Below are 66,608 nucleotides of genomic sequence, written 5' to 3'. Positions count from 1 at the left end.
ATAAGCGTTCGCTGCAATTATAGCGGAGCTGTCAAACAGAAGACGCGTCGCAGTCGCATCACTCACTGTGCGTTCAGCAACATCAGACGAACATATTATATAACAAATGCACAGAAATGCAATGATTCTGAGGTAGAAAAGCCAGCACTTACTTTCCGAGCTCCTCAAAAAGCTGGTATTCGTCCGTGAATCTGGTGCAGATGGTCAGAGCCATTGCGATGGGGAATCGGCAGCGCGAGGAAGAGGATGTTGCGGGGAAGCGCTGTCAGTCTCCTCTCGTCCCTCCTGTAGACCGAAAGGAGAGAACTTGAAGGTTTTATTTATTAATTAATTATTTCTAAGCTGCTGCTTCGGTTCCTAGCCTATTGCAGTGAGATGCACCGTCAGATGATCAGATATGTAAACCTAGGGTTCGATCGCCAACGGGAGGAAGAAGCGCTTTCACATCCGACGGTTCCATGGGCTCATCATTACGCACATTGACGTTGCCATCTCTCTCTTGGACGTGTTTGCATACAGCACCTCGCCCCCTTCCCCCTCCTTTCCAAAGCCATGCCCCGCCTTTACAAACATCATACACTTGTAGAGTTATTATATTCATAATTAATAAATCTTTATTTTAATTATAGAAATAAAGTCGAATGAATAATTGACAGTGGACCCATATTGTGATACTTCAGTGTGCAACATGCACAGCACCATCTTAAACTTTTAACATATTTTAATTTAATTAAGTGTTTTTGATCTTATAAAAATGTGTCTCTTTATACATAAAGAAATCATAGTAAGCCACAGTATAGGTGATTACAAACTTTTGGTCTGTACTGTATATATATATGTATTGCATATTGTATTGCAGGTTTAAAAAAAGGAAGAAGAAAAAAAATATCCAACAATCTATTATAGACTACATTGTTGGATTTTACAGTAGAGTATATATAGTAAAGCACTGTTACTGGTAAATAAACTGACAAATCAATCAGTCAATCAATCAATCAAAATTATTACTTTATACAGACATGTGTTCAAACATTCTATAATTCACTCATAAGAATCTGTCACTTCAAAGCACATATCATATGCGGCCAGAGCGCAGAACTGTTATGACGCACGTCTTCAGCTGGCATTTTTACGCATGCGCACGTGCGGAGAAACAATTTCTTGTGCGCTTCTATATTTTGAACACAAGAGTGCACTGTTGTAGAAGCCATAATTTCAAAATCGCCTTACCTTATTTTACAGTTGTTGTTGTTTTTATTTTTATTTTTTTGATAAGAAGTAAATATGTCAGCAAAATTTTTTCATATTTCTTTATATTATAACCTAGAATATTCCTTGTCTTATAATATTGTTGCCACCTGTTCAAGTAATGTTTTAACAGAAAAACATAACAACTTGAAGAGAGTATGAAGTTGTTCAGTATAAATCCTGGCCTTGATTTAACATTGGGCTAAGCTTTAACAGAAAGATTCAGTCTTTTGGTTTGCCTCCAGTTTTCCGCTGGAAGCGTGATTCTTTCATCTACCACAATCACATCACATTAACCATAATACTTACAATAGTTTTACCTCAATAACCACTTACCATGCTTTTACTATAATCACTATGTTTATTGTGTACTCTTTATAGTTAAAACACAGTAACACACCATTACCATGATTTTACCACATTAACAAAGTTTTCATGTGGTATCTGGTGTTTGTAGTTAATGCACAGTAACACAACACTTACAATACAGTAACATAGTTTTAATGTGGTATTTGTAGTTAAAGCACTGTAAGCATATCACTTACAATGGGTTTACCACAATAATGTAGTTTTGCTGTGGTATTTGTTGTTGAAGCACAGTAAAACTTTTGGGTATGCATAATTTAAATTTCTTCTTTTTCCCAATTAGAGAAATCTTGGGTTTTTAGGGGTCCTCATATCTCACTGCCATATATTGCAATTGGTTCAATTATTGCGTTTAGGATTTTTATCCAGATTTAATACTGAATTGAATTTTTGATCATGTAGAAGACTGTCAGTGCCTTTGCTTTCAGTTCTTTCACAGCCAGTTTGAAGTTTCCCGTTGCTGTGATTTTTAGTCCCAGATAGGTGTATTCATGGGTGTGTTGGAGGACCTGGTTTCCTGTTCTAAAAAGTGTATTTATTTTCCTTACACCTGGGTCTCTTTTGAAAATTATTATTTTTGTTCTTAATAGGTTGATTTTAAGAGCCCATGTTTGACTAATTGTTTCTATGATGTTGAGGAGCTTTTGCACTCCCTCTTTTGTTTTTGACAGAATGACTAAATCATCTGCTAAGATTGATTCAAAGAGAGATAATCTGATTGTCTGTGTTTGGGCAGAAATCCAATTGGACTTTTTTCCAGGATTTTTTTGGGTTTTGAGAAAGTTTTGTAATCTTGTGTTAATATTTTCCTAAGTATGCTATTCACACATATGCCTCAGTAATTGCTCGAATCAAACTTGTCTCCATGTTTAAAGATGCATGTAATTTGGCCTCGATTCCTGGTGTCTGGAGAGTATCCTACACTAAAAACAATGTTGAATAATTTGAATAATAAGTTTTGAATTTGTCATTTGTGTGTTTGATCATTTTGTTTAATATTCCGTCAGTGACACATCCCTTGTTGGGTTTTAGTGCATGTAGTCTGTCTGTTAGTTCATTGGGAATTCCAGGGGGTTCTGATTGTCTTAATTTATTTATTTTATAAATTTATTTTTAAATTTAATTTCGAGCAGAATTTGTTTCAGTTGTTTGTACAGATTTTCAAAGTGTGTCCTTTATATGTTCTCATTCTAAATAGCCAATTCTTCCTTTTGTGGTCTATAGAGAGTGTTCCAGTTGTTTCAAAAGTTATTGGTATTTATTGATTTCTCAATAAATCTTTCCATTAAGTATACTAGATTTTATTCATTAGGTACTAGTGCTTATTCATTAGCTACTAGTGCTTATTCTTTAGGTACTAGTGTTTATTCTTTAAGTACTAGTATATTTTGTAAAGTTAATAGTACTTATTAATTAGATACTAGTGCTTTTTCAAATAGAGACTAGTATTTAATTATACTCATTTTGTTAAGAAAAATAGAACTAGTACTTATTTTTTAGTTAGTAACTTTTTAGACCAAAGATATCCTTGATGATAATGCCTGATTAGGTTAGAGAACACCTGACAAGAGATCAGAGACCATTCCTTCATCCAGAATCACTCCAGACCCTTCAGTTTCCCAGCTTCTCCTCTTCAGTTCACTCCTCTCATTTTCCGTAGGGTTCAGGTCAGAGGACTGGAACGGCTATAGCAGAAGCTTGGTTTTGAGCTCAGTGACCCATTTCGGTGTTGTTTTTGAAGTTTGTGTTTGGATTATTGTACGGTTGAATGATCCAAACATGGCCCATTATAAGATTTCTAACAGAGTCAGGTACTTTTTGATTTTTTATCTGTTGGTATTTAAAGAGCCAGTAAGATGGAAATTCTAAGCTTCCTATCACTGTTTATAAGTCTTGTACAATAGGTTTAAATCCATCCAAGGTTAAAAAACATTGTCATTTTGTCAAAATATCATTTTAAAATTACCTAAATTCTCAGAGATCCCCAAACGGTTTGTGCAAAGCTGTTCAAAAGATTAAGTTTCCTTAAACCCCACCTTTCGGTAGCATACTGTGTTCTGATTGGTCAACTGACATAGTCAGTTTTGATTGGTTGTTCCGCACACAACTTCATGGTAAACAATGCGTTAGCATCTTTTTGGGGTGAATTATGTCTTATTCCTTTCATCGCGAAGCAATGATGAAAGCAAGATGCTTGTTGGTCAAGTTGGTAATGAACCCTCTTTTATGGCCAAACGCTTTGAAAATCCCGCCTTGTACTCACCGATATTAGAAAAGCAGTCATCAGTGAAATGTTGTGAACACAACAAATGGGATTTGTTGTACTGCTCTGGTATTGTGGTAAAAATGAATTTTAGCCATTGGTTCTTCTGATCTTCATTCTTTGGCAGTGAAAATAAAACAAACTTGCCTTTAAATTAAAAACACACTGTCTCCTCGACATGATGGTATCACACCAACTGTGTGTGTGGGGGTGGGGCAGGTCAGAGTTCTGTTTCTCTCAACACGGTAGGCGGAGATTATTATGCAAAGTGTTCCTAGTGACGTACATAGAGATGGGCAAAAGATTTGAAATCTGTAACGACTCGTTTCAGCGATTTAGAGTTGACTCCTTACTTTAGAAGCTAATAACTTTATAAATCGTGTACTTTTTGGTTTAATTACTTTGCACATTGTTTACACTGATGGACAGCTACATCATACACTGTAATACAGGTAATTTTTGATTTCCCATCTGTGTGGCTCTTTAATAGAATCCATGATGCCATGTGTCTAAACAAGATGTCCAGGACCTACAGCAGAAATATAGGCCCACAACATCAAAAATACAGCTGTATATTTCATTGTACACATGGGGTACTTTTTATCCCTGTTTTCACCTAACCCATCCTGAGTGTTTACTGCTAAAAAGCTCATTTTTAGTTTCATCTGATCATAAAAGCCAGTCCCATTTGAAGTTCCAGTCATGTCTGATAACTGAATATGCTTTAGTTTGTTTTTGGATGAGCTAGGAGAATTTTTCTTGAAACCCTCCCAAACAACATGTGTTGATGTAGGATTTTTAAAGGTTTTCTGAACAAGAAACTCAACTATTTTCTGCAATTCTCCAGCTGTGATCTTTGGAGAGTCTTTAGCCACTCAAACTGACCTCCTCACCATGCATTAGGACAGGGGTTCCCAAACTTTTTAGCCCGCGACCCCATGATAAATGTGCTGCTGCCCCGCGAACCCAAACCCCCCACCCCCCACCCCCCCCCCCAAAAAAAACACCTCTCGTCGTGTGAAATGTAGTACAGCAAATCGATTTTATGCCCAGTCTCAAAGCACACGAAGTTATATTTTATTGTTCTGCGTGCAAAATCAGTGTTACAATTCTGTATGAGCTGCTCGATATCCACCTGTTCTCTCTCGGAAAGTAACTGTGCAGCTATGTTGGGTTGAACTCGTTCATTATTCTGCCATCAGGAACCAGTCGAGTAAGTCTGAGCTGCTCACACGCGTGCTCACACCCGTGCGCGCGCGCACACACACGCGCACACACACACTCCTGCTAATCCGCTAGATGTGTCACTTTATGCTTTCCATGGTGACGCGTCATTGCTTGTCTCGTGACATACCGCAGCAACAACAGAGCTGAATGAATGATCTGCTTTTGTCATTTTTCCTTTTTTATTCAAAATATAAACAAATTTGTTGGATATGGCATGAAATAGCTGATATTCCGATTGTCAAATATATGCAAGTGGAAGTGTTTTGTTGTTTAAACACCTTTATAACGATCGCGTTAGTTGAGCTGTATGCGCGATGGGCGCCGCCATCTTAGTTTGTGCCGCAGACGCAGTTCAGAGAATCAGATCTGTTGGATTTACAACACGTGAATTCATCCACTTCTCCCGAAATACATAAAAGTAAGTGGCTGGTGAACTGGGAGAATAATGGAGTAAACTTTAAAGTTACTTACACAATGTGTATCTGATATGAATAAAATGTGTCTAATTATAATGAAAAAGATTATTATTGCCTCTTCCTTTGACATCAGTGTGTATTTTACAAACTCTAAATGTATTGTTTTTTCTAGTACTTATATGTCTGAAACCTAAAATAAACATTATGTGGTTGAAAACACTGAAAAGTTGTGATGACAGCTCTGAGCGCACTTGTCTCTGGCTCAGCGCCAGCCAACTCGCGAGAGCACATTTGAATTTCACGTCATGCACTGACCGGTGTGGTCGTACACTCCAGGGACTAGCCTAGACTGATCACACCGGTGTGATCGTACGTGCGATGCGAAAGAGTTAAATTAATTGAAACAAAAATATATAAAGCCTAAATCGAAATCATCTCGCGACCCCTGCGCCGGGGTCCCGCGACCCACCGTGGGGTCGCGACCCCTACTTTGGGAACCACTGCATTAGGACAATATAGACACACAACCTCTTCCAGGCAGTTTTCTAACATTTTCTGTTGATTGGAAATTCTCAATTATTGTCCTGATGGTGGAAATGGGAATTGTCACTGCTCTAGCTCTTTTCTTAAAGCCACTTCACCAATTTGTGAAGCTCAATCATCTTTTGCTGCACATCAGAAATATATTATTTGGTTTTTCTCATTGTGATGGATGATTAAGGGCATTTGGGCTTTGTTTTCCCTCCACTTTATATTTCTGTGAAACAGGAAGCAATGGCTGGATAATTTCATGTTTATAATCATGCTGGAGTGCTCAAAATTGTGAATATGAATGGGAATATACTTCAGAGATATTTTACTAATAAGAATTTCTAGGGGTGCCAATAATTGTGTCCAACGAGTATTTGAGAAAAACAATAATTTCATAATGATATTTCCCCTCCGTTTTAAATTCTTATTATCCAATGAAAGGATACATTCTTGTGAATTTTTAAAATAAAACATCAAAAGGATTAACAATGCAGATCAATTTCACAGCCTTATTTGATCATATTTGCCAAGGGTGCAAATATTTGTAGTTTACTTAGCCTTTCTCCATCAGCTCTTAATATCAAACCCAATGGCTGGAACCAGCCCTTTCAAAATACTGGCGTCTCGTGTTGCACATCTGCTTCCACCCCTTTACTTGCCAACTTCCAGTCTTAGCATGTCTACTTATATTAATTTCTCCTCAAGTCAAGACTCCAGTCTCTACTGGGAACTGTGTTAAAATAAATAAAATATCCGTAATCAAGAAATCTATTGTTGAATCAGGTTTATCCCACAATGCCAATCTGTTGTTTTAGCTTTTTATTGAGTCCAGTCAGTGTACGTGATAGGGTGCAGTGCACATGAGGCTGGTGGGGCGTGTTTGGTGTTACTGTTAAGAGTTCAGTTCTGTCTGATTGCGTGTGAAATAAACTTGTCTCGCAGGCTCCTGGTGCAGGCTCTGCGATAACATCAGCCTGATGGTAATGGTGAGAGCAATGGCTCTGGTAACCCTGACGGTCTTCCGTGCTTTCGTAAAAAAAAAATCACAAAATCATTTAGAGTGTTGTAAATAAATAAACAATATATGATATTATTTAGAATACTGGACATACCACTGATTCCTGTTGAAGGTTGTTGGAGGTGTGGGCCCAAAAAAAATCCCTCCACACTAGCTCTCAGTTGTGAAGTTTATTTTATGGGCCGTAACATCTGCGCTGTCACAGAGCTGTTTGGGAATGCAGTCTTCACAATTTCAGGCTGCAGTGCTGCACTTGGTGGCCATTGAATACTCAATACGCCAACAAAGACTCCACCATCTCTGGCCTCAGACCCACAAACTGAACAAGTGTGTGAAGACAAATGTTTTTAGTACCAGCTACCACTTCTACCTCTTGATGCAGTCTTTCTGTACAAGCAGAAAATAAGAATAATACAAGCAGCCATAATTAATCAGAAATGTATTGTAAACTCTTATTACATGAGAAGACTTCAAAATGCAAAAGCTTTTAAGTTTCATCTGAAATTTTATTCTAAAATTTGCATTTTTATCAGGTTCCTATGTTTGTATTCTGCTATTTTACTGTAATGGCAATGAAAAGGACCAGTTTATTGCCATTAAAGTGAAATCACTGAACCTAAACATAGAAATGCTCTATTTTAGAAAAAAAATTCAGATAGAACTTTAGAGGTTTTTGCATCTTCATTTACAACATGCCTAATTCTTCATTTCTCCATCAGCTGACTTCATCCTCCTTCAAAAAATCTGACAAAAACAATCAGAGATGTATAAATTACTAGAGAACAATACTTGAGTAAAAGTACAAGTGCTCTATCAAAAAAGGGACTTGAGTAGAAGTTGAAGTGCTCTTTAAGCACCACACTTAAGTAGAAGTACTAAAGTATTCAACATTTTTTGTACTTAAGTATTGCAAGTAGTCTATTTTAAAATGTACTACTCAAGTACTGAAAGTAAAAGTAGAAGTATTGTGTTATGTAGCTATTAAAGAAAGTAGTCAAAAGTTTGAACATATTGTTTTTACTATTTCAAATGATTAACCTAAAGGACAATCACAATTCCTTTGACTGTAACTTCTTGTAAACAAAAACGGTTACTAGGGTTAGTTAGCCCAATTTGCAAAATGATGTCATTAATAACTTACCTTCATGTTGTTTCAAACCCGTAAGACATCAGAGGGTCATTTAGAATTTTTTGAAGCATTGAAAATACATTTTGGTCCAAAAATAGCAAAAACTACGACTTTATTCAGCATTGTCTTCTCTTCCGTGTCTGTTGTAAGACAGTTAAAAACAAAGCAGTTTGTGATATCTGGTTCGCGAACGAATCATTCGATGTAACCGGATCTTTTTGAAACAGTCCACCAAATCGAATTGAATCGTTTTAAACAGTTCGTGTCTCCAATACGCATTAATCCACAGATGAATTAAGCTGTTAACTTGTTTAATGTGTCTGACACTCCCTCTGAGTTAAAACAAACCAATATCCCGGAGTAATTCATTGACTCAAACAGTACACTGACTGAACTGATGTGAAGAGAGAACTGAAAATGAACACCGAGCCGAGCCAGATAATGACTCGTTCACGAGTCAAGAACCGTTTCTGTCAGACGCGTCTGATTCGTGAACCGATGAGCTGATGATACTGCGCATGTGTGATTTAGCGTGAAGCAAACCGACACACAGAGCGTCTGAACCGAACTGATTCTTTTGGTGATTGATTCTGAACTGATTCTGTGTTAATGTTATGAGCCCAGGTGCAGTAAACGCCAATGACGCCATTGCATCGAGCGCAAAAGAATCGGTGAACTGTTTTCTTCAACTGGTTTATTGAATCGAACTGTCAGAAAGAACTAACGTTACTGGTCATCCGAGAACCGATGCAACCGGTTCTTGACTCGTGAACGAGTCATTATCTGGCTCGGCTCGGTGTTCATTTCTCTCTTCACAGCAGTTCAGTCAGCACGCGCAGTCTTCTTAATCGCTTGATTCGCTCAATGATGTGCCAGCTTCATCAAATCTGCCATCTACAGTTCTGGCAGTGGTTTGTAATGGAATGATTCGTAACATTATTATAATTGTAACGAGTAACGATGCAGCACATAAAAAAAAATATCGGAGTAAAAGTATTAAACTCAGCGAAAATATGTACCGAAGTAAAAGTGGAAGTAGGAGAAAAAAATAATACTCCAGTAAAGTACAGATACCGCCTTTTAGTACTTAAGTACAGTAGTGAAGTAGTTCTACTTCGTTTCTATACATCTCTGAAAACAATAAGCCAATAAGAAAATAGTTTTGGTAAATACAGGTGCAGGTGGCAGTATACTGACCATATGCAGCCATTTCCTTCCCAAATTCCACAAGTGATGCACAGCTGATTTACTCATTCTAGAAGCTACAGTATAAAAAAATATGGGAGAAATGATAATTGATGACTTGAATAGAGTACATCAAATCCTGTACTACTGCATTGCTTGAATACAGACATAATACAGACATACCAATGGGAATGTACACTTTCTCTCTTTTCTGTCTATTGACTCCATGTTTAATTATTATTGCTGGTTAAACATATGAATTAAGACAGATATAATTAAGTTAATTGATCAAAATATTCCGGTTAGAGATTTCAATAAATATTGATTAACATTTTCTACAAACATTACTTGGAGAGGGCTGATCATGACAAGAACTTGCTTCAGTTAACAAAACTGAAAAAGTCCATCATGCAACCACTCTGTTCTACAGTACCTTACAACAAGAGCAAAAGAGAAGGTGTGAGTGAGTGGAGGGAGTAAAAGATCTATGATAAAGAGAAACGGGCAGAGAAAGGTAGAATTTGTTTTTTAACATTAAAGAATTATTAATACTTTGATGTAGCACAGGGTTTGTACTGATGGGGTCATGGGGTCATAAAAAATTTAAGAAACATGAAATCCGGTGCAAAAAGTAACTGCAGTATAGTTCTGTCGAGGTGCTCAGACCATCACAGATGTACCATTGGAAATGTTTGCCTTTGCAGCTTTTGGTCTTCTCGGTAAATGCACAAGATTCATCCCTCACCGCAAACAAGACGGGTTAGACATGCTTTCCTTTTCAGCTGAAATAAAGAAAAAGAAAATGTTGTTGTTTTAATACACACATGCTGTGACAGTCTCTTAGAAATGATCTGTCAACAAAATATTTGTATGGAAGAATGTTTTTGTTGTTGTTTTAATACACACATGTTGAGACAGTGTGTTAGAAACAAAATATTTCAAAGCAAGGACTATACAATTATGGAACAAAACTATTTGGAAAACATACTGTAAAATATAATGCAATTTATTACATAATACATATCCATATATTGGAAACTAGAGCTTATATGTTTCTATGTACAGAAATATATGCATTGACAATATATAGCTCTATATCATTGATAGATACAAATATATTTAAAAATATAAACTCTTTGATCCTTTATTGAGTATGTATTGCACATATATGTTCCCATATGTGAATATAAGTACACACATATACACACATTCACAAAAAGAGTTAAAGCAGATTTTTTTTTCCCCCAGCATGCTTTGCTTTGCTTTGAGAAGTGGTCTCATAAATGAGCTTGGCAAGCATTTCCCCTCAGTCTCCTCCCAGGTCAGAAATCTGTTTGTTTAACTAAACAAATTAATACAGTTGTCAAGATCAGTTTTTATCATTTATCTCGAGACTCAAATCATTTTTAACTTTTAATGACCTGGAGAAAGTCATTCATGCTTTTATTACCTCCCGCCTTGACTACTGTAATTCATTATATTTGGTTCTTCCTCAGTCTTCCATTGAACGCTTGCAGATGGTACACAATGCTACTGCAAGGCTATTGACCGGGGCAAAGAAAACAGATCACATTACACCACTTTTAGCCTCTCTTCATTGGCTTCCTGTCTATTTTAGAATTCAATTTAAAATTGTGTTGTTGTTTTTTAAAGCTCTTAATGGTCAAGCCCCATCTTATCTCTCAGATCATCTTATTCCTGTTTCATCCTCCATATCTCTAAGATCTTCTGATAGATCTCTTTTAGTTGTCCCTTGTTCACGCTTAAAAACGAAGGGTGATAGGGCTTTTCCTTTTGCGGCCCCTCGTCTCTGGAACCAACTTCCACTGGACATTCGCCTTGCACCATCTATCACAACTTTTTAAGATGAAGTTGAAAACATATCTTTATTCCCAGGCATTTTACCTGGGAATTTGATCTATGTTCCATTGTTTTACTGTATAATCTGTTTTGTTCTGTTTCTTTTATGTTTATATTTGACTATGTTCAGCACTTTGGTCTGCTTTGCTGTGATAAATGTGCTATACTGTATAAATAAACTTTACTTACTTACTTACTTCAGATTGCCAAAGAAGAGAACAATTTTAAAATTAAGTGCTATGTCATGTGCTTTTGCCCAGTATTAATATAGGGGGATATCTGTTAGTGTTTAATGTTGTATTATCTTGAAATGTAAAAGGGTGTAAGTTTGTGTGGTTAACATTGTGCAGACGAGTAGAGTTTGTGGTCAGGATGATGATTGGCCAAACACCAGGGCCGCCGCTAATGGGATGAAAGGTGGTGACGAATATAAGGACCCACGGCCGAGGGGGCGATTTCGACCGTCTGGCTGTTGCCAGTCTAAATAGGCACTCAGGACAGTTGACAGAACGCTGCTGCGTGCAGTCATCACAAAAGCGTATCATTTACATGTGTTATTAAGCCTTGCCACTTGCCAATTTAACCATTCAAAAGACTTGATGGTTAATGAGCATTTAAACATAAGACAAGGAAAAGCTGAACTGAGTAGCCAAGCTGGTTACTTGTGCGCTGTGCTCGGTTCGCACGCGGAGTCGGCGGAGAGAGAGCCGCGTCTCACAGACAGCAACACTGAACTGAGCTCTCCTTTACCGTGTTCTCATTTAAGTTCCTCCTGCACCTGAACAAACAACAACAAATCGCAGTTTAAACAAACATAAAAGGATGTGAGCCCAGTTCAGCACCGCGGTACTCTGGTGTTCAGGCTCACGCAGAGAGAAACGTCTTAAAACACTTGAACACCGAATGTCTGTTTTTGCTCTTCCACATGCAGACAAATACATAAAAATATGTATTTTAAGTGAAAGTAAATAGCTGAGGGAAAAAAAAATTGTATGTGTATTATATTGTATTGTGTATTATATTATCATTGTCTCTTAAAGTGACCGCGCCTAATTTAGCTAGCTGCTGTAATTTTTATATATTTACAAGAAAAAAGGAAAAAAATAAAATGAAAGAAAGAAATAATGAATTTTATTTTAACTAGTATGTGCAGGACACTATTAGTTAATGTATGTAAGTGAGTATAGCAAAACAAGAGGGGCAGCTGTGGCCTAATGGTTAGAGAGTTGAACTAGTTACCAGAAACTTTGACCATGTTTTACTTAGGCCTACGTGTTTTTTTCCCCCCGGAATTGCTAATGCAACCTTGATTGAGATTCATTACATATCTTTCTATCAAAGTTACCCCAGCTATGGCCCTGCCAAGCACTATTAAATTATATTATTCTTTATTTTCGAAAGTAATATTAGTGCATTGTTCGGCACAGTTAAAGTCTGCTCACTAAGTGCTTTATTATGAGCAAGTATGCTTATGCTTTTGTAAGCTAGCTATATTTTTTAAATATGAAACATGCATATCATAAATGATTGTAAATATAAGAAACATATATTTCCATATATATGTGCGTATACTGCATGAATATATGTTCAATATATTTGTACACATGCAGTACCATGTCTTATCACATGTACATCTATATATTATAAAGTGTATTACTAAATATAAAATGACATATATTGTGATATACAAGTAAATATATTGTGATAAATTTTTCAATATATGAAAATAAGCAATTCCTTATTCAATATATTGTAATTTTCATAATATATTATTCTGTTTAATTTCTAATATACCACTATGTCGTTTAATATATTGATCATTCATATATTAGGAAATATATTTTCTTTGCATAAGGGTAGGGAAGGTTATTGCCACAAAGTAAGGATACATTAATTAAAGTAAATCAGTTATGATTATATTTCTTTAACTTTACATGTAAAGTGTTGAACCTTTGAAAGATTTCATCTTCCTTGGCAACTTCTTCAAGTTCAGCATTGAGCTTTGAGTTCAAGTTCCATGTTAATACTAGCAGCTTCCTGACATAACTGAACAAAACTTGATTCTGCGCTTTGAAAATATGCAATAATGAACAAGAGAAAGGAAGAAAGAAAAATATGTGTTATAACAGAAAAATAGGCAAGGAAAATGGGTGAGAGAGAGAAAGAGAGAGAGAGAAAGAGAGAGAGAGAAACGGATTCATAAAGAGCTGCTGGAATTAATGTTGTTGTAGGAGATGGAGATGTATGTGATATGAAGAAACTGCAAAAAAGAAAAAAAATAATTACAATTACATTACAAAAATGTATTAAAGGCGTGGCAAGTGATGTGTTTACTGCGCTAACTAAAGAGTACACAGTAAACATAGTTACTGTGGTAAAATGCATGGTACAGTCTTTTAACTACAAATACCAAAGTAAAACTAGAGTTATGACGGGATATACATGATATGTGTTGTGGCTACTGTTGTTTTATTACACATGACATAGTTGAGCGACATTACTTTTAGATGATCCCTTTCGACCACAGGCGAATTTCAAATGAATTTCACAATGAAAACTAACTTTATAATGCTGGCGGGGTCCGAATGAATCACCTGAATGTCAAACAGTTTGAACAGGATAAACAGTGTCAAGTATTGATTTGCAACACCACATAATATCATTCATAACAAGACGATTGGACGTACGTGTCTTGGAGTCATCATCTTTTTAGCAATAAAACATTTCGTACAGCTGGGTGAGTTTAAAACATGAACAGTTTTAAAACTCAAATAGCAAGCATAGTAAAAGAGACCCACAATGTATGTAGGCGAAAGTTTCTGTAGCATATCTCCTGTTGCCATAGGGGCGCTAATTTAGGGAACGCCCATTGTTGATGATCCACCTTTGGTCCAGATTGAGCCAGAAAAGTTGAACAGCTTTAACAGTTTTAACAGCTTTTTTGGTTTAAAAAAAGCTAGCTCAAAAAAAAAAAAAAAAAAAAAAAATCAACCAGACATTGTTGATGGCTTAAGTGTCTACATACTTCTTAGCCAACTGTTAACAGACAACTATTTAATATTTCATAATACAGACACTGACACCATGTCTCTCAAATATCCTAAATATTGCAGTTTACAGAGGATTTATCTTTATTAAATGACACATAAGAAATTTCGTCAAGTATGCACATCATATCTTTGTGTAATCAGAAGAAAACAACGAAATTCAATGTAGTCATAACTTATCCAATTTAAAAGTGCAAAGGATCGCATATGTAGATCTCCCATATTCTATGATTCCACAACCCCGTTTGAATATACTATTATGGTCAAATGTATGCAAATGGATGAATATGCAGTGAGTATGATAATGCTACTGTGAAACAGGTAAACATCTGAAGCACACTTCCTGCATTTCTTCATCACTAGAAAGGCACCCACACCTAAAGCAATTATTCAACTGGAATGTATTGTTTGATAGCCTAAAAGTGCTTCAGGGTTTCACTCAAGGCAAATACCTTATTGTGAATACTAAATCAAACAGAAGATGTTTATTCAAAGTTAATTATACTCATTTTAACTATCGGATTTAGTGGAAATAACCGCCCATACTCATGTTTTTACAGTTTGATCAGTCATGTGAGAAAACAATGCTACTAAGCACACAGACTTAATATATCTTACACACACACACTCACACACACACACACACACACACACACACACACACTTACACTAAACACGTGTGTGTGTCTGACTCACTCAATCTGAAGACATTGCCTTGGAAATTTCCCCAGTATCTCATTTCCTCAATGGACTGAGGGGAACACATATAACTCTTCCTTGTTTAGTAAAGACAAAAATTTGTAATTTTACATGTTTAATCTAGCTAATAAAATTGTAGATTAGAGCTTTTAAATAGATTAAAAACAGTTAAATATATTATTATCATTATTTATTATTATGGACATAATAAACTGAAATTAACAGAAAGTTCTATATGACTGCACTATGAACTTATTTCAACTTTACATGATTCCTGTAATTTTGATCCTGTGCATAATAAATATATTGTTATGCAAGTATCTGGGAAAAAAAAAATAGATGCACTGATTGTGGGCAAAACCAGATTGTTTATCAGATAAGATGATTTGTGACAGATTCAAACTACAATCACTGTTAGCAATTGTTTCAGAGCGATTAATTCAATTATAATTACAAAATTCAGGATCCAAGGTCAAGTCATTAAAGGAACACTCCACTATTTTTGAAAATAGGTTCATTTTCCAACTCCCCTATAATTAAACCGTTGTCTTTTATTTCTTTCAAATCCATTCAGCCGATCTCTGGGTCTGGCGGTAGCACTTTAGCTCTAGCTTAGCATAGATCATTGATTCTGATTAGACCTTTAGCATCTCGCTTTAAAATGACCAAAGAGTTTAGATATTTTTCTATTTAAAACTTGAACCTTCTGTAGTTACATCATGTAATTTTCTAGGCAGTTATGACTGGAAACTATACTCTCATTTCGGTGTTACAATCAAGGAACTTTGTTGCTTTATCATGGGTGCAGCAGGCTCAATGATATTACGCAGCACGTAAAAATAGGTTACTGTCGGAAGTTAGTTAAGGACTATTTTCAGGCACTGCGTAATATCATTGCATATATCTTTTTTTTAGTGGAGCTGTTTGTAAATGAGGCAATTTTCAAAAGTAGTTGAGTGTTCCTTTAAGACAGAACTCCTCCTGAAAGATTTATTGAAACCCTTCAAGGAAACAATCCAGTTTTCTGTATAAGAAGGTGTGGTCCTTAACAGATGAAAATTTTAAACAAAACTCTCTTGTTGGGAACATTGGTAACACTTTACTATAGAGACCAATTCTTAATTTGTTGCTAATTATCATGCTATTATTAACATACTGGCTGTTTATTAGTACTTCTAAAGCACATATTCTGCATGAACATATTCTAATCCCCTAATCCTACCCAATACCTAAATTTAACAACTACTATTACTGACTATTAATAAGCACCAAATTAGGAGTTTACTGGAGGCAAAAGTTTTAGTTAATGGTTTGTTAATTGCACAAATTGGACCTTAAAATAAAGTGTGACAGGAACAATTCAAATGTGGGAAAACGTTACAGTAAATTGCATAAATTACTGCCATATATATATATTATTAATATATAATATCACAATTATTTTTTCCAAATGCAGTATGCAAGAGAACAGACTGGAACACATTAAAGCAATATGAGACTACTGTATTATAAGTTTGATTCTTATGCATTCTTTAGTGTTATGCTTTTATAATTCATTGTCAAAAAACAGCAGGTTTTCTATGTGACAACTTATGACCACAGACCCAAAAGTTAACATAAAATAAACTGCAACTTTTTAATGGAAAAACAGGTCGAATTTTTTATTTCAGTTGGCAAGACTATATGGTCTCTTTTTATTTACTTCTGCAGAAGCCGACTTCTTTTTGTTGTTTAATGTTTAATCTAGTACAAAGTGTGTGACCACATACCACAGTCTCCTTTACTATTAAACTGCCACAACCAGTGGTGTATAAAGTACCTGAAAGCCATACTTAAGTTCTGATATCAATCTGATATCTTACCAGAAAATTATTATTAAGTCACTGTTCAGAATATTACTTGAGTAAAAGTCTTAAAATATGTTATATTTATTGTACATATATGCGTAAAGTACTTAAATTCTTAAATTCACTTAAGAATTGAAAGTCAAAGTACAAGTAAATGCAAAATGGAAAAGAAGCAAATACATTTTTTATATTAAAAATGTTAATACAGCTTGAGTAGCAAGATTGTGTTCAGTTTTAACTCTTTCTTCCATTTTATATTTTATGGGGAAGAATAAGAAGCACTTAGTGAAGCACAGGTGATTAGTGTCTTTCATTCCAACATAAGACAACATTTCTGGAATCTGCATTTGAAATAGCTTTTTGATGTTTTTACATAGTTTAGTGTATCTCAGAAGTGACATGGATGCATTTAACCTGCAGTAAAAGATGCATAAATAATGTTTTGTTTTTAACATGATACGTTGAATAATGATATTTGAAATGATATAAAACATGAAGAAAATTGTCGAAATGTGAAATTTAAACCGCCAGTAGGTGACAGCAAGTGACTGTTAAAAGGATGCTTTTTTAAAATAATTATTTTGTGTATTTTGTGTAACACAATATGTTTACATGCTTTAATGTTCAAAAAAACACATTCTTTTTCAAATACTGTACATTAGTTTAGGTCTTCTATGCCCCGCCTCTCTCAAACATGTCTTTTCTACAAAGTCCCTCCTTCCGACAAGTGCAGTCTGCTCTGATTGGCCAACTGACCCAGTGCATTGTGATTGGCCAATCACCGCAAACACTCGTTGAAAATATAATGCCCCTTTTTATAATCACAAGTTTCTTCTTTCAAAATAAATGTAAAGACAGTTAATAATGTCCTTAGTTTCAGTGGCGTGCACAGTCCTCTGGAGGGACAGGGGTGAAATGGCGTAACGAGAGCACAATCACAGCAGGTAATGGGTTTTTAGGTCTGGTGTATGGGTTTGTTCGCCCCCTTGGCTAGGGGTGGGTGATATATGGCAAACATATCGTGTTTTTTATGTTGAACGTTATCATTGTTTTATTTTGCGGGAATAATTTAAGCAAAAATTTAAATAGATGTTTTATTTGTATACCTTCATGTACCCACTCAAAAGTTGTTTTATATCTGAATGAGTTTCTTTCTTCTGCTAAACATTTTGACGAAGGTGGAAAACAGTTGCTGGTCCACAGTAACTTGCATAGTATTTGTTTAGTTTTTTTCCTACTATCAAAGACAATGTGGACCAAGCAAATGTTTGGTGCAGATTCTTCAAAATATCTTATTTTGTGTTCAGCACAAGAAATAAATTATTATAGGTTTGGGACAACATGTGAGTGAATAAATAATGATATAACTACAATTTTAGGGTGAACTATCCCTTTAATTACAGTTGGCATTTAATTACAAACATACTGTGGCTTTAAGACCTGAACGCATCTAATATACAAGCACACATCCATGTCTCGCAGTTGTTTACTTTCATTTTAGACATAAACAACTTAGTCTATACATAAACCTTGTGTGTTTTGACAGTATTACCACAAAACATAAATTAGTTCAGTAATCAGGCACTGTTTGATTTTTTTTTTGGTGTGTTCATAAAAGGCGCTCGTCAGAACAGCACATGAAAGAAATGTTTAACCATAAGGCTTTAAAGAAGATGCAAAAACATTTTACTTTTGTGATTTTTAATAAATGCAGTGTCCCGTGAGAGTAACTCTACCACTGAGTTACCTCTGATGTTAATATATGGTGCGTTGGACTGCAGGCTGCAGCTGGTAGAATGTGCGTTGCACGATACAATGATATTTCTTCCAAAGCAGATTGTGGAGACATTTCTACCATCCACGATCAAAAATCTTCATAAAGCACACCCCTACTCTCGGCAGAAATAACGGACCAGGGGCTAGACGGGACTACAAGGGTACTTTAGCATTGGACCTTAAAGGGGCGGGAGCTCGAGTCTCCCCAAGGTCTGACAAAATGGTTGTCCATAAAATGCGTTGCTGTTCTGTAAGTAATCTTAAAGATTCCTAAATGCATCTAATTTTGGAAAGCCAAATAAAGTGATTTTGCCTGCTTACACACAGCATCTTCCTGACATGGCTGCTTCAACACTAATTGAGGTTACTGAAACCATGCCTTTTTTCTTTGCGCGAACATATGGGCGACATTACGCAAACACTTCCACATAGTGACATAGATATGTGGGGCCGTGTTTAGATGTGCCGTTTAAGGGGGCGTGGCAAAGTCTTAACTTTGGTAAAGAATATCTCTTTAGATTTGAGACTTTAGTCTTTGCAACTTTAAAAAGACCTTCATTATGCACCAAGAGTTTGTAACACTTCAAAGAGAAAAGAAAAATTTTAATCGTATCATATGAACCCTTTAATGAGTGAGTAATTGAGCTTCAACAGATTCATTCAAATGGCTGATTCATTCAGGAACAAAGTGTTTGACTGTGTTAATGAGTGAATCACTGAATCATTTATTCAACCAATTATGTATTTATTTATTTATTTTACTTATACTCTTTTATGTATTCATGTACGGTGTCTGCAGAAAAACAGTACACTTTGTGTGATATAGATTAAGTTAACTATGCACATGAAGAAAGGTGTTTTTAGGAGTCTAACTTGCAAGCGCCAGACCACTGATTCGTTAATCCTGCTTTCCTGTGTTGTGCCCTTTTTAGATCCCCTCTGAAATTATTACCCCTCTCGTTGAAATCTGCTTTCCTAATCCTAACCCCACCCCTAATCCAAACCCCTTCCCCTGCCAAACACATAACCCTAAACCAACCAGTAGGGTGGTAATAATCTGGCAGGGGTCAGAATTGGGCACAACACCCGCAAACAGTGCTCTTCTGATTATTTCTGACTATTTTGTAGTAAAGAATATGTTTTGGTGAAATGTAACGGAGTAAAAGTATACATTTTATTTAGGAAAAGTAGTGGAGTAAAAGTAAAAGTTTGCTGAAATATAAAAAGAATACTTAAGTACTGTAATAGTTTTTTTTTTTTTTTTTTTTTACATTACACCACTATGCACTGTATAGGTTCACACATATTAAAAGTTTTATTTTGTTACAGTATCTGTGTCATGATCCAGTCACTGAACTTCCGTTAATTCACCACCAAAGGTCATCATCCACAACACAGACTCTCACACTACACAGTACACCCTGGACTACATTTCCCATGCTCCATTGCACCAATCACATTCACCTGAAAACAATCTCACACAGCTGCCAACAATTAAACACACACAGCACAATCCCCAGACACACTTTATAAGCATTGGACTTCCTTTCACACTCTGCCGAGTATTGTTCTGCACATTTCCCTCCCATAACGATAGCTGCGATACCAAGCCATTCCATGTTTGTTTTCTTAGTCTTGTTTAAGTTCCTTGTTTTCATAGTCTTGTCTCTGTTTCTAGCTTTCATTAGTGTTCATAGTCTTGTTTCAGCTTATAGTTTTCATAGTTTAGTCTTTTTCTTGCTTTGCCCTGTTACTCGTGTTTTGACCCTTTGCTCTGGATTCTGGATTACCCCTCTTGCTTAGCCCTCTGGATATTGTTTGTTGATTGGAGACCCTTGCTTGCCCTTGGGTTATTCTTGTCTTGTCTTGCCCATACCATACCTGTTTGCCCCTGTTTCGACCCTGTCTGTGTTTAGATCAAGTCAAGGAATAAAAGCTTGCATATGGATCCGCACGTCTCCCGTCGCTGTCACTCCATTATAATTTGAGTGATAATACTCCTTTGTTCAAAGTGCCATTGAGACTTCATTGCAATGCTATTGCAATAAATGTGCAGATTATTTGAGAATCAGGTAACTTTTAGCAGCCTACACAGCAAATGTTTCCTAAAGCCAAGCTATAGTTTATTTTTTGATGACTTTGTTTTTAAACACTGCAACTTTTCAATTGTGCTTTTAAAAGAATAGTTTGAGACCGCAATGAGGCTGTTTAATTTTTTAAGCAAACATTAAGCAATACTGGATAAACTCTTTCCCAAGGGAGACATATTTGTGGTTTAGCAGCAGTCTGTTTTTTTTTTTGGGGGGGGGGGGGGGGGGGGGGGTGAGCCCATTTTTGTTGCATATACTGTAACTTTTTTAAAGGGGTCCTAGCATGCTATTTTACAATATCTTAAATGTGTTTTGGGGTGTACTAGAACATGCTCTAATGCTTGGTGTTTCGAGAAACACATTATTTTTTACATAATTTACATTATTACAATACCTTTCTCCCCCATCCTTGAGCTTAGATTAGTTAGTTTGAGGTTTGATAAAGGCCTGCCTTTTGAAAAAATAAATGTTATGTGATAGGTTAGCTATCCCAGTGTGCTGTGATTGGCGAACAGTTTAGACAGTTTAGACAGTTTAGTTTCAGTGTTTCAGTACTGCCCCGCCCCTTGCCAAAGCAGCAAGTTCCATCTGCTGTGGTCTAGTTAAGGATGCGTATGAGTTCTACTACGAGTTCATGGGTGGGAGGTCACAGGTTTTACTGCTGTTCTAGTGCACTTTCACGGGTAGAAGTTTGGAAAAACACAGGTTACAGGTTGCCTGGAACGCTGCATTATTTTAATGATTTTTATATCACTGAACCCGGAAAACAAAGGCTGTAGTCCAAACGAGCTGTTCACTGTAGTTCTTAAAAAGGGATCTTTTACATACAAACACACTGACTAAAATTCAAAAAGCATAATAGGACCCCTTCAAATCAATAACCAAAGATTCTTCAGAAAATGCAGTTATAAACAATCATCAAACACAATGTGAATTCAGTTACAACAATAACAGTCTCAGCAACACTAATATATATAAATAAAAAAGAAAGCAATAGTGAACTCAATTTCAGAAGTCCAGCTTCTTAAATAACAGTAGCTTTCCAGGAATATGATATTTTTCCCAATCAATATAATGTCATCTACCACAACCATTTTTTTGTTTTGTTTTTGTAAGGGGAAGCAGGATTGAGGAAACTAATCAAATATATATTTTCACATTCTCTGGAAAGTCCGATTATTGGTTCAATCAGATTGGTCATTTAAATATATTGATAAATTTGTGTTCTACATTTTACATGTTATATTTTTTTGTAGCTATATGCAAAATAATATTACAATATTTATTAAAATAATATTTAAAAATGATAAAGAAAAAGAAAGTTTTATGCAGGCACTTTACTATTGGTTAAATGAGTTCCTTAGTGGGTTTTTTACCAAATAAATAATGCAAAAATAAATAAATAAATGTACAGAAAATAATAAACATTTACAAAATAATACATATACAATAACAGAAATAAATAAATCCTTACAAATAAATAAAGTAAATAATAAATACATGACTACAAAATTACATGTGCATTATATTATTTTTTTCTCCTGATTTTTTTCATGGAACACTTGGTACCCCATTGTGAGATTTCTGGACCCCACTTTGAAAACTTTGTGGCTCAGTTTGTTTTATTTATTTGTTCCAGTTTTTGAGAGTAAATTAAGTTTACAGCTGCGTAAACAACATTACTTGCAATGACTTGCAAAATTCTTGATTTGTAAGTTTGACCATATGTTACTTTTTTCATGAAATGTGAATATGCCGACATGTCAAAGTGAATAATTTCTACATATTCTGAAGCTCACTTACACTTTCTTAATCATATAAATGACACGATGAGGATCACATACTCCTGACGTCAGCAAAAATTTTCCCAGCCTGCGATATTGCGCAACTCTCTGACTCATATCCAGGACGGAGCTTTAAAAGCTGCAAGTTCAAGAATGTGGACAGTATCCACCAGAACTGAATGCCTCAAGTGTCGAGCAACCAGACTCTAGAGTTACTGTTCTTTTCCATTTGTAAAGTTTCACTTGGCCAGAATGAACTGCAAAATCTGTTTAGTCAGTCTTATCATTTTCCTTGGATTCCTGACCATTGGTGAAGGTAAGTGAATTGCAATATTTGTATTTCTTGGTAATCATTTTCCATAGTTAGTACAAATACACTTTTTAAGTTATGCATATGTGATCAAAAATTATTATTTTGCTTTCAGGAATGAGTCTTAGCGGTCTGGGTGTAGATCCACGCTGTCGCTGCATTGAAACTGAGAGTCGACGCATTGGAAAACACATAGAGAGTGTGGAGCTCTTCCCTCCAAACTCACACTGTAAAGACACAGAGATCATGTGAGTTTCACACTAATAATGCTATAACACTTACAGTTTACAAATTCAGAATTAATTCATAATGATCCAGATTAATGCAGTGACATAACAAATAGGGTTCTTACTGGGTTTTCTCCTTATGTTTAACACAGTGCAACCCTGAAGATAACTGGGAAAGAGATCTGTCTGGACCCTACTGCACCCTGGGTTAAGAAGGTCATTGAGAAGATCATTGCCAAGTAAGTGTCAGTAAATTCTCACCTTTAAGATATCCAAAGTTATAAAAAGTATCGGGTCTCATCATATTTGTCAAGAAAATAACCATGTTAATAAATAAATACCTTTATGTTTTGCAGCAAAGCCCCATGAATGTCAAGGTCATCTGTGGATTTGAGAATGAAAATATGTATGATATGTCGACATCTTACATTTTAACCTGTACATTTTGCATTGTCCTGCTGTTTGTATTAATGTTTAAAACAGCTTCTTCAATATTGAGTTTTTTTCACATAAGTGTTGAGTGTTGTATTTATATTAATGTATTTATTTATTATATATTTTAATAAAATGACTTTGTATTAATTTTCAGTATTTTTTTTTTTATTTAATATATTTTAAAATTTTGTCTTTTAGCTTTGCTAAAAGGATTCTCCAAACTCACATCACACACACACAGACATTTTTTATTTTTCTATTTTTTATTCTATTCTAGTTTTTTTTTCCATATTCTATTCTAGTTTTTATTTATCATATATATATATATATATATATATGTGTGTGTGTGTGTGTGTGTGTGTGTGAAAAATAAAATAAAAATAAAATTTCCAAAAACTTTGTGAATCACTAAAAAAAAAGCTTTTATTTATAAATGATATAAGGCTCGTGATCACTTTACTTCTTTTTTTACCAAATAAGGTTAAACTGTTGTAAACAGTATTTCCTCTCACTCTTGGGTCTTGATTACAAGTACAGTATGGAGTACCACAAGGCCCAGTACTAGGACTGTTGCTTTTCACATATTATCAGGAAACATGGTGTTAGCTTTCACTGTTATTCTGTTGATACTCAGCTATATAATTCTTCGAGACCTAAAGAAACATGAATTTGCAAATTTAACAATGCATAGTTGGTATAAAAAACTGGATGACTAGTGGATACCTAGTATTTTCCTACAGCTACAGGTTTTAGCTGGACAAAAACCTCTGCACGTAATAACACAAAACACTGTCTAATACTCGATGGCCGCTCTGTTAATTATTCGCCATCAGTTAGGGACCTAGGAGTGCTATATGACAGCATTCTTTACTTTGTAAACCATTCACTTGTAAAACTGATTTTTCTTTTTAAAAATGTATCTAAATTAAGACCTATGTTCTCAATGTCAAATGCAGAAAGGTTAATTCATGCGTTCATGACCTCAAGGTTAGATTATTGTAATGATTTATTGGGAGGTTGCTTTGAGCATTTAATAAACAAACTCCAGCTGGTCCAAAATGCAGCAGCTGTTGTTCTTACTAGTACCAATAAGTTTGACCATACTAGACCAGTTCTGTCAACTCTGCACTGCCTCCCTATTGAACATTGAATACATTTTAAAAACTTGCTAAATTTCTTATAAAGCCCTGAAATTTAGCTTGTCAATGTGTGAGCTCATATCACATTGTAGTCCTTCACGTCTGCTGGCTTACACATACCACACGATCACATTTCTATAATTAAAATTTGTTAAAGCAATGTTAAGCAGCATTAGTTAGGTCAATCAGAACTGGGAACCATTCCCATAACACCAGATGCACTTGCTATATCATATAATTAATGGCATCTACGCTAATATTAGTTTGTTTAATTCTTATTCCAAGGTCACCGTAGCCATCCAGATCCTGTCTATTTCTAGACCAGATGGTGGATCAGTACCAAGAGATGACCTCAACAGCCCTGAATGTCAGCTGAGACCATGTCAACTAGATTCACCCTAGAGACAAATCCCTTGGGAAGACCACATCAGCTAGACAGGTACTAAATTGGAACAAGAAAGACTACAGGAACCAGATGAGTCCTTTGTGCAATCTGACCTGTGTTGCAGCCTGGAATTAAACAACACCATGCTGGTTTCATGTGGTCAGAGCAAAACTGCCTCCCCGACTGAGCATGGTTGTTAACAAGGTTTTTTCTCTAGCCTATTTCTGTCATCGGTGATGGATTTTTTATTTCGTGCCACTGCCAACTTTGGCTTGCTTAGGGGACACTTGACTGATTGCACAAACACTATTTGAAGAGAGATTAACTGATGATGACATCAATGAATTGACTTTAATTTGTATTGTATAAAGCACTATATAAATAAAGGAGACTTGACTTGATCTTGGGTTATTATACAAGAAAGCACAATACTGTTTCATAGATAATGTGTCTTTCACTCTATAATAACATCAATTCCATTAGGTGTAATTATGAAAATTACTACAAATGTAAGTTATGTTTAGAATTTAGGAAGTTAAACTTCCCTGGTAATGGTGAAAAGTGAAAGTAGATTTGTATCTACTGTATGTGCAAGCAACTTGTTTTGCTGTTAGTCTCCAAAAGCATTGCCCTGTATGTACGGAGTAGGTTTGAAAGGTAGATCTGGCAAGCATGTATATGCACAAGTCTGCACATTTTGCCACAGGTCACGTGAAGACTTGTGACCACATCAAAAGAAAACACCATTCTGTTGCACCATCAGGCACACCCCCGTTATCTGCTGCTAATTTCATTGCATGTTGAACAATGACGAGCATTTCAGCATATTGGTTGCCTCAGTATATTACAGCAAATATTCATGATTGTGATTTTTGATTTACAGGACAACGTGCAATAGACAATGTGGATAGCAAATAAATCAAATAAGGACAACGGTAACACTTTAGATTAGGGAACACATTCAATATTATCTAAGGGTTTTCCCTATAAACAATTATTTCCTGCTTATTGATAGTAAGTAAGGTAGCTGTTGTAATAGTTATGTTTAAGTATTGGGGAGAGTTAAGGGATCTAGAATATGGTCATTCGGAATAAGGCATTAATATGTGCTTTATAAGTACTAATAAACAGCTAATATGCTAGTAATATGCATGCTAATAAGCAAATATTTAATAGTGAATAGTATTCCCTAATCTCAAGTTTTACCAAGACAACAAGTTTGCTCTAAAAAACATATCAGACATTAATTTTATGATAAAACATTTTTATTGTTAGAAATTCCTTCATAAACCAGCACATGAACTTGAAAAATGATTTTTTTTTTTTTTTTTGAGGAATTAACATGATCATTAATCCATAAAATAGAATAAAAGTTGTGCTTCCCTGTCTAAACAGCTTAATGGCATAGTTCACCAAAAAAAAAAAAAATGTTTCTGGGCCTGGGAACATTTCAGTTATGTTGCTGTCCATGGAGGGTCAAAGATGAACAAAGGTCTTATGGGTTTGGAACGACATGAAAGTGAGTAATTAATGACAGGGGTGAGCTATGCAATTAACATAAAATGTTAACACGTGTTTAGATTTAAAACTCATTAACCCTTTAAGGTACTACTCAACCATTTGGTAGACCACACTTTAAGTCACTATATTTCACTGAAAAATGCATCAAGCTTATCTCCACCTGAATGAGCCATCTCTACCGTTTGGTGTAGTTGTGTAATGCTAAACGAATCCACTAGATGGCACTGTGTCTGTGAGCAGCATGCCTTTTCAGTGTTCCTTCAAACCGGAAGTCACACAGCGAAAATTCCCTCATCCTTTGATGACGCAAATTCAGCGGGACTTTTAAAGGTAAGGCTATTTTGTTGACATATTATCATTTCAGATGAGTTGTTAAACAGAGTTATGTAACTTAATTTTACAAAAATAAGTACTATAAGGGTCAAATAATTTTTTCAAAACATGCTCTACCAAACGGTTGAGATGTCATTTTATAGTAGAGACCCTAGCTAATGTTGCTAAAATGAGCTAATGTTGATTAAATTAACTATTTACAATGAACAAAAGGTTTAGTGTTGTTAAAAATATTAATTTAATATTATTCAATTACATATTTGATAAAATATTTTATCAATATAATTTTTTTCACCATTTCTGTACTGTATATGGTAAATATCAAGAATAAAATTGAAGAATTAATACCAATTCTGGTGTTACTATTAATTTCCTAATTTAAAATTGATGAAAAATATTTTATCAGTATAATTTTTTCACCATTTCTGTACTGTATATGGTAAATATCAAGAATAAAATTGAAGAATTAATACCAATTCTGGTGTTACTATTAATTTCCTAATTTAAAATTGACTATGTTTGTGTATAACTATATGACTAGCATTGTAAGAGTACATGATTTGTAATACAAATTGTTTTCTTTATGTTTTCGACATGATAGATGGACGTCAAATCATTTTACAGTTCAAAACCACGCACTTTTCTGGCCCTAGTGCCAGAAAATCCTGAGGACTCAGATGCGGATCTGAGCGATGATGACCCTGTAGAGGATCCAGACTATCTGCCCACACCAGCAGAAGAGGCTTCGTTTGATTCAGTGGATGAGGAGGAGGTTGCCTCAAGTTCATCCTCTAAACCACCATCCAAAAAGAAGAGGAGAATGGGGAAGAACTCCCTGAAAACTGTTTCTTTGGCAGAGCTACAGGACACACCTGAACCATCACCCCCAGATGAAAAGGAAGGCAGAAGAAGATTGTGGCGGCATGAAGACATTGAGACATTCCAGGTTCCAGACTCAAGTTTTAACCACCCTGATGCTGTAAAGACACCCTTTCAGTATTTTAAAATGCTCTTCACAGATGAGATGATTACACATATCTCGGAGCAAACCAATCTCTACGCTGCCCAGGAGCTGGGAGATCCAATCAGCACCAGTCCTGAAGAGATCGAAAAATTCCTGGCAATGCTTCTCTTCATGGGTGTTTTCAGTTTCCCAGCCATCGATGACTACTGGTGCATTGAGTCACGGTTCGGTGTGATAGCCGATATTATGCCAAGGAGAAGATTCAAGCTGTTACGCCGGTACCTTCATTTTAATGACAATCAGCAGTGCGATGGCAGTCCAGACCGGTTCTACAAAATCCGCCCCCTTTTTGACATGCTTCGTCAGCAGTGTCTTCTGATCCCATCCACTTACCAGCACAGTGTGGATGAGGTCATGGTGGCGTATAAAGGCACAAGGGCTGGCTCTCTCCGCCAGTATATTGCCAACAAGCCAGACAAGTGGGGCTTTAAATTGTTCTGCCGGGCCAGCTCATCTGGCATCATTCATGACTTTCTGCTTTATCAGGGGGCATCCACATTCTTCAACGTTGCCCTAACTGAGCAGGAGGAGGCACTGCTTCTAGGGGCCAAACTTGTGACAACACTCTGCAAAACCATCACACTGCCGAGACTTTCAGTCGTCTTCTGTGATAACTTCTTCACCAGTTTCGACTTGGTCCAGAACCTGGAAGAGAACCTGGGCATCAGGTGCATTGGCACTGTCCGACCTAACCGCATGGGTGGAGCAACCTTAAAGACGGACAAAGAGCTGATGAAGGAAGGACGTGGAGCTTTTGACTTCATGTCTGCTGAAGGGCTGCTCGCAGTGAAATGGTTCGATAATAAATGTGTGAGCCTTCTTAGCAGTGCCAGTGGGATCACACCTCTTTCCTCTGTCAAACGGTGGAGCAAAGAGGCCAAAGCAAAGGTCAGTGTTGCGTGCCCTTCACTCATCCTTGCCTACAATCAGCATATGGGAGGCATTGATCTGTCTGATATGCTGGTGCACATGTACAAGACCCCGGCGAAATCCAGGCGATGGTACCTTCCGCTGTTTGGATACATCCTAGACCTCTGCATCTCAAATGCCTGGCTTGTCTACAAGCGGGACTGCAGCTTCCAGAAAGAAACACCGCTGACTCTCAAAAAGTTCCGACTGGCAGTTGCACACACTATGGCTCAAGTCAACAAGCCAGCATCCAAAGTTGGCCGACCTTCATCATCCTCTCCACCACAGATGTGGTCAAAGAAAAAGTCCAATACCCCAAGACCCTCCCACCCACAACCAGATGTACAGTATGATAATTTCGGACATTTGCCACTTCACTCAAACAAGCGGGGGCGATGCAACCTTTGTCCAAAGGGAGTGTCGAGATGGAAGTGCCAGAAATGTAATGTATTCCTGTGCATGAATGGAAAGATGGAATGCTTTGCAGCATACCATCGCAAATGAATGGCCAAAGGCAGCCCTTACTGCACAGTGGAGGCTTTCTTTTTCTCCCACTGACATTAAAAAAAAAAATCTAATCAAATCTTGTGTGAAGTTTTGCACCAGCACAAACACGCATGCACGCACGCACGCGCACACACACACACACACGCGCGCACACACACACACACGTCTGGTCAGCTATCCTTGTGGGGACTCTCCATAGGTGTAATGGTTTTTATACTGTACAGACCGTATTTTCTATCGTCCTTCACCAACCCTACACCTAAACCTAACCCTCACAGGAAACTTTCTGCATTTTTAGATTTTCAAGAAACTTCATTCTGTGTAATTTATCAGCTTGTTTACCCGTGGGGACCTCAATTTAGGTCCCCACCGAGACACAAGTCACCATGAGTCTGTGTGTATTCAGGTTTAAGTCCCCACCAGAATAGAAAAACAAGTACACACACACACACACACACACACACACACGATGTGTTTGGAGCCATCAATAGCAGTCATCAGATTTTTTATTAGCCAAGAACTTGCACTTAATATGACTTGTTCTGAATGTTGTTCTTTTATTATGAACAGACATCTCAACCGTTTGGTAGAGGACTGTATCTAAAATACTGTAGGGTCTCATAAAAAAAAAACTACTGAGTGTTGTTATTCTTATCATAATTGAATAGTAAATGCAAAGAAATAATTTTTCCTTTGCTTTTTTCATAGTGGGTACCTTAAAGGGTTAACTATAACATTATTTAGTAATGATTCACTAGAGTGACAAAGCCAACCAGGAACTACTCTTGTGTAATTTGTGATATTTCTCACAAACATTCTGTGGCTCATTTGAAAAACAAGAATGACAAATATAGATGGGCATGATCAGTTGTTTTGTACTACAGTATACCAGTGTTGACAAAGGTAAAACAATGTAATAGCGTATATTTATTTGCATCTCTTTCATATTATTGAACTATTTAGTTCAATTCTTCATCTTTTTTTCTTGTTTTCTTTGCTTTAGTGTTGACTGGCAGCCAGAGAGTGAGGGCTATAAATCATATCTTGCTATCATGCCTAATGGTTTTAATTTCCTCATATAAAGTAATAATCTGAATATCAGATAAGACTTTGAGTCTTGCTGGAATGGTCCACTCTCTGAGTGGTTCACCAAGAGTTTACATAGCTTTAACTTGCTTCTTCTCTTTCTCCATCTGTTTTTCCTTTCATTTTTTTTATCCTTTCTTCTTCCTCTTTTTTATCCTCTTTGCCATCTGCCAGCTGTTGCCAATGTTTTCTGTTTCTTCTGCAGCCTTCTTTTAGAGGTGAACAGGACTCACAAATGTTGGCCAGGGCCTGGGAAAAAGGAAAAAGACAGTAGGTACAGATTGAATGGTTATTTTGCAACACAAAGGCATGCAGCAGCAATGTCTCTTACACACACGTATTGACACACATTTCTAACAGGATGTGTGCAGGCAAGCCCTCACCTCAAAGAGCGGAGAGCAAATCCCATCAATATAGTCAACCTGCATGTGAGGTAAACGACTGGAGTTTTCACGGTCCATCACATGCTGTGAGAAAGAGATTAAACTTTGATATAAATCTTCTGATTAAAACAACACACCTGAAACAAAAAAAAAGGACTACAAAATAATGTGTCTCCCTCCCTCTTATATTTAATATCTTCCTGTACAAAAAAGTACTAACTGCAGAGAAAGATGTAACTCTTTAAGGTATAGACTTACAGACTTACCATTGGCTGAATATTTAATTCATATTTTTCTCTGTCTCCCTGTGCATAAAATTCTGTCGCTACAAGTTCAGCAATCTGCCAAGTAGAAGAGAAAGAAAGAAAGACAATTTTTTTTTACTGTGTGTGTGTGTGTGTGTGCGTGTGTGTGCTTAAATGCATGTGTGGTTGTGGTGTTTCTGCATGCATGCATGCAAATGTGTGTTGTGGTGTTTCTGCATGCATGCATGTACATGTGTGTGTGTATGTGTGGGAAATGCTCACCCGCTTCTGAACTGGCCATGGTTTGGTTATTGCAGATATGTCACTTGCTGTCATTAGCATTGACCTATTTAGATCGAGAACATCAGTTAATATAGAGACAGGAAGTGGCCAAACTATCAAGTGTGGTGAAAGTTTCCTGTTCTTGCACTGTGCTACAGTTACAGAGAGCAGATATAGAGTGTGTTGTTAGAAAAAGAAAGTATAATAAATATCTGCTGATTTTTGTTGGTTTGCATGACAATGTGGGTCAGGTGAAATAAAATTTGTATTAATAATTTTTTTTAATGATTGTATGAATATCATGTATTAATGTGCATATTCTTCAAATAAATGTGTTTTATATTTTTACCTAAGCAGTTCTCTGTGTCCATCATCTGTCCAAAGACAGCTGTTACTCTGAGCAAGTTTAAAGAACTTAGTTCTTTTCCTAAAGGTAAACAAACAGAAAATTAATCAAAATAAGATAATTCCGTTCTAATGTATTTTGTGTGAACAGCTGTGTTTCCAGCTTGAACTGGAAAATGAAAAAATGCTTACTCTATGTAGACAGCAAGGTCTGTTGCAAGAATGTGCTTTTCAATCATCAGCACACAGGCCTTGTATTCATTCAATGAGAGCGAGCTGAGAATCTGACTGCCCTGCACCAGAGAGACGAATGTTGAGGGGTTTTAAGAAGTTATGCATGGACATGGATTCATAAACTTATGAATATTGAGATAAATGAACGTTAGATAGAAGGATGGACAGACAAATTCTAAGGATGCTATGGATGCGTGCTATGAACGGATGGATACTATTGAACAATGTGTCATGATAAGGTGTTTTGTCTTGGTTCACTAAGGACTCCCTTTCCCATAAACCCCTGCCAAGAAATTCATTATTGCACCACAACTATTTCCTATCATCGACATTGAAAGGATTGAAATTATTTCCTTATGAAATTAATTCCTTGTGAAGCCCATAAACTCAGGAACTCACACAAAATAGATGCCATGTGGCAAGAAAAGCCATAAAACAATAAAACTGATCTGGAGAAGAAATCTTCAAAGAGAGCAAACAACACCTATCTCCTTCCTCATTTACAGGTGTGTCCCACTTTAGGGTCTGTGAGAATGTTTTCCTATCCCGGGTCAGGTGCAATCCTGGGGTCATGAGAACCTAACAAACCAAACGGTTTTTATGTTTTTACAACTGATTTGAAGATTTTCTTGTTTCTGTTCTGAGTATAAAAGGGAAGTGAACATTACTGTAGGGAATCTGTAGTCAGAAAAAAAAACATGCATTGTGTGAGAGTCTCGCTGCTGTCAGGTATGATTAAAAAATGTAATTTTGTTAAACACATTGTGCCCACAGAGCACACTGTATAGTTGTTTGTGCTACTACATGTACACATGGGCTAGTTAAGTTTATTCTTTAAAAACACATGATTACTTTGCTGTAAGTGTTCTTTGAGATACTTAGGTAAAAGGTTGTTGATGCTATGCATTTTGGACAGTGTGTCTTGTGTTATATTAGGATAACTGTTACATGTGTGATTATGTTAAATTTGTTTGTCTCCAGCATGGAACACTTGGCTATTTTCCATATAGTTACAGTGAACCATGTGGAGAAGCATAGAAATGCCATTCGGCTACAATGTGATTCACAATTGCATTATCTTTTCTAAATTGGTTTCTAATTGTTTCATTACGTAATAGGCATGATACAATTTTACCTGACAAATAATAAATTGTTATATTTGATTTATTCTGATCTCTTTTGAAAAATGTCTGTGTTCATGACAGATCACACTTCAGCATCAATGGATGAACCATGGGGAATATTATTAGGTGCTTCAGATTTCTGACTGTCTCGAACGTAACACGGTGTAGCTCTCGTGGCTATAGGGAAAAAAATGCATTTTTATTATGAGCATGCAGGGTGTATCTCGTTTAAAGGTATTATAACTGTTCTGCATCCTTTGAGTAAGTTCGGAACTGAGTGCAATTCCTGAGCGATACCTGGTCCCTAATGAATAAAGAATTGAAAGTATGGGATTTCCATTTAAACAATTGATATCTGTGATCAGCTTTTGATAGAAATATTGCTAAAATTGAATGATCACGTGAAACTAGACTAACATTTAAACTAAATCCTGATAAATTCAGAAGCCCAACTAAAAGACAGAATACGCATTAAACCTTTGACCAGGCCACTGGATTTTGGGCCGGCGGGTGGATTCTTACAACACTATAAAGTTTGCACACATCCACAAACACAGTGTTGATTATTGCTTAGACTGAGTGTTAGCCTGTAACCTTGTCTTGTTTCTGTCTTTTCTTGCCTTACTTTGCACTACCCATGTATTTTGCCCTTGGATTTTTTATTGGATTACTCTTTTGCCTGTTCCATGGATTATAGACTAACTATCTGAAACAGTTTTGACCCATGCCTGTTTTTGACCATGTCTTTGTCTAATAAAAGCCTGCAGATGGATCCATAAGTCTAACATCTCGTTCTGCTCATAACAGATTGTTATGGATTGATGCTATAAATGGATGGATGGATGGATGCAATGGATAGATACTATGAACGGATGACTGGTCAACAATATGAATTAATTTATGGATGGATAGAAGGATGTTACTGGTGCATGAATGGATGCTATTAATGGATGGATTGATAGATGAATGGTGAATGATAGATGGGTGGATGGATGGATGGTTGAATGATTAAAGGATGGATGCTATAAACATATGATGTTATGGGAAGATGGAGGATGGATGGATGGATGGATGCTATGGTTGGAAGAATGGACAACAAGATGGATGAATTGAATGGATTTTATGGATAGATGTATGTATGTATGGATGGATGGATGGATCTTACGGGATTGTTGAGAATGAGAAGACACATGTCATAATGATGGTGCTCCAGAGATGAGTGACCATACAGTTGTGCCAGTGGCTGGTTACTCCTAAGACAAAGAGAGAGGAAGAAAGGGAAAAAAGAGAGAGAGAGAATAAAAATAGGGGGTCAAAAATGCACAACGGACTGTAATATTGTATCTATTTATCAAAACGTAATTTACCAATACAAAATAGTAAGGCAATTTACAATGAAACATTGTTTAAATATGTAAAGGTATTATGTTCTTAACAGTGTTGGACTAGTTACTCTAAAAATAAAATATTAATTACTAGTTACTAATTACTTTCTGAATCATATATCAACCTCAACAAGTTAAAATGGTCATATGACCTTGCTAAAAAGAACATTATGTTGTGTATTTGGTGTTATGCATTGTGTTTATGCAGTTTAAATAAAATTAAAAAAGCATTATTTTCCAAATGATATACATTATTGTTGCTCCTCTATGTCTCACATTTCTGAAACATGTACATTTTTACAAAGCTCATCGTTCTGAAATGCGAGGTGTACACTGATTGGCCAGCTGTCCAATGCATTGTGATTGGCTTAATTCCTCAAGTGGCTGTGATTGGCTGAATTCCTCAAACTACACAAATTATTCTGCTCATACTTTAGATTAGGGTCCAATTCTCACTATTAACTAACTATTAACTATGACCTCAAAATACTCCTAATAACTGTTTATTAATACTAAGTAGGTAAGAATTGGGTAGGATTAAGGATCTAGAGCCCCCTTCCTCAAATCTTACCCCGGAGGTCCAATGCGCTGCAGAGTTTAGCTTCACCCCTGATCAAAGACACCTGCTTGTGATTTTCTAATGATCCCAAAGACACTGATTGGCACTGATTAGCATGCTCAGGTGTGTTTAATTAGGGTTAGAGCTAAACTCCGCAGGAAAGTGGATCTCGAGGTCCAGATTTGAGGATCCCTGATCTAGAGGGTCTTGAAGAGTAAGACATTAATACAGAAAGTGCTTTTTAATTAATAATAAACATCCAGTGTCCCAGTAAGAGTTCTTTAATAGTTATTCAAGTAGTTTTTAATTAGAAATCATAGTGTGGCATCTCAAATACAGATACAGCACTACAGAGTGGTACCAAAAACTGCTTGCCACATTTTAAAAAACTAAATTGCCTTGTATAAATTACAAAGGCATTCATACATGTTTAAACACATTCAAAAACTTGTTCGGCCAGTGAAACCCTATACTTTTAGACATATGCATATAACAGCATGGTGAGGAATGTTGTTCTGCACAGTGGTGGTTGTAGTAGTGTAGTGTACCTCTCTATGTAAGAGTTATTTACTCCTCTGTGGTCCAGATCATGGCACAGACTGGCAATCATGAGAGCAAGAACCTCCAGACTGCTAAAATTACTCTGGATTAAAGAACATCAGAGATTAAGCAAGCTTGGAATGACACCAAATGTGAGGTCAATGAAATATCAGAGATTTGGCAGGGCAGGGATTAATGAACTAATAATTTGCTAAATCCAGTTTTCTCAGAACAAACCTTTTAACTTATTAACCCAGTGTGCACTGCTGAGTTTAAAAGATTAGGACAAATTGTCTATCAACAGATTATAATTCTGACCTTTAGTTCCTTTGTCTGCAGCATGGCAAACATACACTGGGCTGTGCGCAATGCATGACTCCAATTATGATAGACCACATTGCTTCTGTAGCACTTCTGTACGCTCAAAACCCACTGACACAGAGTCTGAAGAAGAAAAGGAAATACCAGTTCTAAATCCACAGCTTACACAAAAGAATTGCTCAAAGCTTGGTAGTTAGTGACATTAGCTAGAGGAGCCGAGCAGGATTAAACCAGAAACCTTGTGGTCAATGCTGAACTCCTGGGGCAAATTGAGATCCAGGAACATGCGCACAACAGCCTGAGTCATGGCAGTCTGAGACATATCAAAATCACTGAAGCCAAAATCCAGTAAACAGAAGACATCTGCTGATGGGATGACGACCTCCTAGAGGTAAAGAAAGTGTATGGAAATGGGAACATTTTTAAGACATTTTAAATGACACATTGAAAAAAAATGTAGGGCTACTGTGTTCAAGTGCAACTGAAAAAAACACAGACATACACAAGAATGTTCACTAACCACAGGAAGTTGCAAGTTCTGGCTATCACATCAAAATATTCCGGCTTTAATGCAGTTACATAACAGTCTGACTGAGTTAAGTCAGTCATGTGCAAATGTAGAGCAGCTGGTGGTACTTTTTAAAGAAAAATAAAAGGAGAAGGAGAGTTTTTGAATGGTTACCTCCAATGCATCAAGTTCCTCTTGTGAAGCAGAGATTTGATAAGATAAGACCTGCAGGTGCAAACATACACACACAATCCCATATACATACACAGTGTGAATAGAAAAAAGAAAAACATTGTATTTCTATTGCTAAAATCTTTTAAATATGAGATTTTTCTGTCTAGATCAATCCTGGTGTTGAGTGATTGTTGAGTCAGTATTCAGATCACTTGCTCATTATTCTTACAGTAAAAAGTGATTTCCAGTGACTCAAAAAGAGTGTGATGGCATTTCCTACCTCTTTAGTCACAGCCAGCTTTGCTCTGGTTTTATCTGCCCTCTGCTCCGTGTTGAATTTTTGCAATCCTAGAGCACAGTACACCGCAAAGTCTTCCAGGAAGTGCTCATCAGCTCGACTAAAAACTTCGGTCTCAGTGAAAGCCATTTTATTGACTAGCTGGCACACACCTGTAAGAAGAAAACTTAAAAAAAGAATATGTACGCTGTCTATACAAACTATTTTCATACCAATTATCAACCGTTTAAATTGCTATAGAGATACACAGAATGGCCTCTATTTGTATCTTAACCAATTGGTCAAATTCTTTCAAAACCCAACAATCTGAACTAACTATGTTTTCCATGTTTAAAGCATAGGACTATATTCTTACTGTATGTTATTTATTATAATATGAGCTACAGTATATAAAATAGAAAAGTCTGAAACAAACAAACAAACCAAAAACACTCAGAGCTTTGGTTTGTTGGATCAACAATGTGGACATTTACCTATAATGTTATCTCTCTGTTTGCCTCTCAGAGGTGTGCCGACCAAACTCCTGATCTGAGAGACTTTGGAAATCTGGGACTTGGAGAAATATATATATAAAAGAAACAATATTTATACCAGCACTATATTAACTTATGAGTAATATTATATAATTAGCAAAGTGACAAAGTTATTAATCAGATACACTTACAGCTCTGTTGATAATGTTAAGTGTCTTCATCGAGTTTCGCACATGCATGGCATACATGTAGCTGATGTCATTGCCGTCATAATCCCTAAAGATTACAGTTACACATTTAACTATGCTAAACACATTATATACGTACATACGAATAACTAATATTTTAAACCTTGTTTGTTTGTTAGTATTAAATGGCAGTACTCAACACTATTATTATGTGACTTTCAACATCATTGGCTTAAAAAAACAAGGTACTTGTATTTTGTGTATATCATGATTAAATTATGAATAAACATTTATTTACTTTGTAGAACACTGGTCGGAGCAACTGCTTTCTTTATGTTTTATATGGACCATCTTTGAGAAAGGCCCCTGCAAGACATCAACAAAAAACACAGATCTCTCAGTTTCAAGTTCAGAATTGAAGTTACCAATAAGCAAACAAAGCATCCTTTTTGTTTTAACAACGAATCATTGTCCATAAATTGTATTTATTCTCGTACTACCGTGGAGCTGTCGTCTGAGATGAAAACAGTACAGAATTGTGCTTCTGTAACTGGCAGGATGACAGCAGCCAGTTTAATGAGCATGTCATCCACTGAGGGGTAGTCATGTGACACCAGCTGGGCCAATTCCAAAAGTACCTGTCAATCAAATGCACAGTTATAACCACAGTGATTTATCAAAAGTGAGTTTAAGATGAATCCCTAGATGTAAGTTAATCATTCATTATGGTGAATGTTTACATATATCTGAGTACCATATTATTACCCCATACAGTATCTGATATCATCCCTTTCCCAATACAGTAATTTTTAAGGATAAAGTTGCAAATTATGTGTTTTTCCCCCCATGTTGTTGTGTTGCAAAATGTTGTTAATAAATATCTTATTTCAAGCTAGAGAAAAAGTTATTTGTGATAAGAATGTTCTGTATTCTTCAGAAGAATCATTTCAGATGAGTGAGTGAGTCACTTTAGATAAAGTGTCTAAATGAAAGTCTATGTGACACCTGGTTGCGTTTGCGCTCTTGTTCAGAACTTTCACACAGCTGGCTGTTTTCCAGGATCAGTCCGAACAACAGCATGTGTGACGACAAGACCTAGAGACAAAAAGACGGCTCATTCTTTGACTCAGTCAAGTCACATGCCACAAAAATTGCATTTGGTATTTATTACAGATATGTGGCCTGTCACATACAATTAGTCTATATTCATGCTCAATGCACTATGCCTATACAACTTTTTATGTATGCTCAGTATTATTTAATTTCAGATTAATGAAAGGCAAAATGTTTGCCATCTTCATTTATGATAAATACTCACTTTCTCATCATGTTCTGAGAAAAAGCTGCCAACACATGTGCCTGGCCTGCTTTTGTTCACAGCCATGACAACACCTATAACCTGCCAATATACAATGGACCACTTCCTTAACAGACAATATGTAATATCACAAATATAAATATAATGCAGAAAAGATATACAATCAGTCTTGTTAATGGTACAAATACTAATCTGGACATATAACATAATGACAATATATTAACTGATGATCTAGGATTGTCCAACCTCCTTTTTGTGGTTCAGGATAGGCACACTGAGAATACTTGTGGGTCTGTCCTCTTCCCTCTCGTACAGTTCAATCTGAAATCTTGGATCCTATCAAAGCACAGTTAAAATCAATCATTCAGGCGATCTAGTAAACAACATCAATTTGAAACCTTGCATCACTATGTTATTTCTGAGGCGATGACAGCGTATTTAGTTTTATGGCTGACTGCACAGACAAATGTCAGAAATTACAGAGTCGAAACAAGGTTTGAAGTTGAAAGACCTAAAGATAAGAATTAAGTGGCTTCTGAGAGAGAAATACCAGTTCAGCACATATTCGTATCTTTGCTTTTCATTTTGTCTTTCTCTTCACATTCTGTCACAGCGCCAATTCAGGGTTTAAAACTTAGATCAGGGTAGGATTTCCCTTCCCACGCACATGTCCCAAAGCTTTTAAAGACTTGCAAGCACACACAATTTCATTCCTTATTCCCACGCCTGCTCTTCTCTAATAAAAATACACATGATTATACTGGCATCATATGTTATTCTTTTTTAAATCATTGGTATGTCAACATAAAATATTTGCTTGCGCATGCCCATTTCCCATTTATACACTGAGATTATATTTGTAGTATATATTCGAAGTAATGTTTAATATATAACACTATTAAATGTACTCTTCATCAAACCTCATAATGATGTTCCATTTTCACATAATACTGCAATATGTAGCAAGGCATAAATTCAACTGTGCACCGTATAACATCATTTTTTCGAAGCTGCAGATGAAACAAAGTTTATTAAAGCATGTTTTACAAGAAAATACTATTTCAATCTGTCTACTTTAAAATTTTGCATTAAATTAAATATGTTGCTTGCTGTTTCTTTGTAAATATTTGTGAAAATGGTTTCAAAGTAAATGCAACAACAAATGTTTTTCAGAGTAGCATTTAAAAAAATGTTGGTTTTAATATTCATTTATTTAGACTTTTAATATTTCAATATATATTGTTTTAATATTTAATTTATTTAGAAATTATCGGTTTATCTGCCTATAGCTTACTTCATACTGTATTGTATTATTTTGTAATGCATACATTTCATTGTAGCATATAAATGATTTATTTTATTTTTTTATTTTATTTTAAGTTTAATTAAACAAAACAGTATAGAAATGTACTATATATGTCATTTATGGGCCTTCAGCTATATATCGGTATTGGCTGTTTATTAATATCAGTGCATCCATAAAAAATTCAATACTGAAATTTAAATGGTAGCATGCTATGTTTAAGATATTAAACTTTATCTAAGCAAGACCACATTTGCATCTATCGAATAGTGCAGTAAGACATTTAAAGTCCGATCAAACTGTTAAAAGATAAGCTCTGAATAACTTGGCACATTATGGCAAACTTAAAGCACCTTGGATTAAAATAATCTGTTTTTAGGACAAAGAATTAGTTCAGGTCAGTCCTGGAAAGCCTGAGTAGTCTTAGTGTTTCTGTTACAAGGGGAATCCTGGACCACAGCCCACCAGTGACCTAAACTGACTCGGAGCCCAGATTAGACTTGACACGAAACACCCCTCATTTATTACCTCACGGGCATCACTGATGTTGAGTGGCCTCCCAGTGCTGACCACGTAACCCATAATGCACTTGTCCCATTCTGCCTGTGTGTAACCGTAGACAGACTCCTCATCTGATTGGAAGAGAGGACCCAAACACTTAACACCTGTTTTGTCCACCGTTGTCATGGAGAGACAGCAGCGCTGGGCCTGAGTGATCTCAGAAAGATGCTGTAGGATCTGACAGATGATTTTGTTCTGTAGAGGTCTAATCAGGCCACCAAAGAGTCGCATCATGAAGTTACAGGACTCGCCTCTCATACACTGTCCTGCTGGTCTTGGGGAGCTCAGAGAATGTGGCAAACACTTTGACCTTGACACACAAGGAGAAAATGGAAAGTTTGTAGAATGCCCCCAGGCCCGATCCAGACACACAGCATCATCAGTCTGATGGACAGAAAGGCAGGAGTGTGGTCTTTCCATTGTGGAAGGGTGCACATGTCCTCGAGAGGGCACACACAGGGGGTGGGAAACCCTGCGTCTGCCAAGAATAGTCCACCTAGATCTTGGCTCAGTTATGAGGGTTTGGGCAGCTTGGGCTCTTTCTACACAGTCATGCATCCAATGTCTGAGAAGAGAAGAGATAAAACAGCAGGTTAAATGGCAATGTAATTCTTTGGGAACAGCTATGTCTAAAGTATATAATATGAAGCCATCTCTGTTAAAAAAAAAAAAAGACCAGCATGGGTGGTCACCAGTATATCTTATGTTATAGATCGACAAGACCAAATTTAAATAGAAATTCCTATTAAATTAAGCCAGACTTTTTGCTGTCTGTGAGATCATTTATGAGATCATTTATCATTTAAAAATTCATAAAAAAGTGTTGACAAATTAAATAAAATATTTACACTGATTTTATGAATGTTTCTTGAGCAGAAAATCAGTTCTGACATTTAAAATTAAATTTTGCCATCACTGAAATAAATTCTAATCATATTGAAACAGAAAATATCTGAATTGTCGTAATAAATCACAATATTACTATATTTTGATTAAATAAATACAGCCTGGGTGAGCTAAAAGACTTCTTTCAAAACTTTAATATATTTATATATATATATATATATATATATATATATATATATATATATGTATGTATGTATCTGTAAGTACTAAACTGAGATCTCCCAGTCGTTTGTTCTAGCACCACAAAGAACTTTTACTTGTTTTACTTACAACCATTTTTCTTAAGAGCGTATAACTACTGTTTGCATTGCTTGAACTTAAGACATGAAGAATAAAAAAACATAATTAAAAATGCATCAATCACAAAATGTAACTTGTAAATACTCTCTCAGAACAGATACAGCTACAATGCTCACCTTGAGGATCTGCTAAAATAAGATCTGGCAGAGTCTGAATGATCATCCAGCCATGCCTTCACTTTCTCGCTGTCCTTTCCCATCCTGAATCCCATTCTTTGGGTTTTGGCCCCTGGGGTCCAGAGAGGTGAGAAGAACCACCCAGCACTGGTGATGACACGCTGTTCTTTCTCTCTGTCATTCCTCTCCACACACGAACCCTTTTCTCCATTCTTACCCTTTTTGGCTGACTTGGATCTGGACCCTTGAGACCCCCTGCAGGCTGAGGTGACTCCATACCTCCCTTCAGCAGGCAAAGAAGGCAGGGACTCCGAATGCAGGCATGGCATGTTTTCTCTCGCCTTTCTGCTCTCCAAATGAAGATGTAGAAGTTACTGGGCCTTCCTGAAAGAGCGATGAAGAGAGATGCGAAACACTGATGCACGGTCTGTATCCAAGGAAGGTCAGAGAATTAAGCTTTGCTGTCACCAGCTACACTAACCTCAAAATTCTGCACAGTGGAGGTGGGGGCTAATCCGTTACATAAAACTAATCCGTGAGATAACACCAAGAGGTTCTGTTATGCCCATTCAGGCAACAGGATTAGTGTCCCAGATAACTATTAATGACCTTGCACTCTTGTCTTTAACTGCTTCTACCTGCCAAATAGCTATTAGAAAATGTCAAGTGCACATAAATAGACACACCACACATGATCCAAATCTAGATTAATTAGCAAACAGATTAAAACCTGGAACAGGACATGAGGACACAGTGATTAATGAAAAAGTTTCACAAAAAAAAAAAAGAAAAAAAAGTAAGTTATAATTATCCTCACATTTTGTATGTATGCAAATTGTACAATATCCAAAGAACACATCTCTAGTAGTTGTGCAGTTAATTCTTGTACTGTATTTTCAGAAAGCTTTGGAATTTTAGATACTTTTCAGCCTACCTCAAAGATGCAAATCAGCACATGGTTAGCTAGCACAGTTCTGAACAGTGGTACACATACCGTATACAAACTAAGTGTTATTGAAAAGCATCCAAAAAGTGTGCTTAATTGCAGAAAAAATTTAGCTTTGAGAGATAGGAATCTTTCCTGATAATACGTTTAGGGGTGTAGTTAAAATCAGTATTAGTCATATATATATATATATATATATATATATATTAGTCATATATATATATATATATATATTTATTGTTTCCATAAGTTGAAATTTAGAGTTTAGGGTTCGGGACAGCCACCTCTCAATTGAAAATAACCAATAAATTATATATATATATATATATATATATATATATATATATATATATATATTAAGCTAACTGATAAATATTATTGTGGTTTTCAATTGATAATTAAAGGAACTTAGTAAACATCTAATATTTGAAAGTCTTGAAGTAATATCCTTTAGTTTTTTTCGTGGGACAGCAGTTTTCACTGATTCTGTAGAATGACCCAAAATATATGGAGTCAAAATAGGGCCATATATATCTGCAAAATAAAACAATGTTTTGCAAACAAAAAATATGTTTTGCAAATAAAAAAAATATGTTTTGCAAATAAAAATAGAGTATTGAGAAAAAAATTGCTTTTTTGCAAGTAAAAAAAAAATAATTGCAAAAGAAAAGTTTACCACAAGAGAAAAAATAAAGTTTAGCAAAGTAAAACTTCAACAGCAATGACTTTGCAACACATTTCCCTTTGCTCCTTTAAATCCGCGTTTCAGTCATCCGTGCCTCTGCGGTGCAAGCTTTCCTTTGCGCTTCATTTTTTCTTTGCGCCTCGCTTTGTGTCACTGATTTGACGTGGGGGAGGGGTCAAGAGGTTGAGGTGTGTACAAGGGATGAAGGCGCGTCCTTCTCGTTACGTCATCAGCGCGAGCCCCAGACCGAGTGGATCGATCGAAATGGAGGAGCAGAGACATGCGGGTGATGGATCACAGGTATGTGTTATTGAACGCTTTCTTCAAGTTCGCTAGATAGACCGATAACTATATGTAACTATGTGTATCAACGCGTTTGCTCAAGTTAAGTAAGTTAGAGATCAATTAATGCGGGTTGCCTCGGCGGCTGTACATTTCTCTCAATATGCACACCTTTCATGTTGTTTTATAATTAATAAATAATTATTATTATTCTCCACGCCCTAGTTGTATTATGGACTATAAACGATGCCAAAGGTGTCTCTCAAAATATACTGTAAACAAAAAACAAATACAAAACAAATGCCTTGTATGTGTAAACATAATTTGAAATAAACCTCTTTTTGATTCCGAACAAGTTTATTTATATACAGTAGGTCACATCCCTATAGACTATGTTTAAAAGCTGTGATGTTTATGATACATTGTTAATGCACTTATTCTAGATCAGTTGTGTGAAACTCAATTCCTGGAGGGCCACAGCTCTGCACAGTTTAGCTCAAACCAGCTCCAACCCACACCTGTTTGGAGGTTTCTAGTAATCCTGAAGATCTTGATTAGCTGAATCAGATGTGTTTGATTGGGGTTTGACTGTGCAGAGCTGTGGCCCTCCAGGAACTGAGTTTAAAACACCTGATCCAGATAATCCTATATGATGTTGTGATGACATATTTAACAGAGAGAATATTCTGATGTCTGTACAGCTGCACAGAATTGAATAGGTCTTCTGACCCAAAGCACTGGTCAGATTCAGTCAGCTCAGGGTCAGCAGCAGCAGCCTCCTGCTTCAAATTCATAAAACCTTTATTTCTACGCAGTTTACATATTTATGTTTTTTCAGGTGGAGGAAGAAGAAACTGATCTCTCTGCATGGTATGATCAAATTATTAACTGTGGTTTTATTGGGGCCGTTAAACCTGAGAACAAAGAGGCCATAATAAGGTCAGAAAAAGTCTTCTAACTTCTTTACATTTGAAACCTTGCAAACGGTTTTAATTTTGCTGCCTACCAGATATATGGATTAGCCACAACACTGTCTATATTATGCAATAATTTTCTGGTTCTTTTTCCAGATCAATTGTGCTTCATGCAACTCTACGTTTGGTCCCTTTGTTGAAGCAAATCTGAAAAGGTCTTGAAGTCTACAATCCTGGAAAACCATTCAGGACTTTGCCACCAGTTCTTTTTCCCTGATGTGGTGGATGATGATGATAAGGTATCAGTAACTGGAAAAAAAAAATATGCCTATATCTTGTATTTCATTTTAGGAATGTTATAGATAGGAAAATTATTATTTGCCAATTTAAAGAATAATTGTCAAACACTTGTTCCTTACAAAAAAAATAATAGTAGAAAATGGTAATAAAGTAGCTTTTTTGCATGTGCATATGTACCTGAAAATGGATGATTGTTTTTCTTTTTTTCCCACAGGCTGATGCAGACTTCATCATGCAGAACATTCTTCCGAAAATGTCGGAGAAGGGATCAGTACAAGAGACTTATGAAACCGCTATAATCAACTTTCTGCAAGACTTTCTCCAAGAAATTGAAAGCTGTGTTATGTATGAACTGACAGAGTTGATTTAGTATAAATATTGTTAAAAAAAACCTACAAATTAATGTTAAAATGTAATTGATTTAATTCAGACAATATCAACCCCATCCAAGCCATTCAATTTGACAACGGTTTAAACTGAATTTAAAATTATACTAAAGGTATGGAATTGTACATGTTCAGGAAAATAAAAACTTTTATACATTGGTAAATGTTCTTATGGTTTTGAAATTTACTGTGTATGTGTAGAGAACACAACGTGTTACATAATGTAAAATTGTATATCTTAATGAATGTGTTAAGAGAACACAAGTTGTTATACTAGCCATTTTCTGCTTTAAATATAGCCAATACAGAAAATAAAACAAGCATGCAATGTCACCTTAAATTTGTTTTTTATTGACTTGGATGTTAATTTGCTTGTAAATGTATCATTTGGTAACAAGTCATTTCAATGATTGATTTAGTGTCAATTAAGAATGAAGCAGCACAACATTTAAAACTAAATAATGGTCTCTTCCATAGTTTTGAGAGTGTGAGGTTGGGTTAAAAAAAGTTTGAATTTGGGCCTTAAGTTCTTCAGTAAGGGGCATTCGACTGGAGGAACTACAATTCCTGTCCACGGCTGGTCAGAGATACTGTCTGTGTCCCAGTCAGAGTCGCCATCTTGTGCAATCTGTTAAAAGTTGGTAATAGTTTATGGACATTGGGGCAATATCTTGCATGAAAACATTACATTAAAAGACACAAATTCTTAAAATACCTCAGATAGGACTGGAGGAGTGACAGGGTTTTGCAGGAGTCCAATTTCCCACAACTGGTCTGGGCTTCGATTACTCTGTGTGGAGAGGATGGTTATTCCACCCACTAGTAAAGGAGTCAAGGCTGGCTTAGAGACGTGGTAGGAACACAAACTGACAACAAAAGAGGTGCAAAAAGCCTCTACAGGCCCACCTCAATCAAATAAAAGATTGTGATGTTCAGTGAAAGCTCTCCACACATAATAGCCTATGTGTTACTCAAATAATTTTACTTCAAAACCCCGTTAAATACCACCCTCTGGCCGGTCTGAAGTATCTGTTATTAATAATATAGGAGTCTAATAATAATAAGAAAGCGATCAATAACACATACCTGTGATCCATCACCCGCATGTCTCTGCTCCTCCATTTCAATCGATCCACTCGGTCTGGGGCTCGCGCTGATGACGTAACGAGAAGGACGCGCCTTCATCCCTTGTACACACCTCAACCTCTTGACCCCTCCCCCACGTCAAATCAGTGACACAAAGCGAGGCGCAAAGAAAAAATGAAGCGCAAAGGAAAGCTTGCACCGCAGAGGCACGGATGACTGAAACGCGGATTTAAAGGAGCAGCGCAAAGGGAAATGTGTTGCAAAGTCATTGCTGCTGAAGTTTTACTTTGCTAAACTTAATTTTTTCTCTTGTGGTAAACTTTTCTTTTGCAATTATTTTTTTTTTACTTGCAAAAAAGCATTTTTTTTTCCTCAATACTCTATTTTTATTTGCAAAACATATTTTTTTGTTTGCAAAACATTGTTTTATTTTGCAGATATATATGGCCCTATTTTGACTCCATACGCGTCCTTCTCGTTACGTCATCAGCGCGAGCCCCAGACCGAGTGGATCGATTGAAATGGAGGAGCAGAGACATGCGGGTGATGGATCACAGGTATGTGTTATTGATCGCTTTCTTATTATTATTAGACTCCTATATTATTAATAACAGATACTTCAGACCGGCCAGAGGGTGGTATTTAACGGGGTTTTGAAGTAAAATTATTTGAGTAACACATAGGCTATTATGTGTGGAGAGCTTTCACTGAACATCATAATCTTTTATTTGATTGAGGTGGGCCTGTAGAGGCTTTTTGCACCTCTTTTGTTGTCAGTTTGTGTTCCTACCACGTCTCTAAGCCAGCCTTGACTCCTTTACTAGTGGGTGGAATAACCATCCTCTCCACACAGAGTAATCGAAGCCCAGACCAGTTGTGGGAAATTGGACTCCTGCAAAACCCTGTCACTCCTCCAGTCCTATCTGAGGTATTTTAAGAATTTGTGTCTTTTAATGTAATGTTTTCATGCAAGATATTGCCCCAATGTCCATAAACTATTACCAACTTTTAACAGATTGCACAAGATGGCGACTCTGACTGGGACACAGACAGTATCTCTGACCAGCCGTGGACAGGAATTGTAGTTCCTCCAGTCGAATGCCCCTTACTGAAGAACTTAAGGCCCAAATTCAAACTTTTTTTAACCCAACCTCACACTCTCAAAACTATGGAAGAGACCATTATTTAGTTTTAAATGTTGTGCTGCTTCATTCTTAATTGACACTAAATCAATCATTGAAATGACTTGTTACCAAATGATACATTTACAAGCAAATTAACATCCAAGTCAATAAAAAACAAATTTAAGGTGACATTGCATGCTTGTTTTATTTTCTGTATTGGCTATATTTAAAGCAGAAAATGGCTAGTATAACAACTTGTGTTCTCTTAACACATTCATTAAGATATACAATTTTACATTATGTAACACGTTGTGTTCTCTACACATACACAGTAAATTTCAAAACCATAAGAACATTTACCAATGTATAAAAGTTTTTATTTTCCTGAACATGTACAATTCCATACCTTTAGTATAATTTTAAATTCAGTTTAAACCGTTGTCAAATTGAATGGCTTGGATGGGGTTGATATTGTCTGAATTAAATCAATTACATTTTAACATTAATTTGTAGTTTTTTTTTAACAATATTTATACTAAATCAACTCTGTCAGTTCATACATAACACAGCTTTCAATTTCTTGGAGAAAGTCTTGCAGAAAGTTGATTATAGCGGTTTCATAAGTCTCTTGTACTGATCCCTTCTCCGACATTTTCGGAAGAATGTTCTGCATGATGAAGTCTGCATCAGCCTGTGGGAAAAAAAGAAAAACAATCATCCATTTTCAGGTACATATGCACATGCAAAAAAGCTACTTTATTACCATTTTCTACTATTATTTTTTTTGTAAGGAACAAGTGTTTGACAATTATTCTTTAAATTGGCAAATAATAATTTTCCTATCTATAACATTCCTAAAATGAAATACAAGATATAGGCATATTTTTTTTTTCCAGTTACTGATACCTTATCATCATCATCCACCACATCAGGGAAAAAGAACTGGTGGCAAAGTCCTGAATGGTTTTCCAGGATTGTAGACTTCAAGACCTTTTCAGATTTGCTTCAACAAAGGGACCAAACGTAGAGTTGCATGAAGCACAATTGATCTGGAAAAAGAACCAGAAAATTATTGCATAATATAGACAGTGTTGTGGCTAATCCATATATCTGGTAGGCAGCAAAATTAAAACCGTTTGCAAGGTTTCAAATGTAAAGAAGTTAGAAGACTTTTTCTGACCTTATTATGGCCTCTTTGTTCTCAGGTTTAACGGCCCCAATAAAACCACAGTTAATAATTTGATCATACCATGCAGAGAGATCAGTTTCTTCTTCCTCCACCTGAAAAAACATAAATATGTAAACTGCGTAGAAATAAAGGTTTTATGAATTTGAAGCAGGAGGCTGCTGCTGCTGACCCTGAGCTGACTGAATCTGACCAGTGCTTTGGGTCAGAAGACCTATTCAATTCTGTGCAGCTGTACAGACATCAGAATATTCTCTCTGTTAAATATGTCATCACAACATCATATAGGATTATCTGGATCAGGTGTTTTAAACTCAGTTCCTGGAGGGCCACAGCTCTGCACAGTCAAACCCCAATCAAACACATCTGATTCAGCTAATCAAGATCTTCAGGATTACTAGAAACCTCCAAACAGGTGTGGGTTGGAGCTGGTTTGAGCTAAACTGTGCAGAGCTGTGGCCCTCCAGGAATTGAGTTTCACACAACTGATCTAGAATAAGTGCATTAACAATGTATCATAAACATCACAGCTTTTAAACATAGTCTATAGGGATGTGACCTACTGTATATAAATAAACTTGTTCGGAATCAAAAAGAGGTTTATTTCAAATTATGTTTACACATACAAGGCATTTGTTTTGTATTTGTTTTTTGTTTACAGTATATTTTGAGAGACACCTTTGGCATCGTTTATAGTCCATAATACAACTAGGGCGTGGAGAATAATAATAATTATTTATTAATTATAAAACAACATGAAAGGTGTGCATATTGAGAGAAATGTACAGCCGCCGAGGCAACCCGCATTAATTGATCTCTAACTTACTTAACTTGAGCAAACGCGTTGATACACATAGTTACATATAGTTATCGGTCTATCTAGCGAACTTGAAGAAAGCGTTCAATAACACATACCTGTGATCCATCACCCGCATGTCTCTGCTCCTCCATTTCGATCGATCCACTCGGTCTGGGGCTCGCGCTGATGACGTAACGAGAAGGACGCGCCTTCATCCCTTGTACACACCTCAACCTCTTGACCCCTCCCCCACGTCAAATCAGTGACACAAAGCGAGGCGCAAAGAAAAAATGAAGCGCAAAGGAAAGCTTGCACCGCAGAGGCACGGATGACTGAAACGCGGATTTAAAGGAGCAAAGGGAAATGTGTTGCAAAGTCATTGCTGTTGAAGTTTTACTTTGCTAAACTTTATTTTTTCTCTTGTGGTAAACTTTTCTTTTGCAATTATTTTTTTTTTACTTGCAAAAAAGCAATTTTTTTCTCAATACTCTATTTTTATTTGCAAAACATATTTTTTTATTTGCAAAACATATTTTTTGTTTGCAAAACATTGTTTTATTTTGCAGATATATATGGCCCTATTTTGACTCCATATTGAACACCTTGAATACTGGTGTGTGGCAATATCTGCTTTTTTATTATTTTATGTCGCTTTAAGTGGCCATTTATCAAGAGTTTCACTGTGTGCAGGCCAATCATGATCCAATCCATCAGGGCAGCAGCACTTATTACGAGTCTAAAAGTCAGGGTTGATGCATTAATGTGGAAATATTCTCTTACTGAAAATAATATATTGTATGTTTATGAAGAAATATATCATCAGTGTATTGCTTTGTGTGACAGCTGCTCTCTTTCACTTTCATTTTTTCTTTCTTTATGTATGCTTGCTTGTTTCTCCAGGAAAGTAATGGATAGGAATAGACATCATTTGGCTGTTAATTTCAAGATAATGCATTACACATTCACCAAAGATTTTAAGCTTTGTTGGATGAAATCGTTATTATTATTGTGCTATTTCTTTAATTTTCTTGTGGATTCTCATGTCATAAAAATCTCTAGCTGGCTTGGGGCTTCTCTTTGAAAGCATCCTCTGTTTGGTAATGTTTAATGTGATACGTCTGCAACATCTAAATATTCATGCATTTCACTCTTCCTTGAAGAAAAATATAGATATTAATTGTCATTGTAGCATAGATGCATTTTATTTATTTTTTTAGTTTTTTGTTCAATGTTCAGCCACAAGAAGTAAGGTAAATAAATGGCTGCTTTTATATGGCAGGTGCATCTGAATAGTTATTACTCACACAAAAAAAAAAAATAAATTTAAAAAAATCCTACATTTAAGATTTATGTATTTCAATTTCATGTAAAATGTTAATATCATATATTATTTATTTATTTATTTATTTTTACAGAGAATGTCATAAAGTTCACATCATTATAGAATGCCCATGGCAACTGTACGAGTCAAAAAAAGAATGAAAAACAAAAATTTAGCCGTTTATACTGTCTATCTGCATAAATCTAGCATTAATGACAGAAGACTGGAGGAATATACAGTATATGTAAAAGAAAAAAACAGCACTGCATTTTCCCTCTGAAGGAAAAATTAATGATAGAAATGTAGAATCGGGTGGCTAAGTCATAGAAAATGTTCCATATTAACAGAAAGCTCACACATTAACCGCACCAGCTTTATTTTCTTCCTGGTCACGACTTTTGGTGGAGATATGCAAACGAGGAGGAGCTTGTCAATTAAAAGGACTTTTGAATTGCAGAAGCGCAAATAATGCATAACGGCACACGCAACATTTCCATACCCACAATACAGAGGAAATCCATAACACTGAAATAAACAGAACACATGCGGGAGAGCGAGAGAGAGGTGGAGGAGTGTGGAAGTGTGGAGAGGAAAAGTAATGAGGGATGATTCAGTGAGAAAGCAAAATGCGGATTAGTGGAGATTTTTAATGAAGGGTTTATGCAGGCCCCGTTAAAGCTTATTAACAAGCATGGAAACACACACACACTTACACATACACACATAGATACAGACTGGTGCTGTTTTTATATCCACACACACAAGGAAAAGACAGTTAGGTCCAGTTACAAATTAGTTACAGGGCAGTCAGCAAGAGTTAATTGCCTTGTGCATTCAAAAAGTCTCAGTAACTGTATTACAGTACAGAACAGACAAACTGTTTGTATGCATGTGTTACAACCTTTTTAATAATCTTTGTGTACCATACAGTGTAAACTATATGATAAATCAGTAGAGGATTCAAAAATAAGTTTGCATATCTTTGACTGCATGTGGCTTTTTGTTTTCGCTCAGAAGGCTGGTCGAGATACATTGTCTCACTATGATAAATTCACAGCTGTTGATGACAAATTACGGCTATGAATATGTGTGCGTACAACACTGTTCAAGCACACTGTCCTTGCTTTGTCCTTCTCTGTTTTCCGATACTTGGGGGAAAACAACAATTTTATGCATTTTCCTCTTCAGGGAGACAGATAAAGAGAGAAAACGCCCTCATCCACAAATCATTTTGGTTGTTTTTAGTTATGGTATGTGTGAGCTCCATTTTTGCTTAGGTCTGAACCCTGTGTTTGAAGTCTGTGTTTGCTGACAATGGTCTTGATTTACGAAAATCACCAAAAATGGGTACTAATTTACTTGTGCAATCTAAGAAATTGTGTCTACATTTTGTGGGCGTATTTCAAGTGATTTTCCAAGAAACATTATGCAAATAGCCACAAGTACAAATAGGTTGGACACACCCATTTAAAAGATACTTTTGCATGTGGTAATTGCATATGCATGGCCCTGCATGATCCTCTCTGTCTCTCTGCACCTGGTTCCCCTGGACACGTGCCCAAATTCCCATGTGGATAATCCAGTCCTCGATATATCTATTTGCCTATATGTAAAAAAAATAAAAATAATAATAATAATAATAATAATAATAATAATAATATATGTGTGTGTGTGTGTGTGTGTGTGTGTGTAAGTATATGATTTCATCTTACTTTTGTCAGCCAATTATGAGCCCATTATGAGAAGTTACTCATTATGGTCAACTCTAAGAACTGACAGAGCATAAAGTTTTGCTCATATCAAAAAGACAATCTCTAAAAAAAAAAAAAAAAAAAAAAAAAAAACCCGGCAGTGTTGCTATTGTTAACTAAAACTATAAAACAAATAATAACAATAATAATTTCTTAAGACAAATAAAGTTGAAATAAGACAAATACAAATATAGTGAGAAAAATGGTGTGAAAGATCTCTCAGTTAGAAACTGCTAGTACATGTGACAATTAATTACAAAGAAATAGCAAGCAACACATTGAAGTAAACGTATAATTTTAAAGTGGTAACACTGAAAACTGAAACAATGATTAGGAATGTTGCCTTGGCAACTTACTACATAAAAAATGAAATAAGCCTAAGTAGAAGTACAGAAATTACTCAAATTAAAATAATAATGTATACTTCTCATGTTTTCTGTGAGCGTTATCAAGCATCAAGCCTTTTAGACACATAAAGCTAGTACATCAATTAAAATGAAAATAAAGCTGTATGATCATTGAAGCTGGAAGTTCATTTCTTTACCTGTTACACGCGCTGTGATATTTTGATGCTGCTTGGAATTTGGTCTGATACTGCACAAATATTTACCATGTAAATATGTTAATCCGAATCCCAATTAAACTACTATTAGACTACATGTCTAAAACCTTGCTTGATACTTGTGAATCTGGAGTACATCACTGTGCAAGCAACACCAAGGTCATGGTTTTGAATGCCAGGGAACATGCACAAACACACACACAAATGCTGTGAATGCACAATGGACATAAATATCTGCCAAATTTATAAGACATAATGCATAATATACTAGAAATTTAAATATGACTGCTGTCCTATGTCTGAATAATGAGAATAAAAATAGTTCCAAAAGAAGCCAAAACAACAACCTGTCTGTGGCACAAAGCACTGAAGGACTGAAGGCTGGTCTGGGATACTGTAGCTTACAGTCAATATGGGTGAAAGGTTTTTTTGAACTATTAAAAATGCAACGCAATGCAATGAAAATAAATAAATACATTCATACATACCATTATGTATTTGAAATATTGAAATATAATTACCATTTGCATAAGAATATTCCAATAACTGAAGCATGCAGACATCATTTTCTTAGCTAGAATGTATACTGGCAACAGAAAATAATGTGCATGTAAACATGGTAATTTCCCCCCTTATATTTAGAGTATAATTTCAATAATATGCTTTAGACAATGTGTTTGTTGTCATTACACTCTTCGCCCTGGCATCTGGTGTGTAGGAGGTGTTAAGACTTTAAAAAGACCTTGAAAAGCAGAGTACCATCACTAAAGTTTGGAGTCAGTGTTGTGATGTTGGCAGGTGAAAACATCAGCTACTGCGACTTGGATGGAAAGATGTGTTCATTAGGTCATATGGTATGATGAAATACCCCTAACAAAAATATCTTATCCAGGTTCCATATTGCCTGCAGAAAGGGCTGTATGTGAATAAGTGAACAAGTCAAGCTATGTGTTTAGATGAAGAAGAACTGGAGAGGATGATTGATGTGGGTTTCCCAAAGGGACATCCGAGCCAGACATAATAAACACGGACAGGCTGCCCACGTGATATTGTAAGTGTATGCTGGAAAGACAGGCTGTCGGGATGCTGATGGGCAGGTGGGTGTCAGTGTTCGGTTTTGAAGCATTTAATGAGCTGCGCTGCATGAGCTCAATAGATTAATGACGCGACGTTCATGAAGCCGAACTGGGGGAACGGCGCATTGCAGAAGAGGTGAAACAGCTGTCCGATTGAATTTGACATATGAGTTTGCTCTGCAGCATTTAATGAAGGACGGGAAGCCAATCTAGCATTTGAGCAACTGCATTATAATCATTCATTATCTTTACGATTATGGCCAATTTTCACATCCAGGAACCATTCAACAGAGTAGCTGCTATAATGGTGTTATTCAAGAGTGTTGAACAGGAAATGACCAAGGAGAACTCCTACAGCTTCTCTGTACTCCCAGCACCAAAGGAGCAGCAGTGGTAGAGATGCGAACAAGCAAGTGTTAAAAGCAGTCTAAGTGAGAGCGAAGCACAGTCGGAGGTCTAAAACAGCAACCACGTCACCAGCTTTGGCATTTGCAGTTAATGGTTGCGCTGTCCCTCTATACTCATGTTCCAACAAGATTGGATGTGGACTAGGGGTGTGCAATATGTATTGCCTATGATAATATTTGTAATTGTTGATTTAATGATGTGGAGAATGACATTATCAGGTATGTCACTCAACAAAAACACAGAGCAACCTAGTAAAATACAGTGAGAATTCCTAAAAAAAAAAAAATCAATATGTCTGCAAAAATGCCCCATATGAGTCTTTGTCTGCTATTTCTACATGAGATAGCAATATCACACGAATTAGGTTTTTTCCCAAAGTATTAGCACAACTGCAATAAGTAGTTCGATAAAAAAGACGTTAATATTGTGAGTTACAATATTGTCTGTTTTTGCCAATGAAAATAGTTCAAACAAATCCCCAAAAGTACTTTTGTGCTTCTCCCAGAGACACAGTATGTTTCGTTTCTGCAGGAATCAGTGTTTTTGAAGCAATCATGATTCAGTCATCCATTAATAAAACTTTATTCCTTAATGAAACAGCCCTTGAAGAAATCGGTTGAATGAAAATCATTCAGACAGTGATCTACTGGTGTGTTTTTTTTTTTCTTTATATTTTGAAGTATTATTTAATTTTTTTAAGCAAAAATCTTTTAATCAAAATCTTTTTAAAAACATTAATTTCATATCATTATTTATGCAGTTTTAATTGTCAATACATCAATATGTGTTATTTATGCAGTGCGAAATTGTAATGATTGGTAACAGCCTAAGGTGTCTTTATATGCTAACTGAATTTAAATTGATGTAAATATTTTATTTAAAATATGATGCACGTATCTTATAAGTTTAAAAAACAAAATGTCCCTGGAAATCAAGATGGAAATTTAAGATTAATCAAATCGTTAAAAATCTTAATCAAAAAGTTAATTGCTGTCACTGAACTCCATATAGAATATGAAGAAAATGAAAAGCTTTGGGGGTCAGCTGTCCATGACAGGCCTGAATCAGTAAAGGCCCCAGTACAAAAACATTCCCAGCAAAAAAGTACCCTAAAAGTATGATGTGAGTAATTTGATACATTTCAAGTCTTGACTCCATAGAACTTTGTGAAAAAATAGATTAGAGTTTATGGTTGGTTCACTCAAATATGAAAATTCTGTTTGCTATTCACCCTCTTGTTTTGGAGAATAATCATAGATGGCTTTTGAACATAGGCTTTCAAGTGCCAAAAATAAATGCCATAAAATTAGTCCATACAACTTGTACACAACATTCAAGCCTTCTGAAGCTTAATGATATCTTTGTTTGAGCCACAGACTGGAAGTGAATAGCATCAAACTGCCTTGATTCTCATAATCAAATATCAAGACATCAAAGCTGTGCCATAGGCATTTTATATTATAGAACAGCCACATCAGAGATTATGATTATCAGTAAATAATGGTTTGTTCATCACACAAAGCAGTTGTATCACTTTATAGACTTGGAATCTAGCCTATGAATCGTGAAGACTACATTTATAATGATTTTTGGAACTGAACTGCCAGTTTTATGGCACAAATATCACAGCACATGGGTTTGGAATGACATGAGGGCAAGTAAATAATGACCAAATGTTAATTTTTGTCAAACTTTTCTTTATAATAATAGATGAAAAAAATGAAAATAATAAATTACAATTCTGTGATCATTTACTCATCCTCATTCTGTGTTATTTGTTCAATAAAATAGCAATTCTTATCCATGAAATGAAATTCATTGGTGTCCCATGTTGTTTTCTGATACTTTTAGCAACTAGCTTTCTTTTCATCGGAACAAGTTTTTTATTTCTTTTTGGAACTGATTGATAGTAGGCCTTCATTGACTCAAGCTTATGCGCCTCACTTTTGAGTGAAAAGCATTGTGGATAATTTTGGCAACTCAAAAACTGAGCTCAGATCAATAAGGCCTACAATTAGTTTACAAATTAATCAATACAAAACCTACGCTAATAAAATGATGAAGATGAATGATGAATACAAAATGATGAAGAGATTGAATTCAATACTTAAGCTATGTTTGGTTGGCCAGTGATTTATTTTTATCAGGGAACATCACAAAGTGGAGACGCAATATTATACAATTTTTTAGCAAAGCAAGCAAGTTTTTGTGCATTGTGATAACATTAACTATTGACCTCTCTGGGTCAAAATGACTTAAACGCAACATGAGGGTAAATGCTCCAACCAATTACAAGATGAGCAATTACAAAAAAAAAATCTCCAGGATGCTTAAAAAAAAACCTACCTGCAAAGTTACATTCCTGTTAAAAGCTTTAGGCACTTGTGTAAAAATTATTTAAAATGAGGATGCTGTCAAAAATAATGTCATAAATAGATTTACTTTGGGGTGACCATACCAGCCTCTGCCCTCAGTGCACTTGCACTTAGTTTTTCAGGTCGCTTTGCAGGTAGGTCCCTTGAAGCATCTCGGAGACGTTGCCACAACTCTTCTGGATTTATTCGGTCTCAGTTTGTTCTGTTTTTTCTTGTCATTCCAGACAGACTGGATTATGTTGAGATCACATCTCGGTGTGCAGAACTGGCTGCTGTCAGACTCCTTGTGCAAACCAAAATTTCACTGGATTATTACAATTAATGGCAAAAAGATTTTTTTTGGAAATATAAACTGATATTTCCTACTTTCACACTACAGAGAAAGATAGAAATGACTTACTTAAAACCTTTTTTTTTTTTTTTTTTTTTTTTTTAACTGGTGAAAATAACAGTGTTCTAATAATTTTGGCCACAACTGTACATACATACATACAGAATGACACGGCTTTCATTTTTGGGTGAGCAACTCCTTTAAATGTCCTCTAGCTTCATGAGAGAGTTCTCATTATTGTGTCCACCAGCCTTTAAAATAACATTGTGAGCATTATCTCATCTAGCAGTATTAGCAGAACGGAGACAAGCAAGTTGGAAAATTAGCCCAGCGTGTGCGTGAATGTTTTAAATGAAAGAAGGGTAATGACTTCACGAAATTCAGATGGTAAGGTTCAGTATTTTGAAAGATGGGTTTATTTAAAACCGTCCACATGCTGAGGAGAAAGAAATTACAGGACAAGATGAGGGTGCTGTGATAAATGTCCAGTCGTAATTACTTGGACCAGCACAAGCCTTTCAGGGTCACGGTCTTACTAAATCTGCTCCTCCAAATTCTCTTGACCTGGGATTGTTATAATAAGATAAGAAAGAAAATGCACAAGAAGTGCAAGAGGAAGTAGATGAAAATAAAGAAGGAGGGTCGGCCATGAATAATGCCAGCCTTTTCTTCTCAGAGATTTTTCATTTTATGATTTTGTGTTTAAATTCCCATTTGCAAGGTGATTGGACAAAGGTAACACATTCTAGAACATCATTATGTGCATTTCCACCCTGCAGGAGGTATTCCAAGATCAAATTATAGCATTATCATCTGAGAGAGCAATGTGTTGGTAATTAGAGAGAAACTCCCCCATCCAAATTCATGCACGATGATAATTACTTGCACAAGCTGATGACAGCAGTCTTCTCTTAATTAAGCCTTGCTAGAATTCATGTCCTAACTGACTATTTTAAGAGACCAACACCACAGCCATGAAATGAAACTTTAATACATCTGACATTTGTGAAATTTACATTTGCTCAAGCATGCCCACACACTCTTACCTGCTGTGAGGAGTTTAGCCTTTCTCTTTATGAGAAGAAAAACAAGTTAAAATACAATCTTAGATTCTGAAAATATATCCTTGTTTCTTTCTTTTGAACACCAACACAGCAAACACAAAGACTCTGTGGGGCCCCTGCAAAAACAGCGAAAGGGGACCGCTCCCACAAGGTCTGTCCTTTAGGTATATTAACTAAAAATTTTAAACTGTTAATTGAAATAATGCTGAAATAATTAATAATAATAATTGCTAAAACTAAAATGAAAAATAGTAGAAATATATTTAAAAATAATAATAATAAATGACAAAAGCACTAAACTTTCTAAATTTAATTGAAAGCTGTATAAAGCTATATATATATATATATATAGTTTTAAAATGTTAATATTTTTGTGTGTGTGTGTGTGTGTGTGTTTTACAATTACAGTTATAGCTAAATACAAATATATTTTTTGTTTTATATCAGTTGATGTTCATCTTATTTCAAATATATTTCTATTTTTATTTTTCGTTTTAGTTAATGATAATCATTGCCATGATAAATATTACTACAATAATACATGGTTTGTTTTCAACTAAAAATGGAAAATGTATACGCTTTGGCCATTTATTTACACAGCAACAGCATTTTGGGGGCTGGAAACAAACTTTTTCAAAATGGCCTTTAAAGTGCAAGCTGTAAACTATGGTAAATTGTGACTTTATCCATTTTTGTGAAACATTACATAAAAGCAACATTCCTACTCTTCTTACCAGATCCAAATGTAACCAGAATTTGCTTGTCTAGGCTAATTCGTTTCCACTTACACCAGTTACTCATCACTGACGTAATATTTGGTTGTTTTGCCAGTATAGAAAGAATCTAAAATGAAGCTCTGTTCAAAAACATTTGTGCTACATCACAACAAAGCTGTTGACCTAGCTAAAGCTACCCCTAGATACTTCTAGCGAATAGCGAAATCTAAGAGGAATTGAATTGGTTGGCTTTCTAGACATATCAACATTGTTATTTGTCACCAGTGTAATATCTGCCTGGGTTTCCAGTATTAAACAGTGCCACATAAAAGCACTTAAATTAATTCTTCTGTAAACAGTGTGTATTATTAGAGCTGTAAAGTTCATTTTGCGGTGGGACTGCTGTTCTAGGTGGATGAACTTCTAGTTATTCGCAAGCCCCAGATACTCCTAGACAGCCAAATCTAGCTAGAATTTCATTTCAGCTCATAATACAATGAGCGGTGCACCGTGGGGGTTACTGGATGTGTCTTGTATGCCAATGCACGCAAACACACACACACGACCCCTAGATGTTGTTAACTGATGATATAGTTTGTGACAGGCTAAAACGCCTGCACTTCGAGCAAACCAGCACCCTGGTGAAAACAAAAATCAGCATTTTGTAAACAGACTTCAGTGATGTTGGTTACATTTTCCAATCTGTTGAAGCTACCATTCAAAATTGCACCAACTGAGAGGATGCACAACCTCAGACAGCTTCAAATAATAAACTCGCTATGTTGTGGCTTTTGCTGCAGCAGGGATCAGTGCCAGTTATCAACCTTATGTTCTCTAACCATCAAAGCGTTCTTTTGTGGTTGCATATGACAGCTTTTGGGCTGTTTTAACAAGTCTAGGTTGCAGGTTTAACCTTTTGCAATCACCAGCAGCAAGTTTACCAGCCCTACTATACAAAAAAGCATATATAAAACAAACTCCAATTTAGAAACACTGTGCATTTATTTTGGTATTCAGCGTGTAGCTAAGCGATACTGACAGTACACAGAGATGCATTATGAATCATGGATTGAGATAAATCTCTCTTCAGATGTAACATTTATAGCTCAAGCTCTTCACAAAACAACATATTAAAGTTAATTAACCTCAGATGATTACGGCAGAATGAGAGTCACGAGGCAGACCAGACTCATGAAAATCAATAATTTATCCGTTTTGGATGGAGCTAGGCCTCAGTTCCAGGGTATATTTATATTGCTGCATTTTCGAAGATTATGTTAAAATGGAGCCGTGTTTGCTAAAAATCAATAGCTATTAAATGCCCGCAATCTGCCTCCATCAAAAGAGAAAGCTTACATTTATCAAGCCAAATTTAGCATCTGTACTGCATTAGGTACAATACTGAAGTACTATAATAGCCTACAAAGTGCTTTGTGGATTAAAAAAGGAGTGGTTATAGTTCAGATTTCTTCAAAAAAAAAAAAAAAACTATTTTGAACACCTTTTGTTTCAGTAAGAGCAAATCTGGGTACAATACAATTTAAATTCGGCATTATGTTGCTTACCACACACTGCAGAGAGAAAAAAAAAGATAAATAAAATATCTGTAGAAAATTGATAATGTCCTGACAGAAAATTACCAGTATGTTATTTTTATTTTTTTAAGCTTATATTAGGTCAGTCTGGCAAACGACGGCTTGTGGAATGTGCCACTTTATGATTTAACCCTTGTGCATCCTTGAGGACATTTTTGGCTTTTTCAGTTTTGTTTTTTTGATAACTTTGCCTGTGTTAGTGTTAACTGCATACAATTTGCCACAGGTGTGTATTTTTATTGGAATTTTAATATTTCACCTTCATTTCCTTTAAAAAATCTATTTTCTACTAGGTACACAAAATACTTCCCCTCGGGACCTTTTGGACAAAAATGTCCCCATTGAAACCCATTAAAACTGCAATTTTTAATCCCGGTGACATTCAACTATAAAATGATGCAATCTTTGTCAACAGGCTTTCATTCTGTTGGCAAGGCTTCAAAATTTACGTTTTTACTATATTTTACCAGATGGTGCCATTTTTTCAGTTTTGGCATATAAAGCAAATTATCGCTTTATTGTTGTTTTCTGCTGTTTTCGGATTATGCATATTATAGAGCCAATTAGATATATTATGAAGCTATAATTGTGTGGGCGTGTTGGTTATGGATGTCAGAGTGTTGTTTGTGTGTACTGAAAATCTGTGAAAATTGTGTGTGTGTGAACAGTTTGAATGAAAAAAATATATATTGTACTGGAAATCACAAATCCCACCCCATGTAAATTAGTCATACAGTTACAGACCCTGTCATGTGGAAACTGAATGCAAGGTGAAGGTGAAAAAGTTACTGAGCTTTGAAGATTTTTTTCAGTCAAACACATTTCTTATTACTTGTTTGCACTTTTTCATTTGTTATTGTTTTTGTTCAAAGAAAAAATGTGAGCTTGATTTTGATGTAGTAGTTCAGAAGCCCCTCAAAACCTTGTTTTTGTTTTCACCTCGAGAAAATGGCGATTGTTTTGTCTGGTAGATTTTAGTTGAGATGGGTGCTTTCACAGCCAAACCTATAAATATCAGTGGCTTGAGTGCCTTGTCATTTCATAGTTTGCAAGATGAAGAGAGGTTTCACAGCAAGGGAAGCTCTGGATCTAGTTGTGGCCACCAACAGTGAGCACCCAGCTACATGTGTAAGTGAGGATGAATAATTGACTTCAGAGGATGAAGTCAAGTTTGCATTAGAGTCTGACTCTGATATCTCTTGTTCCTCTGATGACAACACTTAGAGTGAGGACACAGAAGAGACTGCAGATCTTCAGTGGAATTCAAAAAATGGGCAGATTCTCTGGTCTTCCACTCACACTTAGACGCTGCGCTACAATCCTGCCAAGGGTATGACCCCGGGTCCCACACACTATGCAACTGCCCGCATCACAACTTTGCAGTCCTGCTTCGACCTCTTCATCACCGAAGAAATCATTCAACTTCTTCTGGAGAACACTAATTTACATGTGATGTGTTTTGTGATGGATTGGATTGATTTCGATTCCACTGACATTCAGGCATACATCGGGCTGCTGATTCTGGCCGGCGTGTACAAGTTCTGAAATGAATCAACAAGAAGCCTGTGGGATGTGGAAAACGGACGTTCCATTTTGCGAGCCACCATGTCCCACCGTAAATTCAAGCTCCTGAGCTCCACCCTGAGGTTCGATTTCAAAGGCCGATGCAGATTTCGCCAGTACATGCTCAGCAAGCCTGCCAAGTATGGCATAAAAATTTGGGTCACCTGTGGTGTCACCACATCCTATGCATGGAAGTTGCAAATTTACACGGGGAAGTCTCCTTGAAGTCCTGCGGAGGTGAACCAAGGAAAAAGGGTCAATCTGGAAATGACGGAGGGGCTCCAGGGGAACACTGTGACCTGTGACGATTTTTTCACCTCCTATGGACTGGCGGAGGAGTTTCTAAAGAGGAAGATCGCCCTAGTTGGCACAATTCGCAGGAACAAGCCAGAGCTTCCCCCAAAGCTGCTGCAAATAAAGCATAGAGCACTTCTGTCCTCCCTCTTTGCTTTTACTAAGACGCACACAGCTGTGTCTTACATACCTACGTTTTTGTCCTTTTGGACCTGAGTGGTAGTTTTTATTTTAAATCTGATACTGCATAAAAATATGAAAGCATAAAAATGAATGTCGTAGTTAACCATTTACATATCCAAGGATGTAATATTTAAAGAAAAAAAAAAAACTGCTTAGCATTTAGTATATGGAAATGTTTTATTATTATTATATTTTTTATAAAAATCAACAGTGGCATTATGTAAAGAAACCGACGTTTAAGGTGTTAAATTTCTGAAAATTAATGAACGTTTGGTTATTATGATTAGAACTGATGCTGGAAAAAAATCTAAGTCAGTGAAAATGGAAAAAAATATTAATCTATAATATTTTTATGACACTTTTTTGAAAAGGACATTTTTGTCCTTTATGGGCCTGAGTGGTAGTTTTATTTTTAAGCTGACACTGCAAAAATAATATAAATGCATCCAAATTAATATTGTTGTTAATAATTAACACATCAAAGACTGTAATAGTCAAAGAAAAAAAATCTGCTTAGAATTCACTATATGGAAAATAATAATAATAATTATTATTTTTATTTAAAACAAAGTGGCATTATGTAGAGAAACCAGCATTTAAAGGGTTAAAATTCTGAAAATTAATGAATGTTTGGTAATTATGAATAGAACTGGCACTAGTAAAAAATCTAAGTCAGTGAAAGTGGAGACAAATATTAATCTATAATATTTTTATGACACTTTTTTGACACGGACATTTTTGTCCTTTATGGACCTGAGAGGTACTTTTATTTTTTATCTGATATTGCATAAAAAATATGAATGCATAAAAATTTATGTTGTTGTTAATCATTGACATATCCAAGGCTGTAATAATCAAAGAAAAAATAATCTGCTTAGAATTTAGTCAATTGAAAATAATTAAAATTTTTATTTTTTTCATAAAAAAACAACAGTGGCATTGTGTAAATAAACCAGCATTTAAAGGGTTAAAATCCTGAAAATTAATGAATGTTTGGCTATTATGATTAGAGCTTATTCTGGTAAAAAAAATGGCGTCAGTGAAAGTGGAAAAAAATATTAATCTATAATATTTTTATGACACTTTTTGGACATGGACATTTTTGTCCCCTATGAACCTATGTGTAACTTTTTTTAATTGATGCACAAGGGTTAAGTAGTGTTGCTGAACCCACGTTCTGCAGAAAAAAAATCAAGACCTCCTTATACATCATTAGCCCCACCCACCGATTCACGCACATAGTATGTTAATGACAAGAGCAGCAAACACAGGTCAATGCAGAAACCAAACTTTATTTTTAATGAAGTTCCAGACCGTGTCAATAAGACCTTGGTCCTTTGCTTACTTCATTTAACCATGGGTTCATTTGAAACTAAAAGAGAATGTGCCGACTATATTGGATCTGACAGGGACAACACAACAATGTCACATCACACAAATGTGAGTAACTGTTTTTATAACATGGTCACTTTTGCTTTGTTACAGATCGTTTGGCTCTCAAACATACACAATTATTAGCCAATCAAAGCAGTGGGCATTTAGGTCCGAGTTTACATTCTGCATGCCAATTCAAACACAGTATTCTGATGGGGGACAGAATAGCCTATAACTTATCAATTCTGATGTTTTTTGATGTAAAATCTTGGTAACATTATAAGTGGACCTCAGAGTGCACATAAAAATAAAAATTAAAAAAACAGGCAAAAAAGGCAGTTCATGACCCCATTTAATGATTACGATTTCTGATATGCAACTGAAACAGCTCAGGTATTTGTGTTTTGTATAATATTGAAATTGTTTAATTTGAGTTTGCATGTTCCTGTATATGACTTTGAAGACCACAATATACTCAGGACAAAGTCCTTTTTTATTCTTTGGTGGGGTAAAAAGAAGTATGAAATACTGTTTCAGCAATATACTGTAGGCAAACATCCTGTCACCAACAAACACTGCTGAGAACTTCAGTTTCTTCTATAAAGCAGTACATTCATGTTTTTACTCGCGGTCACCTGACCTTGAGAGACTGAACAGTAGAAATAAAACAGAGAAGACTTCCATGTCCACAGAGCACACCTACAAATATGCATTACATTATTTACCATAGACTACAGTATATAGGCCGTGATAGCCACAATTTATCTCAGACCTTGAAAATGAGTCTATTCCGAGACAAAGTAGCCTATGTACTTTAAAGTGAGCATATACAGAGAGAGTTTGTCCAAGTGCTTGTAAGACTGGCTGTGAGTTGTATTATTTTTTTTATGTCTTGTAGTTGTGTTGCGTTTTGTGTGGACTGACAAATTGTATGTCACCAGCCATGGGGCAACTGTGTGTGCGATGATGAGTCATTGTAGGTGACTGTGAGTACTTTGTGATTATTCTGAGTGATTGCGTGTGATTTTGATAGAGCCCAGAACATTCCTTTAATGTCATTTCATTTGAAGATAAATTGGACTGGACAGATTTATTTGTTTGTTTGTCTATCCCACTCCTCCAACCCTTCCTAAAATTGTAATTAATTGTTGTAAGGCATTAGAAATCTAAAGAAAATCTTTAAAAGCACATCTCAATAAAACGGTCCCTGAGGCGTTCTGCAGCACATACAGATTGACAGCAGTCTGATCTCAAAAAGTAGCATAAACAAACCGCAGCGAGAAGAGGGGAATAAGAAACCAAGAACATCAAAGTATGAATGACAACATACTGTGGTTTCAACTGCCTCAGACAGTGACATCAAACCACTTTTGCGTACATGACGGTTTCAATCACTTTGAAACACAAAATGGCATGTTTCCTGTTCTTTTAATGTACAGGATGGTGCCATATGATCAACGATGCAAAAAAGCATCAAAAGCTATAACTACTAAATAGAACAGTTATCTCCATAATGAGAACTTTCTATCTTGGGTTTTCTCACTTTACAGTACTTGTCTCTGTGTGTGTGTGTGTGTGTGTGTGTGTGTGTGTGTACTGATGTTCTTAAAAAAAAAAAAAAAAACACCTCCAGCCTGGCACATTGCTGCGTTCATTTTGAATGTGTTAATTCACACTCATTTTCACTTGCTGACTCCAGTACATGGCAAATGGGTGGAAGGAGTGCTTGGTCTATGAAAACCTTTGTGATGGATGGCATGGGAGGTAAGGTGAGGTGATGAGATGAGATGAGAAGGTAGGTGGAGAGGAGAGGGAAGGGAAAAGTGAGGAAATGCTCCTTTGCTCTACTGATCCTCCCAGGAGAGGTGAACGTGTCAGTATTGACAGAAATGCCTCTCATCTCTCTGCTGACTAGAGAGCACAAAGCAATTAAAGCTGTCAGTCATTATTTAGGGCACTATACTTAAATAATCGGCCAATAATTGCAGGACCTCCTAAGAGGCATGTCATTTAAGGTTTTCCATCCATGGTTCATTTCAGGATCTGTATTAAACTTGTAATTTTGAAGCACATGCCTAATAAATTACCACCACAAAGTAAATTAAAGTAATGAGTTTAATGTAAATGCTCTCGGTCTGTATGATCTCTGTGGCTGCTAGTACACTACACCTATTATTTTTTTGAAAAGGCCTCTTTCCCCTTCATTTAAAGCTGTCAATTATTTATAAGCCAGCAATTCTCTCAAATGATACCTGTAGCCATTGACTTCCATACACTTGCATCAGCAGAACCTGCTGTTGGACGAACATGCGGGTCTATGCATCTTTCCCTCTGATTAGTCGACAGCCCAATGGTGCTCAGC

General features: G+C 36.0%; 4 protein-coding genes across 14 annotated transcripts in view; 2 read left to right on the top strand and 2 right to left on the bottom strand.

Moving 5' to 3' along the window:
• camk2d2 (calcium/calmodulin-dependent protein kinase (CaM kinase) II delta 2) overlaps window positions 1–522 on the bottom strand; it is a 33,981-nt gene extending 33,459 nt beyond the window's left edge. For 6 of the 11 annotated variants that reach the window (XM_026204177.1, XM_026204182.1, XM_026204186.1 and 3 more), the window contains exon 1: window positions 153–521. In XM_026204177.1, the coding sequence (XP_026059962.1) occupies window positions 153–214 (62 nt within the window). In that variant the 5' untranslated portion in view covers window positions 215–521. Of the gene's footprint in view, window positions 1–152 lie in introns of all 11 variants that reach the window. The other 5 variants (XM_026204180.1, XM_026204181.1, XM_026204178.1 and 2 more) reach the window with 2 other exon arrangements.
• Window positions 523–22,604: 22,082 nt separating this feature from the next.
• On the top strand, window positions 22,605–23,605 carry cxcl8a (chemokine (C-X-C motif) ligand 8a). The gene is made up of 4 exons (XM_026204952.1): window positions 22,605–22,802; window positions 22,912–23,044; window positions 23,176–23,262; window positions 23,380–23,605. Exons 1-4 carry the CDS (start codon window positions 22,739–22,741, stop codon window positions 23,390–23,392), a joined length of 297 nt encoding a protein of 98 aa, XP_026060737.1. The 5' UTR covers window positions 22,605–22,738; the 3' UTR covers window positions 23,393–23,605.
• Window positions 23,606–27,437: 3,832 nt separating this feature from the next.
• Window positions 27,438–29,273, top strand: LOC113043964 (piggyBac transposable element-derived protein 3-like). The gene has a single exon (XM_026203514.1). The coding sequence runs from the start codon at window positions 27,438–27,440 to the stop codon at window positions 29,271–29,273; it is 1,836 nt and encodes a 611-aa protein (XP_026059299.1).
• Window positions 29,274–30,006: 733 nt separating this feature from the next.
• On the bottom strand, window positions 30,007–42,849 carry pde5aa (phosphodiesterase 5A, cGMP-specific, a). Its single transcript, XM_026204155.1, has 21 exons — window positions 41,926–42,849; window positions 40,571–41,168; window positions 38,986–39,075; window positions 38,740–38,820; window positions 38,427–38,516; window positions 37,922–38,059; window positions 37,720–37,787; window positions 37,425–37,509; window positions 37,234–37,312; window positions 36,743–36,912; window positions 36,463–36,513; window positions 36,019–36,165; window positions 35,778–35,903; window positions 35,468–35,562; window positions 34,141–34,228; window positions 31,810–31,910; window positions 31,622–31,699; window positions 31,273–31,336; window positions 31,012–31,086; window positions 30,746–30,829; window positions 30,007–30,611 (listed from the first exon to the last, which is right to left on the bottom strand). Exons 1-21 carry the CDS (start codon window positions 42,252–42,254, stop codon window positions 30,444–30,446), a joined length of 2,805 nt encoding a protein of 934 aa, XP_026059940.1. The 5' UTR covers window positions 42,255–42,849; the 3' UTR covers window positions 30,007–30,443.
• Between the last annotated feature and the right edge of the window lie 23,759 nt (window positions 42,850–66,608).

The sequence above is a fragment of the Carassius auratus genome, chromosome 26, assembly GCF_003368295.1.
Source record: "Carassius auratus strain Wakin chromosome 26, ASM336829v1, whole genome shotgun sequence".
Classification (NCBI taxonomy): Eukaryota; Metazoa; Chordata; class Actinopteri; order Cypriniformes; family Cyprinidae; genus Carassius; species Carassius auratus.
Note: the sequence above shows the minus strand (reverse complement) of the source record. Positions and strands in the feature narration are given on the sequence as shown.

Coding starts and splice junctions, on each gene's coding strand:
- pde5aa (XM_026204155.1), bottom strand. CDS start 42,254: ATGCCATGCCTGCATTCGGAGTCCCTGCCTTCTTTGCCTGCTGAAGGG. Junction 34,229..35,467: donor AATAACTCTTACATAGAGAG/GTACACTACACT, acceptor TCTTTGTCTTAG/GAGTAACCAGCCACTGGCAC. Junction 31,337..31,621: donor GGACACAGAGAACTGCTTAG/GTAAAAATATAA, acceptor CGATCTAAATAG/GTCAATGCTAATGACAGCAA.
- cxcl8a (XM_026204952.1), top strand. CDS start 22,739: ATGAACTGCAAAATCTGTTTAGTCAGTCTTATCATTTTCCTTGGATTC. Junction 22,803..22,911: donor ATTCCTGACCATTGGTGAAG/GTAAGTGAATTG, acceptor TTTTGCTTTCAG/GAATGAGTCTTAGCGGTCTG. Junction 23,045..23,175: donor TGTAAAGACACAGAGATCAT/GTGAGTTTCACA, acceptor TGTTTAACACAG/TGCAACCCTGAAGATAACTG.
- LOC113043964 (XM_026203514.1), top strand. CDS start 27,438: ATGGACGTCAAATCATTTTACAGTTCAAAACCACGCACTTTTCTGGCC.